We start from the raw sequence: 71,252 nt of genomic DNA, 5'->3' as shown, positions 1-71,252 counted from the left end.
CTTTTGGCGTTTACTCCACTTCCTTTCCTTCTTCGGAAAGGTTTCTCATGCCAGGGCCTCCCATTCTCTCAGTGCCTCTTCCTATCAAAATAGCAAAGGATTCCGTGTCAGCTGTGAACATTCAGCGAGAAAGAGTTTCAGGTTCCCACTCCCACTGGTGCGTGTGTCCAGCTTTGCCCCTCTTTGTGGAGTGGCACACCTTCCTCCCTGTGGAAGGAATTTCAGGTACCATATGGGGCTTGAACAGGTGGGGGGAAGAGGGAGATGAAAACAAGAAGAACTTCAGTTACCCTTGAAAGCCTCCAAAAGAAACTTGCTTCAGTGTGGGTCAGGTGTCTCTTCCGCCTATGCACAGGCTTACCCGCCTGACCACGACACTCCCTCCCTGCCTTCCAAGGAGCCCATCTGCATCTCTAGCTTGCTACTTCCTGCCTCAATGGGAGTGTCTCATCTTGACACCTAGGCCTCCCATCACCAGGAATGCAGGCCCTATTTTTGTGCCTACTCTGTTCTCCCAAGACTCCCCCCAACCTGCTTGTCCCAAAAGGAGAAGACTGAAGTTTCAAAGGGATCATTTTCACAGGTTAAAGTCTAGTTCTGTATGTCACTGCTGACCAATTAAGCCTGATGGCCTGCTGCATAATATAGATTCTATGTTATTAAAGATATAAAATATTCACTTAATCAGTCTTTATTTGGAACAGCAAAACTCTGTTCATGTTTGCTCAGCCTTCTTAATTAGTTCAAATTGCCATTTGAACATAGCTCTGTCCATCACGGATCTGCTTCCGGGCATGTGTAATTAAAGACATGAACTTCAACTCAACTCCCAACCTCGTGCTACGTGCTGAGATGAAGGGTAAGGAAAGCAGGGAGACGGGACCAGAGGAGTGGGTGGATGTGATGGAGTTCCCAAAGCCCTGAGACTGCCTCCCCCCAGGCCTGTTCCTAACCTAATATTTTAAAACCACAAGGCTTAAAAGGCAGTGATTCTCACATTTAAGCTCCAGTCACCCTTGAATGACAATCTATCTCTTAAAGACTTTTTTTCTTTTTAGCAGAAACAGAGATTGTAGCTCATGTCACAGTCTTAAATGACATTAAATAACTTGACTCTGAAACACTGGCCAGTTTTTCTTACAGTTCTGAGACAATTTGAGGTCACTGTAAACCTCTTGGCCTTTGTTTTCTTACCTCATCACTCTTTTGGTTAATGTCCTTTATATTTTTCTATGAAGTTCATAGGCACTTGCATTTTTTAATTCTGATCTCACCAATGCTTTATTATACATTTTTAAAAAGATTATTTGTCTATTCATAGTGATCCCCCAAATAACAGAACTCATTCCCTCTACATTAATGTCTCCTGTCAACTGCTTTCCTCAGCAGTGTCAATCATGTACCCTTCAAATAGGCTGTGGATCGTATCCATTCACATAGCCACTGAGATTCAGAAGGAAGTTCTCGGGGGGCCAGCTTTATATGTTACCCATAATTGTTTGAGAATGAATGGGCCAGATATAAAGCACTAGACTTCACCGTGATCATTTTAGGACACAAAGCTTTTATTTTTTTCTAATAATGTTATGGTTTCCAAACTATGTTCCAAAATTAGTCTTCAAACAGTACTTTATACTTTGTGTGTGTGGGTGCAAACTGTTGAAATCTTTACTTTGTATATACTAAGTTGATATTCTGTATATAAAGATAATTAAAAATGAATCTTAATGAAGAATGGGATGGGAGAGGGAGTAGGAGATGGGATGATTTGTGGGTGGGAGAGGGGTTATGGGGGAAAAACTGCTATAATTCAAAAGTTGTACTTTTGAAATTTATATTTATTAAATAAAAGTTATCTAAAAAAACTATGTTCCATAAAACTTTAGGGGCTCCACAAGGGATCTTTGAGAACCTTAGAAAAGAAGGGTGCATCGTAGCATTTGTCTTTGACATGTGTCCCTGTTCATCTTCTCCAATCACTTTCCATGACAAATTACTACCCGGCTGACAATTAAGCAGGTTATTTGCATATGTTTGGTCAAATGTGATCCGATTCAAAGTTTATCATTTGAATCATATTTCATATGCATGCTAATATTAATTGGGCACATATTATGGACTGGCACTGCCTACATTATTTAAATTAGTTCTCTTACTTCTGTGAGATAGATTTTATTACCCCTTCTATAGATGAGGAAGCAGACCTAGAGTGGGGATGAAGCTTGGTCCAGGTCTCAGAACAGAATGAAAGTGAGCTATGATTGGAACCCAAGCATTTAGCTCCACAATCCATGCCTGAGATCTTTTGAATAGAGGCAACTGCAGTTTGTCTTCTACTAAGTCAAGCTTTCTTTGTGTATGGTAAGCTTGGCTCGTCCCCTCAACATACCCCATTTTGGCAAAAGCAGGAATTACAAGATTGGAGCTGTTCATACCCGTGTTAATCGTGTACTCAGGGTACCCCTGTGCAGGTAGCCTTGGGGCTGTTTTCTGTGCAGTTCCTTCAGAGTCTGCCTCTATTCTCAAGCTGTACTGGCCAGCAGAATGGCAAAGTCTAGGTTCTCCTGTGACCGTTCCTGTGGCACAGTCTCTTTTCAAAGTCCCTAGAGTCAGCATGGCTTAGGAAGGGGAACCACCATCCCCCCACCCTCCCCAGTCTTTCCAGCTCCTGGCTACTCTGCAGACCATTGAGCCATCCTGGGAGACTGCCCCTCTCCTTGCTGCCTATAGGTCTGTAGAGGCTTTCACTAGGGGCTGTCTCTCCCTACCTTCCGGGGGAGTTGATGAATTGCTAATCTCTTAGTATTTGATCTTGTCCAAAGTCTTTTTTGTCCTGGGAGCAAAAGAGTTTATACTTACTGGTGCTTATTGCTTCTGACCTGATGAAATCCCTAGTTAACAAATGTGGTCCCCAGGAACTCAGCAAATGCCATTCTGAAATCTCTAAACAAGTGCATGCCCACTCCACTCCCAAAGCTCCTCCACTTTCATTCCCCAAAGTCCATTGCTATGGGAAGTGGCTATCCTGGGAATGTTGTCATGAGGATTGTGGCCCAAGAAACCCATAGCCCTGTCTCTCTCAGGGTTCCTACTCAATGGACAGAAATGAGATAGACAGGCCTTCTGTTCTTCTCAGAAAGGCTTGGAGCTCTTACTTGTTCTTGGGCCCCTTAAGGTAGCTGTGTTTACCCAGTAGCACTTTTGTCTACTGGAGGTACAGACCAGCCTCCAGGGAGGCTGGATTAGAAGAAACTATGGCGGCCGGCGCCGCGGCTCACTAGGCTAATCCTCCGCCTTGCGGCGCCGGCACTCCAGGTTCTAGTCCCGGTCGGGGCGCCGGATTCTGTCCCGGTTGCCCCTCTTCCAGGCCAGCTCTCTGCTATGGCCCAGGAGTGCAGTGGAGGATGGCCCAAGTGCTTGGGCCCTGCACCCCATGGGAGACCAGGAGAAGAGCCTGGCTCCTGCCATCGGATCAGCGCGGTGCGCCGGTCACAGCGCGCTGGCTGCGGCGGCCATTGGAGCGTGAACCAACGGCAAAGGAAAACCTTTCTCTCTGTCTCTCTCTCTCTCACTGTCCACTCTGCCTGTCAAAAAAAAAAAATAATAATTTATAAAAAAAAGAAGAAACTATGGCAAAAACGGATCCAAGCTTTCTTCTTTCTCCTGAATCTAGAATTAGATCCCTCCTTGAGACTCTCTTGGGTCCAAGGTCATCAGTCTGTCTTTCCCTCCTCTCACGGGAGCCTCATTTTGTTGATTGTGGTGATTTTTCTTTAATGCCAAGAATCCAGGATCCATTCATCCATCCACCCGTGTATTCAGTCAGCCACCCACCCACCCATTCATTGTTTCATTTGTTGAGTCACTCACTATGAGGCATTTACTGAGCCCCTTCTGCAAGCGGCTTTTCAGGCAGCTGAAGACTGAAAAGGAAACAGTTATCCTAGATTGTAGCAGAGGATGCTACTGCCTTGGTGGGCACGGGAGAGTCCCATCTTTCTCTTCTCTGAGTATCCGGTAGATCCCATTCCACTGTGACTTCTGATCAACTTCATCAGCCTGCTCAGGGTCTAGCCTAAAATTCAATTGTAAAAGGGAAGTGGAAAATGCTGCAGGCTTTACTAATAAACCAACTCCCTTCTGAGGAAAAATAATACATCAGCAACTTGAGAGAAAACATATTTTCCAGCTTGAGTCAGTTTTTCCTCTTTAAAACGAGTTACTTGGCACACTGGTGAAGGCTAATGTCTGCTGTGTAAGAGCCCTTCTCCAATCAATTCAAAATATTTACTCTGAATTGCAAATTCGCTTTCCAAGTTCCAGTGGATGCATTACAGAGTTTACAGTTGAAAATGCTTCAGAGGAGCAATGGTTTCGTCATGCACCTTGACTCCCAACATGGTGATGAAGTGAACAACCTTGTAGTTCGTTCTTGGTGTTCCAGACTCAGCAGGGCGTTCACGTTTCCCGTGGGTCTTCACTTGGAACAGCCCGGCTGTTCTTTGCAGCCCCTGCAGACTTTCTAGATGAACCTTGACATATCCCTGCTTTACTGCCCCCAGGGTGACTTTTTGCCCTTCATCCCAGTGCTTCAAAAACATAACATTAGGTTAAAGGTCTTTTTGTTCTTGGATCCCTGCTCTAGTCTGTCTTTTCCCTTTGCCAGACACCTGATCTTTATAACAAGCACTCCAAGTGTGTTGGCCCATTCTTGGCCTGACCCGATAGTGGCTCAAATGCCTATCTTTTTCCAGTCCAAAAATCCTCTTGGACAGAAAAACTAATACAATCATCATCTGATAGATTCTAAACACCACGTTAAGCATTTCACCCATATTATTTCATTTAATTCTTGAAGTAATTCTATATGGTGGGTTGAATAGTGCCAGGCACTTAGTATATGCTCATAAAACATTTTTTTAAAAAGATATATTGATTTATATGAAAGGCAACATCACGGGGGGTGGGGGAAGAGAGAGAGAGAGAAAAGGAGAGAGAGAGAGATCTTTCATCTACTGATTCACTTCCACAAATGGCGGCAACAGCTGGGGCTGCACCAGGCTGAAGCAAGGAACCTGGAACTCCATCCAGGTCTCCCCACATGAGGGCAGGTGTCCAAGTACTTGGGTCATTTTCCACTTTTTTCCCAGGTGCATTAGCGGGGAGTTAGATTGGAAGCGGAGCAGCAGAACTGGTGCTCAGACGGGATGTGGCATTGCAGGTGGGGTGACTTAACCCTCTGGGCCTCGATGCCATCCTCTAAAACACTCTTTGAATGAAAGAAGAGATTACAATCCCCAGTTTCCAGTCTAGACAAGTGCAGATGTAAGAGGTCACTGATTTGCTCGAGGCCACTCCACAACCCAGGCAGGTCTGTTTCCTCATTGTCCGCGCCCTCTGTTTCACCTGAATTCAGAGCAATAAAAGTTAAATGTCCTCTCCAAGAAGGCCTATGCTGTGTCATCACATGATGCCCTAAGGATTTTCTAAGGCACTGTAATCAACACTTACTAAGCCCCCTCAAATAACCAAAGTCCTTTAATCCTCAAATGTGAAAGCATAGGCAAGTCTTTCTCTTTGTGTCTATGTTGGATTAAAGTCTCTCCTAAAACTCATCTGTCTGGATATCAATTATCCAAGCAAGTATATAGACACACTCTCAAAAAAATTCACAGGGTGAAATTAATTGTAATGACTTTAATTTATGTCAGAACCCCTGAATTAACTGTCTTACTGATGTTATCTTTGCCACATCACCCTTTGTCTGCCCTGATGAGCTCCAACTCCTCTCCAGACTGTGGGACTTCCTAAAGCCTGTGTCTACCCTGTCTCCCACCCTGTGCTCCTTCTGGGTCCTGGCCCCTCACCACTCCTACACCCCTTACACATACACACACACACACACTCACTCGAGAAGCTCATTTCCTCTGTGGGCCATTGTCTGTGAACTGTCCCTCCACCTGGCACACACACAAATCAAGGCTGCTCTCCTTATGTGACCCACAGTCCTCTCCTTTTCCTGAGTCACTATTGTGTTATTGGGCTTTTGCTGTGTAGTCTTTGGTCTGTCTTCCCAACTTGATTGGACACTGTTGGCCCCCTCTTAAAGATCCACTTAAACATGTCTTAATTGTTCCAGGCAGACCCTGGGTAGATCTTGTGAGTATTAAGTAGTTTTTCAATCATGTTTTGTTTTTATTTATTTTCATCTACTTGGAAAGCAGAGAGGCAGAGAAGAAAGAAAGAGGGAGAGGGAGATCTTCTACCTGTGGGTTCACGCCCCAGATGCCCACAACAGCCAGGGTGGGGCCAGGCCAAAGCCAGGAGTTCAGAACTCCATCCAGGTCTCCTACATGGGTGGCAGGGACCAAGGCACATGGGCTGTCTTCTGCTGCCTCCCAAGGAGCATTAGTAGAAACGCGGGGACTCAGTCCAGTACTTCATTATGGGATGCAGGCATCCCAAGTGGTTGCTTAACTTGCTGCTCTACAACGCCTGCCTCTGCGAGTATAACTAACTACTGAAAAGCTACTCCCAGCCAGCATTGTGGCATAGTGGGTTATGCTGCTGCCTGTGACACTGGCATCCCATATGAATGTTGATTTGCATTCCAGCTGCTCCTCTTCCAACCCAGCTCCCTGCTAATGCACCAGGGAAAGCAGGAGAAGACGGCCCAAGTCCTTGGGCCTCTGCTACCCACGTGGGAGACCTGGATGAAGCTCCTGGCTTCATCCTGGCCCAGTCCTGGCTGATGTGGCCATCTGGAGAGTGAACCAGTGGATGGAGGATCTCTCTCTATCTCTCCTTCTCTCTTTAACTCTGCCTTTCAAATAAATAATAAATAAATCTAGAAAGGAAGGAAGGAAGGAAGGAAGGAAGGAAGGAAGGAAGGAAGGAAGAGAGAGAGAGAGAGAGAGAGAAAGAAAGAAAGAAAGAAAGAAAGAAAGAAAGAAAGAAAGAAAGAAAGAGAGAGAAAAGCTATTTCTACTTTCTACTAGGCACCAAATATAGAGGAACCTGGACACTTAGGGCCATAGATCTGAATTTCTTCTACAAAACAACAGTCTTGCTAATAATAGCAATTTACAATTTTACTTTTCTCCACGAACTGTACTACAGGCTTGAGCTCATCAAACCCAATAATTCCAAAGCTAAACTTGTTACTTTATTTTAAAATTTATTTTTATTTTCCTTGAAGAGCAGAGAGACAGAGAGGGAGATGGACAGACACACACACACCCCTTCCATCTGTTTGTTCACTTTGCAAATATTCCAATAGAAGGAACCCAGCCTGGGTCTCCCGCCTGGATGGTAGGGACCCAGCTACTTGAACCATCCCTGCTGCCTCCCAGCGGGTCCTTTGGTAGGCAGTTGGAATTGGAAACAGAGTTTGAGTTAAACCTATGTGCTCTGGTAGGGGATGTGGGCGCCCCAAGTGGCAACTCATCAGAGTGCCAAACATCCTCCCCCACCTCCCACTACTTTTAAGACCTGTTCCTTCTCTTCCTAAGGCTCATCCTCTTATCTGTCACCAGAATTTCTGCAGCTCATGACGCAGCCTCTGTCCAGTCTTTACTACCTAACAAAATTACTTCACTCTTTTTCTGTTGACCTGCAAGCTCTCCCTTTCTCTCCTCCTAAATTCAGTCAGCAAGTCTTTGTTATTTTATCTTCTAAATAGTTTTCAAAGTATCTACTTCTTTTGTATTTCCTATTACTTGGTTCAGTCCATAGTAGTTCTTTCCTGGACTGTTGCAATATACCCTGAACTGCTTGCCCGACTCTTGACTTTCCCTAGCCCTTCAACCCCTTCCCCACATGATCGTGGCACTCCTTTGATTAAAAATCTTTCAGTGGAGAGTAGGTGTTTGGCTAGCGGTTAAAATGGCTGTGTCCCATATCCAAGTACCCACATTCGATACTTTCCTCTGCTCCTGACTCCGGATTCTGGCTAATAAAGCTCCTGAGAGGCAGTGAAGATGGCTCAAGTAGTTGGACTCCTGCTGCCATTGTGGGAGACCCGGATTGAGTTCCCAACTCCTGGTTTGGGTCCCAGCTGGGAACCACTGAGGACCCTTGGGGAGTGAAACAGGGGATGCAAACTTTCTCTTTCTGTTTGTCTTTGTGTCTCAGCCTCTCAAAAAAAAAAAAAAAAAAAAAAAAAAAAAAAAAAAAAAAAGAAAGAAAGAAAGAAAGAAAAGAAAAAAGATACATCTTTCTCTGACTTCTTACAAAGCCAAATTTGAGCTCTTTATCTTGGTAATAAAAATACCTTTCAGGATTTGGTGACTCTGCACAACTTTTTGTTCTGCAATGCCCTACTTCTCACTTTACTTTCTTTTTTCTTATTTATTTATTTATTATTTTTAAGAATTATTTATTTGTTTTAAAGGCAGAGTTACAGAGAGGCAGAGGCAGAGAGTCTTCCATCTGCTGTTTCACTCCCCAAATGGCCACAACTGCCGGAGCCGAGCCAATCTGAAGCCAGGAGCCAGGAGCTTCTGCATCTCCCACGTGGATGCAGGGGCCCAGGGACTTGGGCCATCTTCTACTGCTTTCCTAGGCCATAACAGAGAGCTGGATTGGAAGTGAAACAGCTGGGACTCGAACCAGTGCCCATATGGGATGCCTGCACTGCAGGTGGCAGCTTTACCCAGTCTGCTTCTGGTACTCCAACTTCCTCCAAATATACCTAATATCTACTTTTCCTAAAATTCCTTGCAAAACGATGACTGATCCTTTATGTCTGAGCTTAGATGTTGTGTCTTGAACCATTCTAGGTTAAGCTAAACTTGCTGTTTGTAAAACCCCAGCATGGCCGGCACCGCGGCTCAAAAGGCTAATCCTCTGCCTGCGGTGCTGGCACCCCGGGTTCTAGTCCCGGTCGGGGCACCGGATTCTGTCCCGGTTGCCCCTCTTCCAGGCCAGCTCTCTGCTGTGGCCTGGGAGTGCAGTGGAGGATGGCCCAAGTGCTTGGATTCTGTACCTGCATGGGAGACCAGGAGAAGCTCCTGGCTCCTGGCTTCGGATCAGCGCGGTGCAGTGGCCATTGGAGGGTGAACCAACGGCAAAGGAAGACCTTTCCCTCTCTTTTTCTCTGTCTCTCTCACCGTCCACTCTGCCTGTCAAAAAAAAAAAAAAAAAAAAAAAAAAAAAAAAAAACCACAGCACCTGTGCCTCCCTGTCTTCTCACCACATTGTGTTTTCTGTTGCTAAAATAATTAATGGGACTCTATTAGACTGAGGTGGCTCTAAAGCTTTGCGCTTCTATGCAAGATGCAAGCAAACGGAAACCCAACTCAGACTTACTTCCTGCAAGCAGAAAATGAAACCTCAGCCAACCACAGGTGGCCAACTAGGCCTTTGTTACATGTTTGTTTTCGTGAACTTATTGCACATATAGTCCAAGTAAGGCAATCTCTCAAACTTTACCAATCAAGTGATTTCTTCACTGTGCTTTCACATTCATGCTATAAACATTTCTCCCTTCTGGGCCGGCATCCCATATCGGAGTGCTGGTTTGAGTCCTGGCTGTTCCATTTTCAATTCAGCTCCCCGCTAATGCTTCTGGGAAAGCAGCAGAGGATTGCCCAAGAACTTGGGCCCCTGTACCCATGTGGGAGACCTGGATGTAGTTCCTGGATCCTGACTTCATTACAGCCTTTTGGGGAGTGAACAGTGGAAGAAAATCTCTCTCTCTCTCTCTCTCTCTTTCTGCCTTTCAAATGAATAAATAAATCTTAAAAAAAAAAAAAAAGCAATGTTCCTTTCATTCTCCTTTGGTGGCACCCCAACCCATTTCTGTCATGGAGCACCTCAATTCTGTCTGCTGAAGTCCTCTTAAAAATTTTATTGTGTCAAAGCTTATCTTTTAATACTATGGGAATGTGACTGTATTTCTTACTAGACTGTAAATCCTAAAGAACATGGATCAGACCCTCATTTTTATTTTTTTGGCCTCACATAAGGCCTAGAACATGTAACAATAGATTGTTCAATTCTCTTGGACTCTACTCAAGCAAACTGAGTTTCCAACTGCCAACCCTTCCTTGAGCTTACTCCATTCTGCTCTATCCTCCTGATGTCTGACAGCATTGATCATCTGGGTTTCCACTCCCTCTCACTTCCTCTTTCTCTTTGGCCAGGCTTCTCTAGAATATACTGGAGCACTTCCTAAACCAAGAGTCAGCTAAGTTCTTTTGCCTTAGTCTTATTTGGATAGTTGCCTCTGCGTTTGTGCTCTTTTGCCTCAAAAGTGGTTTCCTGTGGCTGAGCACCGGCCTCCAGAGAAGGAAGGAATTGGAGAGAGATGAATCCATTAGACAGCACGGTAGTAAAAACTTTTCGTTCTGAATCTATGTTCTGCAAGCCACATTATGATTGCAGTTGGGCTTAGCATTTTGAAAAAGGGCTTCTTTGTGGACATGGGCATTTATGGTCACTCAAAAGTTATATTTCTCATAATTGCATTTAATGCATTCTTTTTTGTTATGTATCTCCTTGTGGAGTTGGTTTGCATAATATAATTACTGCTTTATTCAGATTCTTTACACGACAAGAGATGAAACCCAGTGAAGCTGGCTCATGTTTGGAGACGGAGAGCTCCCTTATGTGGAGCCATAAGGGAAACAGGGATCATGGGAACTCATGAAGAGGTCACAGGACAAAGTGGAGCCTATGGGACCTGAATCTGGAAAGTTTCCAGGAACTGGACTGGCTCTAGGAACTTCTCCTTCCCTTCTCATGGGCCACATGGTCCCTTCCTTCCTATTCCCCTTTGATTTCCTGTACTCTACATATCTTTCCTCTTGCTTATTGCATCTATATTTTCATGGGTTTTGTTCCTTTATAAATTTGGTTTACATAGCCCATTATGGACTCCTTGGCTTCTTGCTGCATCAACTTCATTCTCTCTGTATTTTCTTGGCTCAGAGAGAATTGGCTCTAGGTCATATTTTTAAGCTCTGGGTAAGTATATCTACAGTCAGCCAACAGTGCTCCATCTCCACACTATTATTTTGTTCAAATTGCTGTCATCTCTTACCTGAATTATTACAATGCCTTCTACTGATTTTTCTGACCATCATCTTCCCCAACTCCCAGTTGATTTTCTACACCCTCCAGAGATTTCCCATTGCTATCATGATGAAATAAGAACGATCTTTTAACACCCTAATAAGACTTTTCACCATCCAAACTCATGACCTGGTCTCGGGGTATATCTTCAGCCTCATTTCTTACTTCTTAATCTTGCACTCTGCCTCTTAGCCTAATTAAATTACTTAGGCTGCTTAAAATATATCATTTTCTCTCTCACCTTTGGTTATATGTTGTTCTGTCTACCTGGAAGATGCTTTCTCTTTCTCTATAACTAGACTTCTACTGAATCCTTAACTCTCAGATTAAACATCATGTCCAAGAAGCCCTGTGTGCTTCCATATTAAAATGATTTTTATTTTTCCTACATAATAGTGTTTTTAGGTAGATAGTAAACTCCACAATAACAAGGACTGTGTCTCTCTTGCTTACCACTGTATCCCTACTCCATAACAATCACTTACTAAATATTTGATAAATGTGTGAATGCTCTACCATATGTCACTGGTGCTATTAGATGTTGGGGGTGGGGGCATCATGACTAATGGATGTACCTTTATCCTAATTGATGCATTCTGACCAGGCCTGTGGGAACAGAAGCTTCCCTTAGCAGGGATCATGGTCCTAACAGGCACGTTATGATTGACACGTTTAGCATTGTTAGCCAAAATTGAGTCTCTTTTTGGGAGCTGAAAAAGCTGACCCTGAATATGAAACGACCCCACAAAGTTGTGGGCCTCCCGTGAAGCAACCCTGTACCCTACAGACTGCCCTCTTCACTCCCATTGTAACGAGACCTGCAAGGTCTCAAGTGATGAGACCTCTGTCCCTCTCAGTTCGTCCTGGCTGCTCACCCTCTCACTGTGCTCCAGCGTTCTGGGTTCCTCCAGCACCTCCAGGTTATCCCCATGGTGGGGCCTTTGTACTTGCTGTGGAACTCTCTTCCCTAGATGGTCACACGGTGAGGTTCTCTTAGCCATTCCATGGGTCTTCTTAGCTAAAGCATCTCCCTCCTCAAGGAGGCCTCTGGCCACCCTCTGTTGTGTGGTGCCCACTTCTTCGTAACATTGACCTTAATGAACAGAATCTGGTGTATTCACCTGTTACCCTCTGGCTTTTCCATGAGAAGATAAGCTCCCTTCTGGAGCATTCTTGTTTGGCACGTTTTCTTCCCTCTCACCAGGATTACAACAGGGCTTAACATAACACTCACTCAATGAATATTCTGAACAAATGAATGTATGAACAGGAGGCATTGTGCTCAGAGTTGCGCACAAGATTTGTGTCTACCTAAACTCTCTTCATTTCTCCTCCAGGATATCCAGTTTCCTAAAGGAGACGCAAAGAAGGAGACAATCCACCAAATATATACCCGCTCTCCCTGAGAGGCTCCTGCACTGTCTGTCCTCCCCTGCAGACGCCTCCAGGATTCTTCATCCTTCCCCCGCCCACCTCCAACCTTGACCCTTTCTCCTGCTAGCCCAGGGCCCAGTCAGTCCCAGCAGCCTTCTTTCCTCCCTGTTTCTGGGGCCACCCTGAACCTACCCAGGTCTTAGGGTGCATGCCAAACAAACTGAAAGTATCCCAAGTGTGAAAAGTGGATGACTTAGAGTTTTATAATCCCTGGACTTCTCCCTGGGGATACAGTGTTAATTGACCAGTGCCTGAGGGTGTGCAAACAACCAATAAGGTATAGTTTGCAAACAGACTTCAATATGCACCTGTCAGAGTGGTCACTTGCCAAATGATGTTTGTTTTGTATAATTCCGCCTCTCCACATCTAAATCCACCATTCAGTGCTCCGTGGCCTTGGTGTCTAAACACTTGGAAGAGAACCACTGCCACTTCTAAAATCAAATTATCTCAACTTTCTTTGAAATTCTAAGGCCTTTGTTGAGGAACGCCACAGTAGACCTGCCAGAACCTGAGAAATACCTTTGGGGCACTTTGCACTGCGCATTGGCCCGGCAGGAGCATTGTGTACAAGCCGATCTTGGAAATGGACTGCCTGGTCATCCAGCAAATGAAGCATTCTATGTTTGTCTGGTTGAGAAGAGATAAAAAGCCTGGATCAGACAGAGTGAAATGTGGCCAACGTTTGGCAAAGGCTCGCCAGCGAAAAGAAAAGGTCTTCACAAAGAGCAGAGCAGGCAGTTTCAGATCTCCTAGGAGAGAGAATTTGGTGCCTGTAATTAGAAATTTTATATCAGGTGTTGGATTCACAAAATGGCCAGGCAGCTTTCTGGAAGCTTAACTGCTGAGGACAGGGAGTCACTGTTCACCGTTGTGTTGGGCTGCCCGAAGGGAATAACTGATGTGGAGGTTTGAGGACCAGACCTGGCTAGAGCCCAGCATGTCCAAGAGCAACATGTTATCCCAGAAGAGGCAAGGGCCAGGGCCCAGAGAATCTGCAAGGACAAAGGAGCTACTGTGCTGCTCTGACAAATGCCCAGAAACCTCCGCTAACCTCCTTGCTTTCACTCTAATGTTTAGCAGTAAAATCATTCCTGGGCCTTTCATGGGAAAATCTTCTAACCAGGGTCAGACTCAGATAACCTGAGTTTGGATGTATTTTAAAGCAAATGGGAAAAGGGGAAATCATGCTGATATAGTTATGGAGACTGCTAAGTGGGCTGGGAATTTGGAAGTTTTGAGGTGGATTCAATTCTTCATTTCCTGGCCTTTCAATATTTATCTCTGTGTCTCTTGAGGCGATCCAGTGAGTCATTTGCACACGGGGTCATGTGGTCCTTTCTGGATTGTGATAAACATTCAGAGACAAGGTTAAGGCCATCTGTGGAAAATGTTGCCAATTAATCAATATGATTTAGCTCGTAAAGTATTTTTCTAAATTAAATCAAATCCGTACCTATTTATCAAGCATCTGTCTATTGTGTTTCTGGCTAACACACAGAAACACGCAGAGTCAAAGCACAAGGAAATGAAAAGCAAAGGCAAAGTGGTAGCCTGGGGATTCCAGTCAATCTTTTCTGGATTTCTCCACCAAGTTAGAGACAGGAAGTGAACTAACTTAGTAACAACAAAGGAAACTTCATTCTGGGAAATCTCCCTTGATGTAGCCAACACAAATATTTTGATCTGGGAGAAAACAAAAGTTAAAATGAATTTAAAACTGACCTTTACGTTAAGATGCTAGATAAGTCTAACAATAAAAAAAAAAATACCAAGTCCTTTACTGCGTGGTAGGTAGTGGTTCCACAAAGTTAAAGAGACACGCATGACAAGCTTCAGGGCAAATTTCAACATGCATTATTCTATGACAATGGGCATTATGCTGTGCAAAAATTATTCCCTTGTCCTCAAACCTTTCTGTTTTTTAGTTGATGTTGAGAAATGTTAAAAGAAGAAGAATAAAAAAAGATTGTCTCTGAAGTTCATGAATTTGGCAAAGCAGTCGTGGATTCCTTGTCCATTGGAGGAAGAAATGTGGGCCGGGGGATGGGATCACTAGGTCGGCTTGCGTGGGTCACTTGGCCTTACTCCAGCAGCACTGAGCTACAGGTGCTGGCTGCGGGGAGCACTCAGCTTCCACCCTGACTGCCTGAATCCCAGAAGGCAAGTGGAAACCATCTTAGTCTGTTTTAGTACCGCAAGCTGGGTAATTTATTATGAATGGAATTTTCTGGCTCATGATTCTGGAGGCTAGGCAGCCCAAGGTCAAGGTGCTCCTGACTGGTGAGCACATCGGAATTAAAAAGTTGGGGTTGTAGGTTAAGCACTCTCTCTCTCTGGTACTCTCTCTCGCTCCTGCTTCCTCTCTCCTTGCCCATCTTCTGGCTCACCTCCAACATGTAGCCCAGCCAATTCCTGTCTGAAGAGTTTCTGTTTTCACCTCCTCCAGGAAGACTCCCCTGACTGCTGTTGTGTTGTTCAATGCCATAGGCCCAGCATTTATCCCCACTGCATAAACAGAGTTTAATGAACATTTGTTGGAAGAATAAATGAATCTATTAAAGGAAGCCAATGATGATGTCCACTTTCCTTTTGGATTACTGAGAAGTGGTAAGTTTTTAATGATGTCTGGAAATTTTGAGGGAGAAGAAGAGATTCCAGCTGGTGCCGTGGCTCACTAGGCTAATCCTCCGCCTTGCGGCGCCGGCACACCGGGTTCTAGTCCCGGTCGGGACACCGGATTCTGTCCCAGTTGCCCCTCTTCCAGGCCAGCTCTCTGCTGTGGCCAGGGAGTGCAGTGGAGGATGGCCCAAGTGCTTGGGCCCTGCACCCCATGGGAGACCAGGAGAAGCACCTGGCTCCTGGCTTCGGATCAGCGCGGTACGCTGGCCACAGTGCGCCAGCCGCGGCGGCCATTGGAGGGTGAACCAATGGCAAAGGAAGACCTTTCTCTCTCTCTCTCTCTCTCTCTCACTGTCCACTCTGCCTGTCAAAAAAAAAAAAAAAAAAAAAAGGAAAGAAAAGAAAAAAAAAAGAAAGATAGTGCCATATTTGATGATGAAAGGGCTGAGTAGAGGATAGAAAGAAGATGGCTGAGGTGGAGGGTGAGGTGAATGGTGGCCCAATGGCCCGGCAGGGATAGGGAACATGCGACCTGTGGGCCATATAAGGCTCATGAAATCATTTGGTCTGGCCCTGCTAGGGCAGCTGCAGGTGGGACTCAAAATTCAATAAATTTCTTGAAGGCTAATTTTGAAGTTGATAATTTTGTATGGCCTGCAAATGATGCTCTAAATATCCAAATGGCCTTTGACAGATAAAAGATTCCCCAACCCTGTGGCCTAGAGGGAAAGGACCTGGTGGGAGAAGGAGTAGGGGCCATTCCCGTGCAGAGCAGACAGCGGACCTGTGGGTGCAATGTGGGTGGACGGGCTGTTGAACATGATGGTAGCCATTTGTGGGAATCTTCTGGTCCGTTTTTTTTTTTTTTTTTCTCCAGTGAATCAAGTGAAGCAGAAGTTCGAATTGCGAGAGGATAGGGTAGGGGCCGGCACTGTGGTGCAGTGGGTTAATGCCCTGGCTTGAAGTGCTGGCATCCCATATGGGCACCAGTTTGAGTCCCGGCTGCTCCTCTTCTGGTCCAGCACTTCTATGGCCTGGGAAAGCAATGGAGGATGGCCCAAGTCCTTGGGCCCCTGCACCCACATGGGAGACCCAGAGGAGGCTCCTGGCTCCTGGCTCCTGGCTTCTGATCAGTGCAGCTCCAGCTGTTGTGGCCAACTGGGGAGTGAACCATCGGATGGAAGACGTCTCTCTCTCTCTCTCTCTCTCTCTCTCTCTCTGTCTCTCCTCTTGCTGTGTAACTCTTTCAAGTAAATAAATAAATCTTTTTTTTTTTTTGACAGGCAGAGTGGACAGTGAGAGAGAGAGACAGAGAGAAAGGTCTTCCTTTGCCGTTGGTTCACCCTCCAATGGCCACCGCGGCCAGTGCGCTGCGGCTGGCGCACCGCGCTGATCTGATGGCAGGAGCCAGGAGCCAGGTGCTTTTCCTGGTCTCCCATGGGGTGCAGGGCCCAAGCACCTGGGCCATCCTCCACTGCACTCCCTGGCCACAGCAGAGGGCTGGCCTGGAAGAGGGGCAACCGGGACAGAATCCGGCGCCCCGACCGGGACTAGAACCTGGTGTGCCGGCGCCGCTAGGCGGAGGATTAGCCTAGTGAGCCGCGGCGCCGGCCCAAATAAATCTTTTTTTTTTAAAAAAAGGAGAGAGAATGGGTCAAGGAGATTTTAGAGTGTGAAGAGAGGCAAGAGTGTGACATTGTGTTGAGGACAGCAAAGAGGGGTTGGGGCAGCACCGTATAGTCTGATTATTCTGTGGCATTAAGGGTGCAGCGGAGGTCTGGGGTTTAGAGCTGTGGCCGGTTGGGCAGGGACCAATTGACGAGTTCACCTGTTTCCAGACATGTTCAGCTGTGCTGGTACGGGCATATCATAGGAAAAAATGCATTTAGCCCAGGGCACGGTCCTGCCAAAGAGCTAAGACAAATCCTGATGGGGACAAGGAGCCCGCAGTTCGTATGTAAGGCAGTGATTACTGTGGGGAGCAAACCAGACTAGACTGAGTTACTGGAATTAAGACTTATTCTATGCATCTGCTCTCCCACAATATGGCGCTGGGAGAGAAGTAAACAGCTTCCGCACAGCTGCCTCTCACCAACTTGACAAGCTGCAGGACTTGCTACTGATTGGAGGAGAGCAGCGTACTCGGCGTGTGGGCAGCCGAGTTGGGATTGGCGGAGGAGGACTATAAAGGAGGAGAGAGACGGCATGCACCGGGAACATCTATGGGGAACATCTAAGGGAACCCGTGCAGCCCCCAGAGAGCCGGCCGGCGGTGTGCCGCTCCCCTGCGGAAGTGGGGAATGTGGCCAGGGGGAACTGCCCTTCCACGGAGGTGGAAGGGATAGTAGCCAACCCGGGAAGAACCAGCAGCAAACCCGGGGAGGGCCGAGCAGACAGAAAGAACAGCGCAGGGTCCTGTGTTGCTCCCCCACGAAGAGGGGGAGCGACATAATGGTGCCGTGACTCGGATGTGAAGCCTAGGCAGGGCTTAGTGTCGTTCCTCCACGAAGAGGGGGAGCGACAATTACAAAGCTCCTGAAGCCCGGCAACAAGCACTTTCTCTATGCCTGCACTTCTGCTACCATGGCCAAATGCCCCGGCCAAGACTGTGTAAGCAACAGCAATTCCTTCCCTCACAGTTCCGGAGGCCAAGGTCAAGGTATCAGAGGCCTTGCTCCTCAGTTTGCAGGTGTCCACCTTGTCATCCTGTCCTCCTTCTGCCTTTCCTCTTTGCCTCTGCCTCTTCTCCTAGAGACATCTGTCAGATTGGATTAGAGGCCCGCCCTGATTTTTTTTTTTTAACTTGATCACCTCTTCAAAATTTTCCAACTCTCTAATCTTTGGTCAAAGCTTTCAAACTTTTTGAATCCACAGTAAAAAAAAAAAAATGCACTTGACCTTTGACCTAGTGTACACATACACAATTACATGACAAAAATGTTCCTTCAGAGCAGCCACTGTGTTCCGATGTTGTAGGCATTTTCTGTTCTCTTTAAAAAAAATATTCAAAGAGATCTATTAGGCACTTATCAGCTAACAATTATGTAGCTGTGTGTAAGTAATCATGTAGTAATGTAAGCAGCTTATTTAACAAAAACTTGAGCTGTAAGGTTGGCAGGATAAAGGAGAGACAATCATTTTTCATCACAGAGGGGAGGAAGGAGATTTCTAAGCTGCATGGAGATGTGAAATGCATGCATACTGGTATTACTTAAGATATGGGAGCAAAAGATAGAAAACCAGTGAAAAATGTCCAGAGTGCCTACTTCTAGGGAGAGAGATGTGCTAGGATGGGGCCCAGGGCATAGGGGCTGAGATCAGTTCTTGTTTTTCTGAGAAACACAACTTGATTCTTAAATCAGGTGTGTACAGGCGGCCCTGTGCGCCCGTGTGTTTCACATCTGCACATTCACCTGAGGATGGAAAACACCCGGAAAAAAAAATGGTGCCTGTACTGAACACCCTTGACGCTATTCCCTAAGCAAGACAGCATAACCAAGATTCATGTTGTATTAGGCAGCCTAAGTCATCCAGGAGTGATTTGAAGTATATACGAGGATGTGTGTAGGTTCTAGGCAAATATTACACGTTTTTATAGAAGGCATTTGAGCTTCTGTAGAATTTAGTATCTGCCACCCCAGATATCAGAGATGACTATTTTGTTTGATGAAAATAAAACATAATATATTTTTTTAAAAGAGTCACACACAGAAATAAGGAAAAGCAGAGAGAGAGAGACAGAGAGAGAGAGAGACAGAGAGACAGAGAGACCGAGAGACAGAGAGACCGAGAGAGAGGTCTTCTATCTGCTGGTTCACTCCCCAATTGGCTGCAATGGCCAGAGCTGCGCCGATCTGAAGCCGGGAGCCAGGAGCTTCTTCGGGTCTTCCATGCAGGTGCAGGGGCCCAAGGCTTTGGACCATCTTCTACTGCTTTCCCAAACCATAACAGAGAGCTGGATTGGAAGTGGAGCAGCTGGGTCTCAAACCTGCACACTTATGGGATGCTGGCACTGCAGGCAGTGGCTTTACCCACTGTGCCACAGCACCAGCCCCGAAAATAAAACAATTTTTTAAAAAAGAAGACATGCATTCCATGTAACTCCCCAGCCTATTGACTCTTAGGGGAGTTTCTTGGTGGAGTTTCCTAGTGCCTCCTCCAAACCTCCACACCAACACTTGTAGTTACTTTTCCCCCGGAACTCTTGACTGTGCACTTGACCGAGAAAACATCTATGGCAGACAACCTCAATCCTTTCTCAGTATATGCGGAGACCTCTTTCCTTAAAACGAGCATCAGGATAATCAGTGATGACGAGCTGATCCCAGAGTCAGATCCGGGTTTAGATCCCAGCTTTGTCATTGACTGCATGACCACATGCATCTCATAACCACTCTACACACCGTCCCCCACCCTGAACGTCACCCCAGTTTCATTATCTGTAACAAAGGAATAGTAATGGCACTGAAATCTAGGAGTGTATGAAAATTAAGAGTTAATTTTTTTAATATACGTTTTTCATTTTATTTCAGGGAGAGGAAGAGAGAGAAAGAGGAAGGGGGGAGAGAGAGAAAGAAAGAGGAAGGGGGGGGGGGAGAGGTTCTCCTAATGCTCCCAACAGCTGGGGCTGCATCAGGCTGAACCCAGTCCCTCGGAACTTCATACTGATCTCCCATGTGGATGATGCGGACCCAGTACTTGTGCCGTCACTGGTGCCTTCTAAGCTGAGCATTACCAGGAAACTGTATGGGTCAGATGTGGAATGGTCAGGACTCCAGGTACTCCCCCATGGGGAGCAGGCTGCCAAAGCAGACACTTAACTCATGGGCCACATGCCTGCCTTGGAAGAATTAATATTTTTACAATGCTTAGAAAAGTTCCTGACCTGTTAAATAGATAAAATTTCATGAGGAGGTAGTATCCTTTTTTTTTTTTTTTTAAGTATTTGCTTATTTGGAAGTTTGAGGCACAGAGAGGGGCAGATACAGAGGAAGAGGCAGAGAGAGAAAGAGAGAGAGAGAGAGAGGAGAGCGCTCGTGCACATGTGAGAGAGTCTTCCATCTGCTGGTTCACTCCCCAAATGACTGCAAAAGCCAGAGCTGGGCCAGACCAAAGCCAGGAGCCAGGAGCTTCATCCATGTCTCCTACGTGGGTGCAGGAACCCATGAGCTTGGGCCATCTTGCCCTGCTTTCCCAGATGCATTAGCAGGGAGCTGGATTGGAAGTGGAGCAGCTGGGACTTGACCTGGTGTCATATGGGATGCTGGCACTGCAGGTGTCAGCTTTACCCACTATGCCTCAGTGCTGGCCCTGGTAGTATCCTTTCTTGAGAAAGTATTTAATACCCCATGTTATTTTATTTATTTATTATTTATTTATTTTGTTATTGTACAGGCAGAGTTAGACAGTGAGAGAGAGAGAGAGAGACAGAGAGAAAGGTCTTCCTTCCGTTGGTTCACCCCACAAATGGCCACCACGACCGGCGCTGCGCTGATCTGAAGCCAGGAGCCAGGTGCTTTTTCCTGGTCTCCCATGCGGGTGCAGGAGCCCAAACACTTGGGCCATCCTCCACTGCCTTCCTGGGCCACAGCAGAGAGTTGGACTGGAAGAGGAGCAACCAGGACTAGAACTCCGCTGCTGGTGGAGGGTTAACCAAGTGAGCCCCAGCGCCGGCCCCAGCCCCATGTTACCATGAATTCAGTAATGTCATATAAACCAACTGGCATTTTAGCACACCAAGACATGCACAATTTGCAGACAGCACATCTGTGGGAGATGCTAAAGTTGTACAATTGGCCCTCTGTTTATGTGGACTCCACAGGTATGGATTCAACTGACCATAGAAGAAAAATATTTTGTGGAATTGCTTCTGTACTGAACATGGGCAGACTTTTTTCCTTGCCATTATCACCTAAACAAAATAGCACAGCAACTCTCTACATAGCACTTACATTGTACTGGGTATTATAAGTAACCTAGAGATGAATTTCAAGTATACGAGAGGATTGGATAGGCTATTTGCAAATACTGCACTCTTTTATGTAAAGGATTTGAGCATCCTTGGATTTTGGTAACCATGGAGATACTGAGAGATGCTGTACTCATCAGTCTACAGAGACCATTCAATGTGCCTGTGAATTTTGCAATAAATCTGAGGAGTTCTGGGGTTCACAGTGCACACACCCAGTCCATACATTGTTCCTGAATGTTTGCCAGGTAGCACCCACTAGTGCCATTTGAAACCGATTAGAATCCACCCAAGATTTTCCTTGGAAGCTACATTAATACACCAATATGATATTCTCCCTCTCCCCACCAGAAATGTGGCCCAACGTTACCCAGTAAACAAAATCAACACATACTGCACGAGTTTGGCACCCTGGAAATTCAACGTAAGAAATTATTGACTAGAGTGCTGGGAGGCATGCTTAGAATGCAATTATAATTGGGGAAGCATACATTTAATTTACTACATGACTTTGCTATGACTTGACATTTTGATCTCCTAAAATTTTTTTGCATTTTATTTGAAAGAGATACAGACAGACAGAGACAGAAAGAATCATCTTTTTTCTTCTGGTTTACTTCCCAAAAGGCAACAGTAAGTGCTGGGTCCAGCTAAATCTTGAAGTCCAAAGCTCAGACCAGGTCTCCCACGTGGGTGGCAGGAACCCAAGTACTTGAACCATCACCTGCTTCCTTTAAGAATCTGCTTTGGCAGGAAGATGGATCAGAAGCAGATGAGCCAGGACTTGAGTGGGACCTGGGTGTCCCAGGTGGCAACTTAACTGCTGTGCCAAACAGCCCATCCCTTGCCTGAGAATTGACTGTCTGAACAGAGGGGCTGGACAAGAGCAGAAAGGAGAGACCACTAGACAACAGAAGGCATCCATGGGTTTCTTATACTCTCTAGAGAAGAAGACTCCCTGAGCCATGAACACAAATATTACAATCTCTGTAGTACAAATATCCGTCCACAGTGGAGACGCACAATCTCGGGACTGCATCATCAATTTTTTTTGTATCTGTCTTTGTTCTCATCCAAGTCACTAAGCAACACTTTGGTGATGATTTGGCTTCTTGTATAGGTTTATGTGGGAAAAAACTCCCATTGTAAGCCCCTAAGTTAGCATTCTGGATCCTGCAGCAGTTGCTATTAGATAACTTATTTTTTTAACTTTTATCTAATATATATAAATTTCAAAAGTACAACTTTTGGATTATAGCGGTTTTCCCTCCATAACCTCCCTCCCACCCATGACTATCCCATCTCCCACTCCCTCTCCCATTCCACCCCTCATTAACATTCATTTTTAACTATCTTTATGTACAGAAGATCAACTTAGTATATACTAAATGAAGATTGCAACAGTTTGCACCCACACAGATACACAAAGTATAAAGTACTGTTTGAATACTAGTTTTACTGTTAATTCGAATAGTACAACACATTAAGGCAGAGGTCCTATATGGGGAGCAAGTGCACAGTGACTCCCATTGTTGATTTAACAACTGACACTCTTATTTATGATGTCAGTAATCACCTGAGGATCTTGTCATGAGCTGCCAAGGCTATGGAAGCCTTTTGAATCCACAAACTCTGACCTTATTTAGACAAGGCCATAATCAAAGTGGAAGTTCTCTCCTCCCTTCAGAGAAAGGTACCTCCTTCTTTGATGGCCCGTTCTTTCTGCTGGTATCTCACTCACAAATATCTTTCATTTAGGTCATTTTTTTGCCACAGTGTCCTGGCTTCCCATGCCTGTGAAACTCTCATGGGCTTTTTAGCCAGATCCGAATGCCTTAAGGGCTGATTCTGAGACCAGAGTGCTGTTTAAGGCATCTGCGTTTCTATGAGTCTGCTGTGTATCCTGCTTCCCATGTTGGATTGTTCTCTCCTTTTTAATTCTATCAGTTAGTATTAGCAGACACTGGTCTTGTTTATGTGATCCCTTTGACTCTTAATGCTATCTTTATGATCAATTATGAACTGAAACTGATCACTTTGACTAGTAGGATGGCATTGGTACATGCCACCTTAAAGGGATTGATTTGAAATCCCATGGCAAGTTTCTAGCTCTACCATTAGTTGGTAAGTCCGAGTGAGCATGTGCCAAACTGTACATCTCCTCCCTCTCTTATTCCCACTCTTACATTTAACAGGGATCACTTTTCAGTTAAATTTAAACACCTAAGAATAATTGTGTGTTAATTAAAGAGTTCAACCAATAGTATTAAGTAGAACAAAAAAAAAAATACTAAAAGGAATAAAATAGTAAGCTGTTCCTCAACAGTCAGGACTAGGGCTGAGCAAGTCACCATTTCTCATAGTGTCCATTTCACTTCAACAGGTTTCCTCTTTGGTGCTTGGTTAGTTGTCACCAATCAGGGAGAGCAAGTGGTATTTGTCCCTTTGGGACTGGCTTATTTCACTCAGCATGATGTGTTCCAGAATCATCCATTTTGGTGCAAATGACTGGATTTCATTTTTTTTTTGTTTGTTTGTTTGTTTTTTTATTGCTGTATAGTATTCTCTAGAGTACATGTCCCATAATTTCTTTATCCAGTCTACGGTTGATGGGCATTTGGGTTGATTCCATGCCTTAGCTATTGTGACTGGAGCTCCAATAAACATAAAGGTGCAGACAGCTTTTTTGTTTGCCAATTTAAATTCCTTTGGGTAAATTCCAAGGAGTGGGATGGCTAGGTTGTATGGTAGGGTTATATTCAGGTTTCTGAGGAATCTCCAGACTGCCTTCCATAGTGGCTTGACCAGTTTGCATTCCCACCAACAGTGGGTTAGTGTCCCTTTTCCCCCACATCCTCGCCAGCATCTGTTGTTGGTAGATTTCTGTATGTTAGCCATTCTAACCAGGGTGAGGTGAAACCTCATTGTGGTTTTGATTTGCATTTCCCTGGCTATCAGAGAATTTATTGAACATGAGTCCTTGAAGGAATTGTCAGCTCTGGGCATTCAGGAGCAGGAGTCAGCTCACACCTCCCAAGACAGGCCAGAGGACAAGACTCTGGAAGGAAGGGGCCGCAGGTGCTACTGCCCACTCTCGGCTGATGTCTGTGGATGCCGCTCCATCTCCTCTTTCACAACAGCAGGAAGGCTCAGCAGAGAACCCCCACTCCTAGCAGGGTTGAAATTTGGGTTTTTCTGGTAGAGAACGTCCCCTACTACAATTGCTCTCCCCACTTATGATCTGGAATGTGTACCACACACTGAGACATATGTAGTGAAGGATGGATTATAAAAACCATGGAAGCAGGCCAGCGCTGTGGCTCACTAGGCTAATCCTCCACCTAGTGGCGCCAGCACACCGGGTTCTAGTCCCGGTCAGGGCGCCGGATTCTGTCCCGGTTGCCCCTCTTCCAGGCCAGCTCTCTGCTGTGGCCAGGGAGTGCAGTGGAGGATGGCCCAAGTGCTTGGGCCCTGTACCCCATGGGAGACCAGGAGAAGCACCTGGCTCCTGCCTTCGGATCAGTGCGGTGCGCCGGCCGCAGCGCGCCAGCCGTGGCGGCCTTTAGAGGGTGAACCAACGGCAAAACGAAGACCTTTCTCTCTGTCTCTCTCTCTCACTATCCACGCTGCCTGTCAAAAAAATAAATAAATAAAAATAAAGAGTTAAAAAAAAACACCATGGAAGCAACCCAAACTTCCATTATTGGATGAACAGATAAGCAGAAGGTGGTATAGACAAGTAATGGAATATCAAGCAACTTCAAAAAGGGAACTCTGACACTTGCTACAGCATGGATGAAATTTGAGGACATTTTGCTAAGTGAAATAAGCCAGTGACAAAACAGACAAATAATGTATGATTCCACTCACACAAAGAAGCCGAACTCACAGAAACCAGAAGGATGCTGCTTTCTAGGGACTCCCTGGGGCGTGGGGAGGAATGAAGCTAGATTTGTTTTATGAGGTGTGAATGTTGCAGGCATGCCAATCTCAACTTTTATTCCAAGTTTTTGTCCCTGCAGAGGTAAGAATTCAAAATAGAGCAATACATACAGAGCACGAGGGAGAAGACGATTTATTGAAAGAGTGAATATACATTCTCGTGTGAGTGTGGGCATCCCTGCATGGAGAGATGCTTGTCATGAGTGGGCCAGAGTTGCCTAGGAGGAGAGAGAGGGCAAGGAGACCAGAGAAGGACCGTAAGTATGCTCCTGAAGCCAAAAAAGCAAAAAAGGAGTGTTTCCACATTTATCAGTCCCTTTTGTGAGGTACTGGGTGGTGCTCTGATAAGTATGCAAACAGCATGGAGTTCAGTGTGAGGCAGTTTCATGGTGCCTTGGCTAGCAACTTACCTTCCACGTGGTCATTATGGTTCCCTTCCTTCCTGATCCCTGATGAGGCAGGTGCATCATGGGAAAGGGGGCACACTGGGTTGACAGGTAAGGGGGAGGAGTTGCCATGCAGGGTTATGCAGAAATTCTGAGAAACTATTCCAGCTCAACTCTTTCTACCTAATCTTCATGCCTAGTTCCCCCATCATTAAAAAGAGTTTTCTAGATGCACAATAGTGTGAACATATTTAACGTCACTGAACTACACACTGAAATAGCTAAAACCGTGACTTTTACGTTTTGTGTATTTTGCTACAATGAAAAAAAATAGGATCACAAATGGTTTTGGTTCCTGTGCTGAAAAGCTTACTGCAGCTTCCAAGAGCCATGCAACAGGAAGGTTAGAACAGCATCATGGGAATGCAGACTGCAGAGACAATCCTGGGGAGACACCAGTCGAGTTTATGAAGAAACGGACATAACAGGTAGGCAAGTAGGTAACTCCCTGAAATGCTCAAAAACCGTTTGGGAGAAGCCTTCCATTGCTGCTTGAAAAACCAGAAGGCCCAGAAGAATCGGACTGAATCGCCCCCTCCAGTCTCACTCCTTGGGCGCTCCCTGGGTATGTAATGGAGAAGCCCGGCTGGTCCAGCAGATGGCGCTAACGCCCATAGTGCGCCTCCAGTCGCCTAGGCGGCGCTCTGGCGGTACCGCTCTTCCCTACGTCTCGGTGACCCTTCCTTCCGCTTCCCGAGCCCGCCTCTTCTCCCACTAGCGCGGAGGTGCGCCTGCGCTGGTTCCTGGCCCTGGGGAGCATGGCGGCGTCTTCGAGTGGTGAGAAGGAGAAGGAACGGCTGGGAGGCAGCTCTGGAGCGGCAGGCGGTAACAGCACGAGAGAGCGGTTGTTATCTGCGCTTGAAGATCTGGAGGTCTTGTCGAGGTAATGGCGCCGGCCTGAGAGCCTGGCTGGGGCTGGGCTGGGGGACTGGCCCCGGAGCCCGCCGCCGCCGGCCCTCTGCGCTCATTCCTGGGTCTCGGCGGGGAGGCCTGAGCTTGGGAGTCCCCGGTGCTTGAGTGTTAAGGATATGGGGTCTGCAGATCTCTGGGACTCTGGGCAACACTTTTTTCTTTGCCGTCAGAGAGAATTTTAGTCATGACAGCCACCCTGGAAGTCCAAGACGGCAAGAGCCAGAGCGAACCTTAAGAGGTCTCGCGTTGGGAGACTGGCACTAATGGGCTGCCCCTTGGGCGCCAAGCACTAGGAGACTGTCGTGAAGGGGAGGCTGGGTGCCGACGCGGAGGAGCCCGGGGTCAGGGAGAGACAGGTGGGTAAACAGTGCTGGTGCGGGGCTCGTTCTTGTCCGAGCAGTGCGTTGCGGGCCCGGGAGTGTAGTCAGGGCAGGCTTTGGTTGGAAAGAATGAATTCATCGGACTCAGCAGGTGGCAGGGAGGTGACATAGTGTGTGCAAACCTTGGAAGTCGGAGGCCCCAGGCCCTGGCGGAGTTGTAAGGTGCTGGGGATGGCCGCAGAGCAGCATGGGAGACGGGATGGGATCTTGTTCTGCAGGCTCTCAGTTTTCACGGTCGTCTTTCAAGTCGGGGCCTTCCTGTCTTCTGTGGTTAACCTGGATCTAAGTTGTGTTGTTTTTGCAGCCTGCCAAAAGTTTCTACTTTCTTTTGTACTTGATATACTTTGTCATTTTATACTGCTGAGCACCATCGTTATTTTAAAAAGCATCTCGCATCATTCTTCTTAAAAAATACTCGATAGCCCGTATAAGCAGAGTCAGGCCCAGTGTCGGGTTTCTGTCAAGGAAAGACCAGATATATGATTATGCTGTGGTGGTCCCTTAGGATTATAATGGAGCTGAAAAATGCCTGCAGCCTCGTGGCCTTGTTGCCCTCTGTGCTCGTGTTTGTGGTGACGCTGGTGTGAATGGGCCCACCTGCTGCCGGGGGCGTGAAAGTGTAGCACATACAGTTACACACAGCCCCTCATTCCTTTTCTTTAAGGTTACTTATTTGAAAGGCAGAGTTACAGAGAGAGGGAGAGAACGGGAGCGAGCTTTTCCATCCACTGGTTCACTCCCCAGATGGCTGCAAAGACCAGGGCTAGGCCAGGCCAAAGCATGGAGCCTGGAACTCTGCCGGGGTCTCCTGCCTGGGTGGCAGGAACACAGTACTTGGGCTGTCTTTCGCTGCTCTCTCGGCACATTAGCAGGAAACTAGATAGGAGGGGTATCTGGGACTTGAACCCGGAGCTCATATGGGATGCCAGTGGTGGCTTCACTGGCTATGCCATGATGCCAGCCCCCGTCCATAATTCTTGATAATAAATGACTGTTACTGATTTATGTATTTACTGTGCAATACTTTTCATTGTTATTTAGAGTTTATTCCTCCTATTACTTAAAATTTAACTGTTAAGCAAAGTGCCACATTCTGCTGGGAGCAGCCTCCTATACCTTGTTTTTGCTGGGAACTGTTGATTGCGTCAGGCCACAGCAGGTGGCCGCTCCTGTCTGGGTTTGTGTAAGTACAGTCACCTCACCGTGCATTTGAGGGATGCCTGACTACTTCCCATGTCACCGCCAGCTGTACTTCGTCAGTGCCATTCCTACTCTATCTCTAGCTGGCTGAATGATTGAGTTGTCTTTCAGCATCTGTCTCAAATGTCACCATTTCCGTAGCCAGCATTCTGTGACAGCAAATGCCGATCTGCTTACACTCAAGATCAGTACTTTGTCTTTGCTGTGAATTTAGCCCTTGCTGTACCATTACTTACCAATGTTAAGTACAACATTTAGTGATGTAATGAAAACCTAAAAACACGCAGACAACAGAAGGTAAATGGCTTATAAGCTTCATCCACTGTTTACATTGTAGTAGGATCACAAACAGGGCACCTGGAATTTTCGGTCAGCCATTGCTCAGTACAGGAAACAAACTCACAGGCACCAGGCAGCTGTCCAGGCTTTGCCTCCAAGTGTTTACAGACGGAGCATGTCCATCTTCGCTGGTTTAGTAGTTTATGGTGGAAAACTTGTCAGTTCCCTCATTAGCCAATCCTCTTAACATCAACATCCACATTATTTCTTAGTTAACAAAAAAAACACACTAGCAAGGTATTTAGTATGATGTTTCAGTTAAATTATTCACGTGTCTGTTCTGTGTGACATCATCTGTGAGACAGCTAACTGAATGCTCATTTAGTTCCTGTTGAGTTCTCACTGTTTGTAGTTGCTCAGCTCCAAGTTACCAACATAAAAGCTGCCTAGCCACTGCTGTTTTTTTTTTATTTTTATTTTTTTTTTTATTTTTTATTTTTTTTTTTTTTGACAGGCAGAGTGGACAGTGAGAGAGAGACAGAGAGAGAAAGGTCTTCCTTTGCCGTTGGTTCACCCTCCAATGGCCGCCGCTGCAGCCGGCGCACCGCGCTGATCCTGGCAGGAGCCAGGAGCCAGGTGCTTTTCCTGGTCTCCCATGGGGTGCAGGGCCCAAGCACCTGGGCCATCCTCCACTGCACTCCCTGGCCATAGCAGAGAGCTGGCCTGGAAGAGGGGCAACCGGGACAGAATCCGGCGCCCCAACCGGGACTAGAACCCGGTGTGCCGGCGCCGCAAGGCGGAGGATTAGCCTATTGAGCCACGGCGCCGGCTAATTATTAAAAATTTATTTTATTTGGAAGAGTTACACACAGAGAGAATCTCCCATTCGCTGGTTCACTCCCCAATTGGCTGCAGTGGCTGGAACTGCGCTGATCTGAAGCCGGGAGCTTCTTCCTGGTCTCCCACTCGGGTGTGGGTGCTCAAGCACCTCACCATCTTCTACTGCTTTCCAGGCCACAGCAGAGAGCTGGATCAGAAGAGGAGCAGCCGGGACTCCATATGGGATGCCGGCACTGTAGGTGGCGCCTTCCCCCCCCCTCCCCAAGCCACTGCTTTTCTAGAGGCCCAGTTTTCATTTGAGAAACTTGGTGTGCGCAGCCTAACCTGAGCTTTTAGAGTCATTGTTCAGTGAGGATCAGTCTCAGAAAAGAGGTAACCGTGCAGTTCAGAATCAAATCCTCGCTTCGGAACAGCTCAGGAATGACTAGAGGGAGAGTACGCTTGTTTGTTGCCAGCTAGTTTTTCCAGTTCCTTGAATTGTAGATGTTGTTCTGCTTGAAATAGTCACTTGAGGGATTTCTTCTGAAAGAATTCTCTGCTGAAGGCTAATTCTGGGTTGGCTTGTGATAAATCTGAGGAATCTTGCTGGTGCTGTTGAGAATGAGATTAGGTGAGTGTTAAAGTGTTCCTTAGAGTTTGTTCCTATTGCCTATTCATGTAGTATAATGGTAGCCCTAATTTTTCTGTAAATATGTTGTCTTGGTGAAGTGACAACCCTTTTGGAGCAGTGGCTGCTGTCTTGTTATGAGTTGGTCTTAGTCCTAGAATTTCACATTTTTATCCTGGTATGTTCAGTGAACTATTAACTTCTTTACCTTCTACCTGTGAACCCATTAGCTCAGTTCCTTTTCTGAGCTTTAGTTTATGAAGCATGATTTTTCTGTTTTTCTGAGTGACTCTAGTACATGAAGGGTCTTCCAGAAAGTACATGGAAAATGTGTATTATGAAAAACTGCATGGATTTCAATAATAAAAATAAAATTTTTAAATTCTATTTTCCATGACCTTTTTAAAGTACCCTTGTATATTTCATATTTACCAAGTTTAGAATCTGTTTTTCTGGGCCTTCTTATTCAGGATAGCAGTCTGAGAATTTCTTCGGATGTTGGATAATCCAGTAGTCCTGAGATCTTGCTTGTGGATCATTTGGGTGCTAAGCTGTGGATCTGCAGTGCATTTTCCTAATTTTCTTGTTACCTGTGGGGTTTCATACAGTTGATATTCATGTACTCTTCTTGAGATAGCACAATTAAATGTATTTATCAGTTGTGTTAGGTTTAGACTAAAATAAATTCTCTTACATGTACATTTGACAAATTTATAGCTCTCTATGTTTGGATTTTTCCTTCATTACTGAGTATGGCATTTCTTGTTTGATGAAATATGTTTACCCATGAACCATAATTTAAATTTCTTTAAGAACCTCCATGTTTCTGCAATTCCTTCAGCTTTCCAGTTGTATGTGATCATTGAGGTACATAGTCTGCTTTTGCTTCTTCTACAACAGAGGTGGGAAGTGTCTGACCCATGGGCTGTATAAGGCCTGTGAAATTATTTGAGCTGGTCCTGCCGAGGCGACCACAGGTGGGAATCACAATTCAGTAAATCTATAACAGGATAATTTTTAAGTTGATAGTTTTGTATGGCCCGCAAATGGGTTATAAATATCCAAATGGCCCTAGGCAGAAAAAAAAGTTCTCCACCCCCACTCTAAAAGAATCTAGTTCTGTTGTCCTTTCTCCAGGAGTGCCAGAAAGATTTTGATTTCTCATTATAGTTTTCCTGTTTCTGTTGACAGATTGATGCTAGGCTATTACTTGGAAAATAAAATTACTTATTTTACTAATTTGAAAGTCAGAGAGACAGAGATCTCATGTCTGCTGGTTTACTCCCAAGAGTCTGCAACGGCTGGGGCTGGCCAAAGCCAGGAGCCTGGATTTCAGTTTGTGTCTGCTATGTGGGTAGCAGGGGCTCCAGCACTTGACTGTTGCCTCCCGGGGTGCTCATTAGCAGGAACCCGGAATCAGGAGTGGAGCTGGGACTTGGACCCAGGCACTCCCATTTGGAATGTGGGTGTTTTAACCACTGCATCAAATGCTTACCCCTGATGCGGATTTTCATATAGGAAAAATTGGCATATCTATTAAATGGGCATTCTAGAAAGAATGAGTTTTAATTTGTGTAGGAATCCCTCTCAGCTGATAGATGTTTGCTTAAAAATTAAATTACAGTGGGCAGTCATTAAAAATGATTATGGGGCCGGCACTGTGGTGCAGTGGGTTAACGCCCTGGCCTGAAGTGCCGGCATCCCATATGGGCGCTAGTTTGAAACCCAGCTGCTCCACTTCCGATCCAGCTCTCTGCTATGGTCTGGGAAAGCAGAAGATGACCCAAGTCCTTGGGCCCCTGCACCCGCGTGGGAGACCTCGAAGAAGCTCTTGGTTGCTGGTTTCGGATCAGTGCAGCTCCGGCTGTTGTGGCCATCTGGGTAGTGAACCAGTGGATGGAAGACCTCTCTGCCTCTCCTCTCTCTCTAACTCTGACTTTCAAATAAATAAATAAATCTTTAAAAAAATGATTATGTGTGCTCCTTAATTGTCTTATTTTACCTTGAAACTTGGGTTCACTTACTAGTCTTTTTCAGCTAGGACAGGAATCAAGAAATTCTTTCTGTAAAGGTAAAATAATTTCGGTTTTTGAGTGATATAGTCTCTACTGCAGCCATGGGTGTGTATGAAGCAGTGGGCACACCTGTCTTCTGAAAAAACTGTGCTTTACAAAGACTGGGTTGGCCTGCAGACTTGATACAGGAATTTGTCTTGCGTGTATCACCCAGTGCCTTGATGGCAGTCTCTAGTTTGGTTTTGACAGAGTTAAGTGAGATCTCAGCCTTTCATCGAGCACTCTTAGGGCAGACTCTTGCTGAGTCTTTTCCTGCTTTCTTGACAGCTGTCCTTTGCAAACCTGTGTTGTGTCTTTCCAAGTGTTCGGCTAAGGTGTTGATAGAACTCTGTTTGCCATCATAGTTCACTGGAACTTACGTAATAGATACTTATGTCATTACAGCCATAGGTAGAACTTGCATAAATAAGTTAGCTAACAAACACAGCTGAGCCTTGGTGAGAGTGCTGTGAAGCCCGTGAGAGCTGAGGCCCCGTGGTGGGGACTGAGGAGGACAGCAGCTGAGTGCTCAGCTGCTCTGCGTGCCGGGAACCCAGGCTAGTCAGTGGGTACAGAGCAATGAGAGCTCCTGTTATATTCACTTTGCAGAGACTCTTTCCTTGGTTTTTCTTTTAGGGAACTTATAGAAATGCTGGCAATTTCAAGAAACCAAAAGTTGTTACAACCTGGAGAGGAAAACCAGGTAAGTGTTTCTCTTAATTTAAAACATAATACAGAAAACTACAATTTCTGTAAATTTGCTATTTTATTACATTGTGTGAAAAGAGGAAGATATTAATTGAAACTTTTAAATTTGTACTTTCTTTGCATAATTTACTTAACAATGCTTAAAGAAGAAAACAGTTGGAGATGAGCATTTGCCACAACGGTTAAGATGCTTTTTTTTGGGACACCTGCTTCCCATATCAGGGCTGAGTTTCCACTTCTCTGTAATGTGAACCCTGGGCTGCAGGCAGCTACAGTACTTGGATCCTTACCACCTGTGGGAGACCTAGGTCGAGTTCCCTGATTTCTGGCTGTTGCTGGCATTTGGAGAATGACCAGTTGATAGAAGATCTCTCTCTCTCTCTCACTCTCTCTCCTTTTCAAATTAGAAAAAAAAAAATCCTTAAAAAAAATTGCCCAAAGTTTGACAGTATGTTATTATTTTTCCTTATAGTTTTAGTTACAGCCACACATTTATTTATTTACTTTTCTGTTTTGAATTAACCCAAAAATACTTGTTAGATGGAGATTAAAAAGGTATTAGAATCATATTCTTATAAGCTTAGTCCTTTACTGAAGGCTTGGTTCCCCTACTGCAACTTGGGGATGAATGGAAATAAGAGTATGCAGCTGCTTTCTTATGGGTGTTGAATTTGCAGGTAGTTTTTAAGTTTCTTTATGCTTTCTGATTTTCTATAATGAACCCCCCCCTTTTTTCTGATTCAGAAATTTTTAAAGAATTCAGAAGATAAAATCTACATTCTGTATTCTTTTAATCATAAATTGAAAGAAAATTTTGAGAGGAAATGAGTAGGGAGGATTATTCTTTTTTAAAAAAATAGAAGATGATACAGGATCTCCTCATCCTCTCATTGTTATTCTGGCTTTATCTCATGCTGTGTTTCCATAAAAGAGAAAATTCAGGAATTCAGTAGGAAGCTATTAGGGACTCTGTGGGGTTTAGATAAGGCCAAACTTGGGAAGAGCCACTAACTTTAAGGACTCAGTATTAGGTGTTTTTGTTTTGTTTTGTTTTGCTTTGTTTTGTTTTTTAAGGAAAAGAAAGAGGCTAAGGATAAATGTGTTAGACTAAAAATCTAAGACTCCTATTTATACATTAATATAAATAAATATCTCTGGCTCTAAGTAGGAATTTACACAAAATGTACAAGAAGGGAATGCAAAGCTTGACGTTATTTCCTGGACACCTATTAATCGCTTTCTCAGAGCCAAGCACAAGAGAGTCAGCAAGCAATAACTTAATCAGTACCAACCTTTTTTTTTATTTGTTTAGAGGATCAGTAATTCTGTGAATTGTGTCTTATACTTAGTATTGTGGATTCCTGTATAATTTTCATTGAAACTTAAAATATTAGAAAGGGGTGTGCCCACATAAACCTTAAAAGCCACTGCTTTGAGTATTCATAATTTTATATAAAATTTTAGAATTTTCTAGAAAGGGTCTTAGTAGTTTTCTGTTTAAGCTCCTGCAAGATTGAGGTTCAGAATGAACAAGTGAGCTGGGGGTTACTGGATGGGTAGAACCAGAACCTGGGTCTGACAGTAGTTGAGGAACTTTCTCCTACCGAGCAATAAAATCAAAAGACAGTCTTACTCTTGGTGTACACAAATGAGGTCAGATGGTATAAATTTCTTGAAAGCTGTCTTGGAACTAATGTGTACTACTTGGCTATGGTAAATAACATTTGAAAACACAGGTTTTATAAAAGAGTAAACATAAACATAGCTTTCTCTTCCCCATGACTTGGGAAGAATGAGGATTGTGGGTCTATTAAACAAATAGAATGTACACTTTTTTTTTTTTAACAGAAAAAGCCTTTTTTTGTAATTTAAGGTACTCTGAAAGCTTGGTCAGAGGCTGTAGGTCAGTTTTGTCTTTGTGTCAGGTGAAGTCCTATAAAAGTAAGAGGGGCTTCATGGCAAAAATTGAAGATGCAAACCGTTATTTTTTGGTACTAAACATATATTTAAAAATTGGTTTTAAATTGACTTTGAGCTTCGATAGCCAATTCCTTTCTAAAGCGCTTAGCACAGTAAAGGGTATGAATAAACTGAAAAGTTAGTGGAAAGTGAATTTAAATAAGCTTATTTTGTAGCATAAAATTTTAAATCCATGTACATGTAGAGTTTTCAGAAATTTCATGGAAAATATGTATTAAGAAAAAGTATGTGAATTTCGGGGCCGGCACCATGGCTCACTTGGTTAATCTTCTGCCTGCGGCACCGGCATCCCATATGGGCACCAGGTTCTAGTCCCGGCTGCTCCTCTTCAGTTCAGCTCTCTGCTGTGGCCCAAGTGCTTGGGCCCCTGCACCTGCATGGGAGACCAGGAAGAAGCCCCTGGCTCTTGGCTTCAGATTGGCGCAGCGCAGGCCGTGGAGGCCATTTGGGGAGTGAACCAACGGAAGGAAGACCTTTCTCTCTGTCTTTCTCTCTCAATGTCTATAACTATTCCTGTCAAATAAATAAAAAAAAAAAGTAAAAGTATTTGAATTTAAAAAATTTTTGGCACTGACTTATTTATTCAAAGGGCAGATTGACAGAGAGAGAGAGCTCTTCCGATCTGCTGGTTCACTCTGCAAATGCCTATAACAACCAGGGCTTGGTCAGGGAGAAGTCAGGAGCCAGACTCCATGTGGGTCTCCTCTCCCACAAGGGTAGCAGGAACTTGAATACTTGGGCTATCATTTCCCCGCTCCTAGTTGCATTAGCAGAAGCAGGATCAAAAGCATGAAGTAGCTGGGATTCAACCAAACATCATTCGGGAAGGTAGTGTCTCAGGTGGTGGTTTAATTTGCTGTGCTGTAATGCCTGCCCCTAAACTTAACTTTTAATTTCATTTTTTCAAAAACTTGGAAGTGCCCTTTTTTTAATATTTATTTTATTTATTTGAAAAACAGAGTTACAGAGAGAGGTAGAGACAGAGAAAGAGGTCTTCCATCCGCTGGTTCACTCCCCAGATAGCTGCACTGATCCGAAGCCAGGAGCCAGGAGCTTCTTCCGGGTCTCCCATGCGGGTGCAGGGACCCAAGGACTTGGGCCATCTTCTGCTGCTTTCTCAGGCCATAGCAGAGAGCTGAATCGGAAGAGGAGCAGCTGGGACTAGAACTGGCGCCCATGTGGGATACTAGCACTTCAGGCCAAGGCTTTAACCTGCTGCACCACAGCACCAGCCCTCTGTTGCTAGTTCTGAAGGATTTGCTTTTTTATGAAAGAGAACAGAAAAAGTAGAAAATCTTAATACTAATCTGTTTCTGAAAATAATCACAGGTAGGCTATTTTTATTAAGAGTAATAATTTGAAGGTGTTATGTTTTATAGCCTAGCCAATTCAGGTATGAATTTTTTATTTCATTGGAATGTAGCTTTTCAGTTTTCCATTGTCTGATGCGGTGAATTATTTGACAGGTTCTGGAGTTATTAATTCACAGAGATGGAGAATTTCAAGAACTGATGAAACTGGCACTTAATCAAGGCAAGATCCATCATGAAATGCAGGTTTTAGAGAAAGAAGTAGAGAAGAGAGATAGTGATATTCAGCAGCTACAAAAACAACTAAAGGAAGCTGAACAAATACTGGTAAGATGTCAGAAGTTGGTTGTTAAGGTGAAAAAGGATGTTGTTTGTGTTTCTGCAAAGTGGGTCTATTATCAGTATTTTGAAGAGTAGAAAAACCTTCCAAGATGAAAAATAATATTCTGTCAGTAAGGTATAGGCCCTTGTCACCTTCCTTCCCCCACTTTTCTGGCATATTTTTAGATAGTCTTCATTATTTTTGAACCTCACTAATGTTTTAAGCAATAATGTAAAACCTTGGCTTTTAAACTTTTGAAATCAGTAAAAATAATAATGATTTTATAAATTGATTAAAGTAGAGTATATTTAGCCTTCCATCCTAATCTGTGTGGGGTTTAGGTCTATGCTGAGAACTCTGGTTTTGCCTTTGTTGTGGGCTGCTGTTTTCGCTGTACTGACGAGTGTGATTATCGTGCGGTGGTACTGCAGCAGTGGCTGAGCTCGATTCCTGTATAGACCGGATGCTGCTAGTCCACTCCTTGTCCCTGATGGACAGGTCCTTGACCCTGATGGACCTCTGGAAAATGTGTGAGTGGCTTCTAGTAATCAGAAGCCTGAGCCGCTCAGGGGAAATGAACCACCCTCCTGAAGAAACAACCCCAAGTAAATGCTTCTGAAAAAAGATATTTTTATTAAGATATGTTTTTCCTTTTGAAAGTAGTATTTACTTATCAAAATCAATTTGGAAAAAATTGCCTCTAGTCCCACTGCCCCAAGCATGCTAGTCTTCACAGTTTGGTTTATTTCCTTTGAATCTCAGTGTACTCATTTTGTACCTTATTGTTATTATAGTACTACTCTTTATTAAAACATGAGCATTTTCTGTGTAGCTTTATCTTGTTTGTTTGATTTTTCAAGTGTTACAAATAATGGGTTACTGAACGTCCTTGAGGAACCATTTTTTCTTCTTCTGCATTTTGGGTTATATTCTTAAGATTTCCAGAATTATTGAATTAAAGACTGAACATGAGAATCCTGAGAGTGAATTTTATGGTTTGGACAGCGGCAACTGGTGCTGATTAAGCATTTGGGCCCTAGACCCTGATCTTTGCACTTGTTTTTTATATGCATTATTTCTGTCTTCAGACAGTTTATAAAGTGCCATTATTCAGGTGAAGAAATCAGTGCTTTAAATAACTAACTCCCAAGGAGGCTAAAAACAGAGAGATGGCTCTCAAACCTAGATCTTCTGTTGCCATACTTTTAACCACCTTGCTGTAGTTGAGGATACACCTCTACAAGGTCACTTTATTTTACCCTTTAGTGTGCTGTGGCAGGTCAGAGGAATGTTTTCATGGTAACAGTCATTAAGTACTGAGGTGATATATAAGTGAATTTCAATCCAGGAATGTATCTTACTCCTTTTTTCTAACAGGGAGCTTTAAGGTATTTTATTCTTGAGCTAGATGCAAGAATAGGATGTTTTGGGGGTGGTAAGTAGTCTGGATCTAAAGTAAAGGATCCAGTTAAAACTGTGTTTCTAACAATTGTGGGTGAATGACAGACTAGTTGGTGAGTCTGTTTCTTTCATGAAATACATCGAGTGTTTCAGAACACTGTAACAATAGTTTGTAACTTTGCAGATAAATTATGGGGGTTCTGAGCTTGCACATTATTCCTTTGAGATAAGTCATGCTGTGAATTATGCCAAAAATTGCTTGATAAAGTTGAAAATAAACTGTATTTCTTTGTTTAATGTTGTTTTAATTAGGCAACAGCTGTTTACCAAGCAAAAGAAAAACTCAAGTCAATAGAAAAAGCAAGAAAAGGTTAGTACTGTGGGAAGACTGGATGACCTGAAAAACCCAAGTTCTGGTCTGAAGCATCTGAAAAGAATGTTCCTGGTAATCATTTGCTGCTGTTGAAAGATCCTAATAAATTTTCATTGTAAAGAGTATTATGTTCTAGCCTCGTGATGGGCATTGTTAGGGAGGCGGAAGTGTTACATGCTTTTTCCAGATTATCAGAAGCAGTAACAGAGGGCAACTTCAGCTCTCTACTTGAGTGTGCAGTAAAGACAGTGGGTTTGTAAAGCTGTTCAGAGAAGGGAGAAGTGTGAGCTGGAAGCAAGTGGGATTTCAACTGGATCTTGAAGTCTAGGACAGAATGAAAGAGAATGTCCTTTGGACAGCTACACTTGTTCTACACTTGGTTGAGCATGATGGAATCAAAGCTGGATGGAGCTTCTGGGTGCAGGCACCTTTAGCAGGCAGAACCCCAGCCTGCCTTCCTGCACAGCTCTCCCCCTTTAAAGGGCTTCAATTATGGATCTTGCTGCTTCATTTAGTTTGCATACTGGAAATAGGAATTGTAATTAACTGGTTACTTGTCTCTAGTAATTTGTAGATATGATTTACATTTAGTCATTTTGGATTTGTCTAACTTTTCTTTTCCTGTTCCTTTGGGAACCTGTGTTTACATGATTACATATGAAGAGCAGTGAATATCTTCTCAGAGATGGGCTAGGCTTCTGTAGCAGGAAACAGATCTCTATGAAATGTGATGGTATGGCCATCTGAAATCTGGACCATGTTTTTGTTGAGTCTTCAAAAGTTCTACATACAGAAACATGTTACCTTGTTACATTAAAGCAGTGTCTAAAGTTTATAGTGAGCCTCATTTCTCAGAGATAACTATTCTTAGTGTTTGGTTAGTGTGTCCTAGGTTTTTTTTCTAGATCTGTGAGTATGTATATAATAAAAATATGAATACACATGTGCCTATATTTTCCAAAAAAAACCATGCTGTTTAGCAGCTTATTCTGCCTCCCCCTAAGGAACACATTGTAGATGTCTTTCTGTTTGGATCTGTTTGGAGTGGGATACATTCAGCAGGAAATGATTTGTTCTGGCCCTAACAAGACAGCTGCAGATGGGACTCAAATTCAATATATCTATGGCAGGCTAATTTTTAAGTAGATAATTTTGTGTAAATATCCAAAAGGCCCTTGGCAGAAAAAAAGTTCCCCACCCCAATAGAACCTTAGGTCAAGTTAATTAGGCAGAGTGGTGTGAACCTTCTGCTCCAATTTCATAGCTTGGATATTGTTGCAAGATAAAGTACTGTTTCACTATTTTATTTGCATTCACTGTTGATTTTAGAAGAGTAGTATCTGGTGGTAGTTAATCATGGACTATTGAGTATTAACATGCTGTTCTCTCAAATTTGTTTCTTTATGCCAGATGATTTTTTGGAACAAGCATCTTCTATAGTTTGGAAATAAAAAATTTAGCTTTATATATGCGAAATATATATGTGTTGTTATGGAAGGTGGATAACTGGGATTATTTTCAAATAACTTTCTGATACTTCCAGATAATTTAAAATCAAGTGTGATGTGTAACCGTGTTTATGCAGTTCCAAACTTACTATAATGTTACCCTGTCCCCTGAACTCTCTCAGGTGCTATTTCCTCTGAAGAAATAATCAAGTATGCACATAGGATTAGTGCAAGTAATGCTGTGTGTGCCCCACTGACTTGGGTTCCAGGTAAAAATACTTTTTTGTACTATTTCTATGTGATTTCAAACATCATTAGCTGACTATATAAAAAGAATACATTTAGGTATAGAACACGCTTATTCTGAGAAACGTCTGTTACATGTTTTCACATCAACAGTGGATAACATATCAGACAGGAGACCTAAAGTATAGCAGCAGCCTTTTTGGAGGAATGGAAGATAATTACCTCAACCAGAGTAACTCCTGAAGGTGGTATTTTACCATGCTAAGAGTACTAGGGTAACTGCAGCTTTGGGGGTGAATAAATCTGAAGTTGGTGAGAAACATTACCAGAAATTTGATCCCAGTATGGCTGTTTAGCATGCTTTTCTGCTGTGAATAAACATTACCTGCCCCAATAGCCCACTAATAAGTTATAGGAATTAGTCTTTAAATAGCAGGATCATAACAGGTTGGTTAGAAAAGGGTTTAATTTAGATAGTCCTACAGATATTCTAGTTATTTCTGTCTCATGTCATCTGTTCTCCCTCAGTGTGTGTATTTATGTATTTATATATATTTATACACACATATATAATTGTTTTTTTTTTTTTTTTTTTAATATTTATTTGAAAGACAGTGACACAGAGAGACTCTTCCATCTGCTGGATCATTCCCTAAATGCCCGCAAACAGCCAAGGCTTGGCCAGCCAAGAATCTCCCTTGTGGGTTACAGGGACTCAAGTATTTGAGCCATCATCTATTGCCTTCCGGGTGCATTAGCAGGGAGCTGGATCAGAAGCAGAAAAGCTGGAACTTGAACCAGTGCTCTGATAACGGGATGCCAGTGTTCTAAACGTGGCTTAACCCACTGTGCCAAAGTGCCTGCCCCTCATTATTTTTCTTATTAGAAAATGCAGTTAATTTAGAAGAATTGAGGTTATGATTTTCTTAAATTGGAAATTGGAATGTTTGTTAAAATGACAAATTTGTCTCTTTATTTTACATATACAGGAGATTCAGAAAAGAAAAAAATACATATTCTTTTCACAGATTTTTTCATTTGAGAGGCAGAGACATATACACATAAAACAAGAGAGCACTCCCATCTTCTGGCTCACTCCCCAAATGCCCACAACTGCCAGACTGGGCCTGGCCAAAGATGGAAACTAGGAATTCAATCCAGGGTTCCCACATGTGTGGCAGGAGTCCAATTACTTGAGCCAATGCTGCTTCCTCCCAGGGTTTTTATTAATAGGAAATTAGAGTCGGGAGCTGGAACTGGTGTATCAAACCCAGGTGTTGTGATAAAGGATGTGGTCTCTTAACTGGCATCCTAATCAGTAAGCTAAACGACAACCCCCATAGACACGTTTTTAAAAATAATGTATGATGCAGCCGATAACAGTTGATTATCTGCATATTCCAGATTTGAAAATGTAGCTGAAATTTTTCAGTGTGTACTGAGGAAAATTAACATTTCAAAGATGTTAATGCTTTTGTGAGAGTGTGTGTGTGTGTGTGTTTTAAAAGCAGCTTTACTGTTTTAGGGGACCCACGGAGACCATACCCAACTGATTTGGAGATGAGAAGCGGATTATTAGGTCAGATGAACAATCCTTCTGCTAATGGTGTGAATGGTCACTTACCAGGGGATGCACTTGCAGCGGGCAGACTGCCAGGTACTGTTAACTGGAAGAATGTTTTCCAGCAGATCCAGGTTTTTGTGAGGTAACAATGATGGGATGGCTAACTGTTAAATAAAAATTTGTGACATTCCAGACCTGTGTCAGTTTAATAGCAAGGTACTCTGCCAGTGTCTCCTGCTCTTTGCTAGAAACCTGTAGATGGTGGTTATGAAATTAGAATGAGCTGCCTTTCTCTCTGTTAGTGTTCTGCCATCCTCCTCAGGCATGGGTATTTCCTCTATTTTTATTGTTGTAAACAGCCTTTTTGCAGTAGTGAAACATGCTATGTAAAGAGAATAAATACATATTTTGTTGACTTGTTTTGATGTATTGAAACTTTTGGAAAGCAAAAAGACATAAAGAGAAAAAATCATCCTTTCTGAGAAGGTCTATTATGTTACTGAATATGATTTGTATGCATCAGTTTTGTTAGCTGCCTAGAGCACAAATTGGCGACCTCGCTGCCTATACTTGTTTTCTGGGATATCGCTTCGTCTTTCTGTGATTGTACTGGCTAATACTTGGGTGCTAGTCAGGAGACAGAAACCACACCAGTCATTTAAACAAGGAAAGCTTACATTCAGGAATAATAGATATGGGAAGCAGCTACTCCATCTAGAAACAAAACAGGGTATCCTAAGAAGGGGCAGACTGGAGGAATGTTCTCTCCACCCCCATCCCATTATCATCACAGAGCTCTCTCCCTGGAGAGGCTGAAGTGTAGCCCTGGCCTACTCCTGGTAGTCAGAGGCCAGAGCTGGCATGCAGGAAATTACCCACTGGGGTTCCGGGGAGACATCCTGGGAAGCCACCATTTGGGATTTTGGAGAAACCTACTGAGAAACCACCCATAGGGATGGTCTTGTACTTGGTCCTGTACACCAGCCAGGCACAGTGGGAATAAAGGCAAAACAACCCACCCAGGAAGGCTGTTCCTCTCAGGGTGTCAGTAGTGCCATCTGCTGGCAAAGAAATGGTTTCAGAGTGCAGGAGGAAGAGTAGATTGGAAGCTAATTGGCATACCTGTGTAGTTAATACTGTAATACTCTCTTCTGGCTCTTCTCAAATTTTACTTCTTTTAGCCTTAAGTTATACCTGTTCATGTGCTCTGTTCTTTTTCTTCAAAAACAATATATGCTCTTAATGTGACATGGGCACTTCATAAGATGTTTCTTATACATATATTGCCAATCAACTTCTCTTTGGTCAGAATGATTTAAAATAGCCGTTTCGCTCTAACAAATTGTTCACATCTATGATATTTCATGTAGTACAGATATTATCTATTTATAATATATTGAATAATATGTGTGGTAATATATAATTATATATAATATATATAATTATATGGGCATATATAATATACATAGAGAAAACATTTCATTTGTAATTGTAAACATCTTGTAAAACAAAAATTGTCAGCTCACTATTGATTCTTGTAGAAGACTATAATTTTAAAAGAAAATGTCCCTACTAAAACATCACATTTTTCCTTGCTAGTCATAAATTTAATCACTAATTTGACCATATGTGGATTTTTTATTTCTAGCCTAAAAAAAGTACTTCAGATTGTTTGCATAAAGGGAAAAGTAGCTGACAGGCTGATTGATTACGAATAGGACTATTTTTATATCTGCTTTGTTCTTTCTCCAGATGTTCTTGCTCCACAATACCCGTGGCAGTCAAATGATATGTCAATGAATATGTTGCCACCAAATCACAGTAATGACTTTCTGTTGGAACCTCCTGGGCATAATAAAGAAAATGAGGATGATGTAGAGGTCATGTCAACGGACTCTTCAAGCAGTAGTAGTGACTCTGACTGAAAAAAGAAAAATGGAAGACAGCATACAGAATTGAATCCTGTAGAATTCTGTTTCTTAAACAATAGCAGAGAAATGTAAATTGCAGATTTGTAAGGAAGAACCAGGTAAATGTTGTTATGGTGAAATTGTCCAGCCCAGTAAAAACTGAGTGGATTGTCTTCAAAGCCAAAAACCATGGTTTTAGTTCTAATCCACTATGCAGATATTTGAGGATTAGTAAGATTATTCAGTATCAGTGCTGTTTACGCCATTCTGATCTGTTTGTGCTGTATTTGTACAGAAGGTTCTGCATTTGAGGGACATCATCCATTTACATAGCACTTAGGCTTCCTGCAATTAGAAAAGCATTTACAAAGGCAGCAGATTACTGAATGTGTATCTTATTTCAAAGTAAAAATTCTCATTTGAAAATGAAGTTTCGGCATTTGTTCTGTGAACAGGAGACATGGTCTCAGTTTGTACTGTTTGTAATTATTGTAATATTTGTAAATAAATTTACTTTTGTTTGTACTTCGTATGACTTTCTAAAAAATTTAAATGTATCTTCAGTGTAGGTAGAAAAGCATTTCTGCTACCCCGGTTGCATTTTTCAAATCTAAGTGGAATTCCAGAGTGATACTGTCCATAGCTTGAATATATCTAACTGCTGGTAATCACAAATAGTAGGCTTCCCAGAGGCCCATGCTCCTCTTCTTAGAAGTAAAATGTCTCTTTAATAACTGGAAAAATTGGGGGCCATTGCTGTGGTAGAGCAAGTAGAGCTGCTGCCTGTGGCACCGGCATCCCATATGGATGCCACTTTGAATCCTGGCTGCTCCACCTCTGATCCAGCTCCCTGCTGATGTTCCTCGGGAAAGGCAGGGCAACAAAGGATCGCCCAAGTGCTTGGGCCTCTAGACACATGTGGGAGACCTGGAAGTGGCTCTTGGCTTTGGCCTGGCCCTGTCCCCCTGCTTTATGTTTTAATTATTTGTGATCTCTGTAACCTTGAATAGGCCTCAGCTTCCCCCCTACCTTTGGAATATTTTTTTATCTCTAGAAAAATTGGAAAATAGATTTAAAGAAGAAATTAATCATCTCAATTCTGCCATTTAGAATTAAAGACATGTAATGTTTAAATGTCTTTCTCTCTAGGCTTACATTTGAGAATGGAATACTACATCTAACTTTAAAATTTGCCTTGTTTTTATAGTACTGCAAATATTTTTCTGTGTGGATGATTTACTGTAATGGCTACTGTCCCATTCTGTGGCTGTGCCATAATGTAACTGCTTTTTATTACTGGATACCTAGGATTTCTGGCTTCTTTTCCTTTACAATACTGTGATTATGAGATATAAATATATATGAAGCCATACACATATATGCTGCCCTTTTAAAAGATTTATTTATTTGAAAAGACAAAAAATGATCTTAATCTGCTGCTTTGCTCTCCAAAAGGCCACAACAGCAGTGCTGGGCCAGGCTGAGTCCAGGAACTTGGAACTCAATCTGGGTCTCCCACATGGGTGGCAGAGGACCAAGTAATTGGACCATCATCTGCTTTCCCCGGAATAGTAGCAGGAGGGTGGATTGGAAGTGGAGCAGCTGTGATTAGTACCATTGATGCCTGTGTCACAATGGCAGTTAAGCTTGCTGTTGCCACAACACTGGTGTTTTATCACAGTTTTTAGGGTAATTTAAAAAGAGTGTTTATCAGGTTCTTTGATAACAGTTTATTTTTGATCACTACCATAACAGATTACTGTATACTTGTTAGCTTAAACAATGTATGTCAGAAGTCCAAAATGGGTCTCAGGGGCCTACATTCCCTCCTGGAAGTTCTAGGGGAGACTCTTTCCTTCTGTTTTCCATGTTTTAGAGGTTGTCTTGTTCTGGGATTCAGGCCTCCAGTTGTTGAGTTTCTCATTCTGCGTGACAGGCCCTCGTCCACCCTTTGAGGAGCCTGCCGATTATTCTGGGACCACTGGATAATCCACAATAATCTTTTTTATCTTGAAGTCAGTTGAGCAACTTTATTTTCATTACAACTTTTAATTCTTCCTTGCCAGGCAAGTTCCCCCAGCCCCTGCCCCCCATTTTAATATGCCAGGGAATGGAGAAGTTGGAGCTGTCTTCTAAAAGACAGCTTTGAGGCTGCTAGGGTCCAACTCAGGGAGGCACACAGGGAAGGAGTGTGTGGGACCTTACCATGGTGGGCATTTACTGATTCTGTTGCAGACTTGGAGCACAGCAATGAGAGTTAGGCCACCTACACTGTATGTTGCTGGGGCTGCCATACCAAGATCCACAGACTGGGTGGCTTAAACAGCAGAAGCTGATTTTCTCACAGTTTTGGGGAGAAGTCCAAGGTTAAGATGTGGGCAGGGTCAGCTTCTCCTGAGGCCTCTCCGACTTGCAGGCGGCCGTTCTGTCACCCGACCTTTGCCTGGCCTTTGTGCATCCCTGGTGTCTTGTGTGTTTCCTCTTACAGGACACCAGTCAGATTGGAAAAGGTCCCATTTTAACTTAGTCCCCTCTTATGGCTCCATTTCCAAATACAGTCATGTTCTGAAGTACCATGGGTTAGGGTTTCAACATGGGACTTGGTGTAACACCAATCAAATGTCTGTTAATGAAGTGTTTAGTGAGTACCCTAGTGAGATACTTGGTTTTGATTTCATGTAAATGTATACACTAAACATGCAAGTATAACCAATATACTTAAGTATACTCAAGCAAGTGTAACAACATACTTAAACCCATTTTACTGAATTTGGGTAATCATAATTCGGAAGGTATTTCTGTCATACCTCATGTTAACAGTGTTTTTTTTTTTTTTTTTTTTTTTTAAGGTTTATTTATTTGAAAGGCAGAATGACAGAAAGATGGAGACACAGAACTTCCACCTGCTGGTTCACTCCTTAAATGGGCACAGTATCTGGGGCTGGGCCAGGCTGAAGACATAAGCCAGAAATTCCATCCTAGTCTCACACATGAGTGGCAGGGGCCCAAAAACTTGGACTGCTGCTACCTTCCCAGGCACATTAGCAGGGAGCTAGATTGGAAGTGGAGCAGCTGGGACTCAAACAGGCACTCATATGGGGTGCTGGTATTGCAAGCAATAGCTGATAAATCTTCCTCATTATAGTTGTATGGGAAAAAAAATTTAACTGACTTTACATCTTTAAGATTTTTTTATTTACTTGAGAGGCAGAAAGAGATCTTTCATCCAGTGGTTCACTTCCCAAATGGCCACAACGGCCAGAGCTGGGCAGATCCAAAGCCAGGAGCCAGGAGCTGCTTCTGGCTCTCCCACATGAGTGCAAGGGTCCAAGCACTAGGGCTATTTTCACTGCTTTCTCCCTCTCCTCTCCCCGCACCTCCTTGTGCTGCCTTTCAATAAGCCATTGGTTCTAAGTGTATGTCAGAATTTGAAATTTTTGGCCGGCGCCGCGGCTCACTAGGCTAATCCTCCGCCTAGCGGCGCCGGCACACCGGGTTCTAGTCCCGGTTGCCCCTCTTCCAGGCCAGCCCTCTGCTGTGGCCAGGGAGTGCAGTGGAGGATGGCCCAGGTGCTTGGGCCCTGCACCCCATGGGAGACCAGGAAAAGCACCTGGCTCCTGGCTCCTGCCACCGGATCGGCACGGTGCGCCGGTCGCAGCGCGCCGGCCGCGGCGGCCATTGGAGGGTGAACCAACGGCAAAGGAAGACCTTTCTCTCTGTCTCTCTCTCTCACTGTCCACTCTGCCTGTCAAAAAAAAAAAAAAAAAAAAAAAGAATTTGAAATTTTTTTCTTTTGTACTTTAGAGGAGTTACAGTATTTATATACCACATGTGATATTAGTACACCCAGTGAGGTCTGAAGCAGAATGCTGTAAGGCAAGCACATTTTTTAGCAGGAGCCAGTGACAGCAGGTTAAGCTGCTGCTTGTGATGCCAGCATTCCTTGTCTGGCAGCCAGTTTGAGTTCTGGCAACTTCACTTCTGATCCAGCTCCCTGCTAATGTGCCTGGAAGGCAGGGGAAGATGCTCAAGTACTTGGGTCCCTGCCACTCAGAAAGGGAGACCTTGATGGAGTTCCAGGTTCTTGGCTCCAGCCTGGCTCTCTTGGCCATTGCAGCCATCTGGGGAGTGAACCAGCAGATGGAAGATCTCTTTTCTCTCTGTTCCTCTCTGTGTGTCATTCTTCCTTTCAATTAAGTAAATAAAAATCTTTAAAATAATTTTTTCTTTACTAAAGACATGTATATTCTATGACCCAGCCTTTTCACTCCCGGGTTATATCAAACAAAAATAAGTTCACATAAGCACTATGTATAACGTCATAATTACACTGTGTGAGTGAAGTTTATCTAATTCTACTGAATTGATTCCCATTAACATGTACTCATAGCAGTTTTATTTGTAATAGCCCTAAACTGGAAACAACCCAAATGAATATCAGCATTAGATTAGTAAGTTTTGGTGTATTTAAGCAATGGAATACTACACACACTGAAAATAAATGAGCTACAGCTACACAGCACGAATATCTGAAAAACCAATGCTGATTGAAAGTTGTTAGATACAAAAATGCATGTTCTATGATTCTACTTGGAGCAGATTGAACCACGAATTCATCTATGATGAGATGATAGTGGTTACCTTTGGGGGAGGATATTTCGGAGATGCTGGTAAAATGTTGATCCTTCAAGTAGATGTGAATCTTTATAGAGCCCCACTAATGTGGCAGCTGCCGTGCTAGGCATTAAAGAGCCTTCCTCATTTTATTTAGTAGAGCAGATTGCTTAATAAAGACTTCCTAGTTACACTGTTTGCCTATATTGTTAGAGCCCACATGAAATGAACTCTCAGGATAGAATAAGCCACTGAGCTCCTGGTGTTTCCACCATGGTTCCAATGACTGCTCCTGGCTGCTCACTTCTGGCTGTTTGCATCAACCAGCCAGACCCCCATACTCCTCACCTGCGATGGCCCCTGGAGGAAACGGCATGCACAGTAGCTGGTGGGAGGGTCAGCTCTCAGGACCTCACAATACTCCTGTATTCTGACCTCCTGGCCCACTCCATCTCTGGTTCCAAACCCCTTGCTCAACTCCTTACCCCTTTTAATTCTCTCCGGCCCTTGCCCACTGTGACATCCTTTGTTACTGAACTTGTTGGCCACTTCTTATTTCTCCTTCCATTTGAACCAAGTCCTTGGCACTGGCAGAGAGCATCATTAAGGCAGTAGGCCTGCTGCCTACTCAGAAACTGTCCAGGAAATGGAAACTCTCCCATCCTAGGGTTCCTGCACCAATGCTGAGACAAAGCGGGGAAGCAATGTGTGGCTGAGAGCACTTGGTTTATTTTCACAGGTGGCAAGCACAGCAGGGAAACAAAAGGCAGATGTGTGTCCCACAGTTCTCAAACTTGTGAGCTTAATGCATCTCCTTTCATGGACAAGTCAAGCCCTTCCTCATATAATCTGGAAGGCCAAAGTGCACCCAGCTACTCCTTTAAGGCATGCAGAGCCAGAACTTGGCTTATATTTGCTGGATTTCCAACTGTGCTCCTCTCTTGGGGTTGCTAAGAATATCTTACCAAGAATGTCTCTTTCTCTGGATCCCAGGTATCTTGTTGGTGGTGCTTTGTGAGTCAGATTTATCTAATTCTACTGATCTGATAAATCTAAATCCCACTAACAAAGCATCACTTCAGAGTATCTTAAGTACTCATCATCATATAATTATGAATTTGTTTCAAAAAGTTCATGGAAATTATAAAAGATAAGCATTTTAGTGCAAAAATTTTTTTGAAATCTGCACATGAAGGGCCTTCATAAAGTTCATGGAAAATACATATTATGAAAACAGTGTACATGATTTCAACATTTTTTACACCAAAATACATTTTTAATTCCATTTTCCACAAACTTTGAAGTACCCTCATAGGTGCATTTTAAAACAGAATCCACTATAAGGTACATTTCACATACATAACATGCATGTTAATATTTTCCTCTGTAACATAGCAACTTGCCTTTTTCATTCCTTGCCATTAGTAAGTTGGCATTCAAATTTCAGGGTCCCCACCTAGCTGTGGACTGCTTGCACATTTTTAGCCAGGGCATTTCCTCTAGGCTTATTTCACACTCTGGCCCCTCCCTCCCTACACTACCATAGAAAATGTATGTCCACACAAATAACTGGAATGCAGCATTTCTGCTTGTCTCATTCTAGTCCAGGAAAACAGGTAAGAAATACTAGATGGTCATTTTTCAATCATCCAGTATATACTGGGCATTTTGTTTCCAGTCACCACTCTGGCTGCAGGGTACATAATATGAGAGGTCTTCCAAAAGACCTCTTCATTTTTAGGGAGGACAGAATCTACTGCTTCACAGATGCCTCAGAAGTGAATTCAACCCATCAGAAATGTTATGAAGTTATACAAGACGACAAGTGGGTGACGCAGGGAGAATACAACTGTCTCAGTCACATGTCATTTTCAGCCTAGAGCCATACTAATTCAAAAGCCACCGGTGAGTCGAGACACTGAAAACAGTCACCTTGTTTCCATTACTTCGGGTCATGAAGTGAAATATGTCTAAAGTCTGCCTGGGTGAGTCCAGGTGGCTTTTCAGAAGGAACACTTGAACTGAAGTGCTAACAACAGGTAAGGGTGTGGCTGAGGCAGATGCGGGGCTCCTGGGCCAGAGGGCAGAAAACAGCATGGGACTTGAGGAAGCAGAACTACGGAGAGTAGGTGCAGGCAGGTTGTGAGAGCCCTCCTATGTCAAGTTAGGGACTTTATCCCACAGCCAGTGTGGAACTCCTTTATAAAGAAGTCTGGGAAGACAAGAAAGATGATAAAATTTGTGTTTTTGCAAAGTCATTTAGGAATAATTTCAAAAATAAATTGGAGCATTAAGATGAAAGTTTTATGTTATGCATATTTTGCCATAATGAAAAATCAAAATCAGTCAATTAATTGGAGGTTTAAAGCCGCAGTAAGGGCTGGTGTTATGGCACAGCATAAGAAGCAGCCTCTGCCTGCAACCGCTGGTATCTCATAGAAGCATGGGTTCGAGTCCTGGCTGCTTCATCTCTGATCCAGCTCTCTGCTAATGCGTTGGGATGGCAGCAGAAGATGGGAGACCCGGAAAAAACTCCTGGCTCCTGGCTTTGGCCTGGCCTGACCCAGCTCTGGCCATTGCAGCCATTTGGGGAGTGAACTACCAAATGCAGGGTCTCTCTCTCTCTCTCTCTCTCTGCCTCTGCCTCTCTCTGTAACTCTGCCTTTCAAATAAATAAATGTTTTTTAAAAAACTAATCAAGCAATATCATTATGCAGAAAGTCAAATATTTAAAACATGTTAAGTGAAAAAATAAGGTAAATCTGGAATAGGAATTTGGTATAAAGAAGTATGGTAGAATTAATTTATGCTATAACAGAAGTTGACACAAAGTTTATGTGAAAAATCTTTGGAGAAGCTTAAGTTCAGACAACATTTTCATTTGATTTTGAGGTACATAAAATGAAGTCATAATACATATTTCCCCAATTTTAATAAAAATTGCACTTTTAATAAAAACACAATGAACTGTCTCAATTCTCTTAGCCTAGCGTTTCAGGTAGAAGCCTGGAAAATGTTCCCTACTGGCCTGTCCTGTTCTCTCTAGCTGCAAAGACTGTCACAATATATTACCAAAAAACCATTTTTTAAATCAAAGCAGACAATCAACAAACATGATAAACCCTACAACAGGCATACCATGTCTGAAACTGAACTACGGTATTTGCATCGAGATTTCTGTTTGAACTCAAACACTATGGCACATTCTGCTGCCCCTATTCCATGTGTGCTGGCAGTAACAACCTGCAGAGTAAATATCACAGAGACACAGGGAAGGCCGATTAACCGCCCTATGTCTGCTTGTCATATCCTCTGTGTCTGAAATACAGTCCAGTGACACATTCCTGGGAGACTTCTCAGGTGCTGACTGAAAGGGAGGTGGGTATGTTAAGCACTGCCAATACCTGGCAATCATATGCAACGTTTTAGATACAGTACAGTCGTTTTGAAGTGTAGGTATTTTTTCATCCCCTAACAGATCTTATTTTTGTCTTTTTAGGGGAAAAAAACCTCAGGAACTCTTCTTGTCACTTAGAGATGATTTCCTTTGTATCCTACCAGATGGTCCAAATCTTCTTTGAATGGATCATAGCCTTGCTCCTTCAAACAGCGCAGTGCCCAGAAAAGCTGATCTGGTGGAGGAAATTCTTCCCAAGGAACCCACTGCCAGCCTGGAAAAGAAACGGTCCAAATCAATTAACTGAGCTAACAGGAAGCAAAAGGTACTTACTGTGGTGAGCTCGCCCAGATTTAGAAAAAAGTAACTGAATTTAAATGGGTTGTGTACTGATAAGATGAGTTGCGTGGCCGTGTGAGTTCCAACTTGCATTTAGGATGACTACTTCCAGGGGACGGTGACTACTTAAACGCTGCGTTGTGTGAATATGAAGCCGTATTCACAGAGGTCACGCTGGCGAAACCCAGCCCAAAACTTATTCAATGTTTGGGATTTGTCCAGAAATCTCCAGGTTGTCTGTGCACCCACCCATTTAATGTCTACAACCACCCACCTGAGGTGGTTGCTGCTCTCACAGCTGAGGAAGGGGGCCCAGGCATTGCACAACATGCCCAGGGCTCTGGAGCTCTAAGTGGAAGAACCAGGAGCAAACCCAGCGGTCCGGTTGCTGATACCCCTCTGGATTCAAGCCTACTTGGATATGTCTATTGCCTTGGTCTGCTGAGGCTGCTGGAACAGACTGGCATTTATTAGGACAATGAGAGACCTCCAAAGCGATTTTTCTCACAGTTCTAGAGGGTGTGACTCCAAGAAGAAAAACTGGAAGACCTGGTGTCTACCGGGGGCCTGTTTCCAGGTTCATGGATTGCAAGCTTCCCTCTGTGTCCTCATGTGGCAGCGGTCTCTCTGTTAAGAGCACTAACCCCATTCATGAGGTTTCTGCCCTCAGAACCGTTATCACCTCCCAATGCCCCCACCCACCAATACTATCCCCTGGGAGGCTAGGATTTCAACAGAGGAATTCTGGGGGGGACACAAACATCCAGATCGTCACATAAGCAAAGAGAATCTAATTTTTTTTGTAGGGCAGCACAAGGTACCATTCCTAGCAAGAGGCTCTCCCCAAAGAGAAATGCATTGTTACAGACAGTTCTCTTACTTTCATTCTTTTCAGGTTCTACATTCTTTGGTTCTGAATCCTGAGTCACGTCCACCTCTCCTTTCATCAGTATAGTCACATAATGGTAATTTTCTTTTTCAACGAAAGAGTTCACGACCGAGGCAAAGCGAACATTGTTCAGGTGAAGGGCAGCTTCTTCCCAGGTTTCCCTCTGAGCGCATTCTTCCCAGGTCTCACTAAAAACCAGAAACACATCAGTGTATTTAAGTCTATTCATATAATTTTTTTTGGCCATGAAATTCTTGGGTAGGAATTTTGAGGATAAAGCAAAAAGAACTATAACTAGTTCATCCCTTAAAAAAAAAAAAACAGATTTGTTTATTTATTTGAAAGAGTTACAGAGAGGCAGAGAGAGAGAGAGAGAGAGAGAGAGAGGTCTTTCATTCGTTGATTCACTCCTGAGATGGCTGCAACAGCTGTAGCTGCACCGATCTGAAGCCAGGAGCCAGGAGCTTTTTCTGGGTCTGCCACATGCAGGGACGTGGGCCATCCTCCACTGCTTTCCCAGGCCATAGCAGAGAGCTGGATTGGAAGTGGAGCAGCTGGGTCTCGAACCGGTGCCCATATGGATGCCAGCACTGCAGGTGATGGCTTTACTCACTACACCACAGCCCACTGCCCACAGCGCCAGCACCGGTGCAAAATATTTTGAAATCCATGCACGTAAGGGGTTTTTTAAAAGTTCAAGGGAAATTTGTATTACAAAAGAACTACATGGATTTCACTTTTTTGAACCAAAATAAACTTTAAAAAATTATTTATTTATTTGAAAGATTTATGGGGCTTCGGGGGTGGAGGGAGAGAGAAAGAGAGAAAGAGAGAAAGAGAGAGAGAGAGAGAGAGAGAGAATCTTCTATTTGATGGTTCACTCCCCAGACAGCCACATCAGCTGGGGCTGGGCCAGGCTAAAGGCAGAAGCCAGGAGCTTCTTTTGCGTCTCCAATGTGGTATTTGAGCCTTCCTCCATTGCTTTTCTCAGACCATTAGCAGAGAGTGGGATTGAAAGTGGAGCAGCCAAGACTCGAACTGGCGCCCATATGGGATGCTGGCATCACAGGTGGCAATTTAGTCTGCTATGTCACAATACTGGCCCCAAATAAATTTATCCTTTAATTCCACTTTTCATGAACTTTTAGAATACCTTCATACAATCTAGCACTTAGTAAAAACCTCATTAAAGTTCATTGGCTATGATCATTTGATATCTATGTCAAGACTTTATTACTTTCTTGTGTTATTAAGATAGCTATCTCTAGCCATTACTCTTGTAATTTATACATTTAACTGCTGCAACCACCAATCAACAAAATAAAATATGTATAGCTATCTGGACAATTTGGTTGTTAATCAAGAAACTTTATCAATTATAAACTGGCAGTTTATACTGATGTGAAAATGATAAATTTATTGATGCTTTTATAACTTCCAAAACCATTAAAAAAATTCACATGCTAAAAGCTCATAAGAATTCCATAGTTTATAAAAGGCAAAATCCAAGGGCCAGCACTATGGTGTAGCAGGTAAAGCCACCACCTACAGTGTTGGCGTCCCATCTGGGCTCTGGTTCAAGTCGTGGCTGCTCTACTTCTGATCCAGCTCTCTGCTATATCCTGGGAAAGCAGTAGAAGATGGCCCATGTCCTTGGGCCCCTATACCTGTGTGGGAGACCCAGAAGAAGCTCCTGGCTCCTGGCTTCAGATTAGCTCAGCTCTGGCTGTTGCAGCCAACTGGGGAGTGAACCAGCGGATGGAAGACCTCTCTCTTTGTCTCTCTCTGCCTCTCCTAATCTCTGTGTAACTCTGACTTTCAAGTAAATAAATATATCTTTAAAAAAAAGGGGGGGGGCAAAATCTGATCAAAAGGCATTTAGAATCAAGCCTCTAACTTTGACTATCAATAAGAAACATGTGTATTAGAAGAATATAGTGATAATGTGAAATTGTTCAGGACAAATGACAACGTTCTTCAACAAATAAACAGCATAGGAAAAAAGGGGATGAAAAGCTTATAAACTTATCAGTCAAATACAATATGTGCCCTTCCTTTGATCCTGATTGGTACAAAACAGTAAAGACATTTTCCAGTTTCACTAATTGTGGCAAATAGTACAGACAGGATATCAGATGATACTAAAGAATTTTGGGAAGCGGTGGGCATTTGGTGCAGTGGTTATACATCCCTGCTTCTCCCAGATTGTCTGCTGGGCTACTCTGCTTCCGATGTGGCTTCCTGCTACTGTTCACCCTGGGAGGCAGCAGCTGATGGATCAATTACTTGGGCCCCTGCCACTTACATGGGAGTGGATGGAGAGGACTAATTTAAAAAGTCAAGTCCAGGCCGGTGATGTGGCACAGTGGGTTTAAGCCCTGGCCTGAAGTGCAGGCATCCCATATGGGTGCCAGTTCTAGTCCTGGCTGCTCCTCTTCTCATCCAGCTCTCTGCTGTGGCCTGGGAAAGCAGTAGAAGATGGCCCAACCATTTGGGACCCTGCACCCATGTGGGAGACCTAGAAGAAGCTCCTGGCTCCTGGCTTCGGATCAGCACAGCTCTGGCCGTTGTGGCCATCTTGGGAGTCAACCAGTGGATGGAAGATCTCTCTCTCTGTCTCTACCTCTCTCTGTAACTCTTTCAAATGAATAAAATAAATCTTTAAAAAAAAATTAAAAGTAAGTCTACTAGAAATACTAATTAGTGAAGATGGAAGTCTGCGATTTCCTTTAAAATTCTTAGAATAAGGTGCGCATGTGTGTGTGTCTGTGTTTTGGAGGGGAGGATGAAGCAGTCTGATGCAATGAGAACAAGCTCTGAGTGTGGGGCCCGAGGAGTCACCGCTTCCTCCACTTTCAGGTACATGTGAACGTTTAAATACGAAAGGAAGAACGCTCAGTCTGGATGCTTTTAGATGCTGATGTTGATTTTAGCCTTGTTCTCATTCCAGAATCCATTTCCTAGCACAAGGCCCGGCTCTCTTCACTAAATCTTAACTGTCCAGCTCCCTTTGTGGTCTGATGTATGATCAAACCAGAGTGCCAAGGCACAAACGAATCTTAAAAGAGTATTTTGCCCATTCTCCATTTTCAGAATGTATCAATGGAGGCCCGCTGAGTTTCACTAGCCTGCTTGCTGGGCTAAGAGTGCAACACACATTACACAGCCAGGACATCGGTGTGCATCCAAGTCCCAGGGAAACCTGCAAGTGGCTGACAGCACGGACTATTTGAGGTGCCACTTTCCGGCACTAAGGAAAAACACATCTCAGAAACCAACTCCTGGTTGAAGTGAAGCGCGGACAAATCCCACAGGGCAGCGGGAAATGCTTCCTTACCCAGCACAGCGCCCTCTCCCGGTCGAGGGAAGGAACCGCGGGACCGCGAGAGGAAAGACGCAGCGCCGGCGCGGACGCGCCCACGCACGGCGCACGGACGCACGAGCGCTGCGAGCTTCTCTTTCGGGCGCGTGTTCTGTGTGTCCCGGGGTTGGCCACTCGGTTGCTCACCCGAACTCCAGATGACCCCCAGGAAGCTGGAAACTGCCGGCTCCAAACGACCCTTTCCTCTTGCCCAGGAGGACGCATCGAGGATGCCGGCTGCTGGTCACCACTACGCCTACCCCGACCCCGGGCCGCTGCCCTCGCGGCTCCGCGATGGCCTTCATGGCGCGCGCAGGAGCGGCCGGCCGCGGCAGGAAGTGACGTGTGCCGCGCGCCGCCCCGAGCGCTGCCCGAGCGCTGCCCGAGCTGGCGCGGGCGCCCGGGGGCACATCGAGACGCGGCTCCGCTTTGCCGGCTGGGGCGCGGTGCCGCTGCCTCGCGGCTTGTGAAGCGTGGTGCCTCTTCCGAAGACGGCGTGCCGAGCAGGGCCGCTTGCTGTTGCGCCTTAAACAGTATACACTTCCACAGTCTTCGAGCCCCGCGTTTACAAGGCTTGCGCTCTTAAAACCCTCTGTAGGCCTGAGCGTTCTTTTTGCCCCGAATGACCGTCTTGGCCACCGTGAGCTCATTCGTACTGTAGCTCAAATCGGTGAGGTACCAGAGGCCAGGACAAATCCTATAGAAACATCCCAGTGTTTAAAACTATGATTAGAGCTTACAGACAGCTTTAGGGACGAAATAAGGAGCTGTCCGTAGATTGTGTCGGCACGAGTTAGTTACCGGTTTGAGAAGAAAGATTATTTTTAGGTGTTGGCACACCGTGCACCAAGTAGAATTTAAAAATGAAACACAAAGCCCAGCTGACTGTACGAGTTTCAAGTAAAATTAAGAACAAAGGACTAGTTTCCGGATGGGGAGGATTGACTGTTAGAATAAGAATTAATTTTTACTTGTACCCTAGTAATACGCACATAATTTGGAAAGTCAAATGGTAAAGAACTTCATTAAGAATAACCCTACCGAGACTGGCAGTGAGCACAGCAGTTAAGACTCCCCCGTTTAGCATGGGAGTTTCTGGATTCGCTGCAGGCTCTGGCGCCTGACTCCCGTGTCTTGCTATGGTAGACCCTGGGAGGCAGATAATGGCTAAGTCGTTGGGTTCTTCGTACCCACCTTTGAGACCTGGGTGGAGTGTCCAACTCCCCTCTTGGGGTCTTTGGGAGCAGCAGATGTGAACGCTAACGCTCACTCACTATCGACTTCTGTTACTCTTTCAAATACACAAGAGTTCCACATTCTAGCCTTGCTTCTAGAGTTAATTGCTTGTAACTCTTTGAACTGTTATTTCTGAAATTTACATTCAGATTTCTAAGTAATTTGTTTATTCTGCATGTTAGCAGTTCTAATATTTTTGGTAGTGTATATCTATATCTATATCTATCTATCTATATCTATCTATCTATACAATCATGTCTACAAACAGGGGTAATTTGGTCTCCTTCCCCTTCCTGTTCTGATGCACTTTATTTTTTTCTCTTCTCTAGTTGCTGTGGCTAAGCTTGCTGATACCATATTGAATAAGAGTGGTGACAGTGAACAGCCTTGTCCTGTTCCTGATCTTAGAGGAAATGGTTTCAACTTTTGCTTATTCATTAATGATGTAGGCTGTGAGTTGGCCATATATAGCCTTTGTTGTGTTAAGGTTACATACCTTCTATACCTAATTTGAAGTTTTCTTTTAAAACCAGGAAGGGATATTGAATTTTATCGAATGCCTTTTTTGCATCTATTAAGATGATCTTACACTTTTTATCCTCATTTAGTTGATGTGATGTATTTATGTATTGAGCGTATGTTGAACTATTCTTGCGTCCCTGGGATAAATATCATTTGACCATGGTGTATAATCTTTTTTATGTGCTTTGGGTTCAATTTATTAATATTGTTGAGAATTTTTCTACCTATGTTCATCAGGGACATTTATCTATAGTTTTCTTTTGCTCTCAGGGCTTTGGTATCAGGGTAAGGCTTGCCTCACAGAATAAGTTTGGATGGGTTCCTGCCGTTTGAATATTAGAATAGTTTGAGAAGAATTGGTGTTACTTATTCTGTAAGAAGTTGGTAGAATTCAGCAATGAGATCATTTGGTCCTGGGCTTTACTTTGCTGGGAGACTTTGTATTACTGATTCAACCTTGTTATTTGTTGTTGGTCTGCTCAGGATTTCTCTGTCCTCGTGGTTCAATTTTGGCATATTATATGTGTCTAGAAATTTATCCATTTCTTTTGCATTTTCTAGTTTGTTGGTGAGGCTGTTTGTAATAGTTTGTAATGATTTCTGTAGTATTGGTTGTAATGTCTCCTCTAGTCCTTCTTATATGGGGCCTTCAAAAAGTTTATGGAAAATTATAAAAAAGACATATATTTCAACATTTTTTGCACTTTTAATTCCATTCTTCCATGAGCTTTTTGAATTGCTTTTGTGTTCTTAAGGAAGAGATAAAGGTCTGGATTGCAAGTATATTGCCTTAATGTTAGAAATGAAATATTACATTGGTCTAATTCTTTGCATTCCTTCTATAACCAAGGCTAATTTGCATCCTGCCCTAAATTAACATATTAGTTAAATATTAGCTTGTGATAGACAGAAGGAACTATTAGCCACATTTCCTTTTTTTTTTTTTTTTTTTGCTACTCTGCCCTTTGGGAAGTGGAGTTTAATTTCCCTGCCTTTGAATCTGGGTTTCTTTTAGTGATACTCTTGGCCAACAGAATGTTACAGAAGTAATAAGATGTGATTTGTAAGGCTGGTTCATAAGAATCCTTATAGGTTTTCCCTCGTCTCAGACAACCCTAGGAATCCTGGCACCATGTGAAAAGTTTGATTATCCTACAGCTGTCATATTGTAAGGAAGCTTAAGCTTGCCACCTGGAGAGACCACACAAAGGGAGAGGGTCTCTTGACTATCACCAATTTTCCCAGCTATGCCCACAGTCAGGTATGTGAGTGAAGAAGCAGTTTTTGATGTTTCGACTTAAGCAATTACAAGGGAAAGAACTGAAGACTTGGCTGACAAACTGAATTTAGAGACTGGCTACATAATGTGAGGGACCAAGTGCTAAATGTAAATGTGAGGGCCTTGTTAAAATAATTGTTCAGAGCTTCAAGGTGACATCAACAGAGAACCAAACCGGAACAGAGAACTTTTATTGTTGAATCAGCACAGCCATGATGCCACACCTGCTGCAGATATGTGACCTCTTTGAAGCTGTAGAAGCAAGCTCAAGTCTTTTGAGTCTCCTCAGGCATTGTAAACCAACATGAATTGTCCCTTCTGTGCCTTTAAAGATAGTGGCAAGGACAGTCTTCCCAGTGGGCAGAGTTTTGGATGTTAACCTGACCATCCATTTTGTGTGAAAGAGAAGTATCCCAAAGGTAGAGTGTACAGTTAGAATGCATATCCAGATGTCTTGGCTCACTGGTGGCCCTGAAAGGAAAAAGGAGGGTTGGAGATAAGGAGACCTGAGCTATGTTGGGTGACAGTTCTCTATGGGCCTCTCATGTTTCTTGGGAGAACAGCAACCTTTGCAAGGGTGGGAACACCACTGTCCATAACATACTATACTCATTGAATCAGAGACCTGTATGTGATGCTGCATCTCTAGTGTGAGGAACTTATACCCAGTGACATACCAGGAGACTGTCTTTCTATTCCCAAAACTCTGGGCTCTCCCTGATTCCCAAAGGGGTGTACTCTCACATGGAGACATTCGAAAGCATTGTAGTGAATGAGAACCATAACAGCCTCCTGGGCACTTCGGTTTCCTTATGTCTAGGGACCAGTTGGTAACTAAGTGAGTCCTATTATTGCCAAGAGTATTCTCTGACCCACTTAGGAGGTGAGTTTGATGTCATACAAAATGAGCAGGAAGGAATATGTATGGAATTCAGCTGACCCACTGCAATACCTCTTTTTTTGTTTTTTAAAGATTTATTTATTTGAAAGTCAGAGTTACACACACACACAGAGAAGGAGAGGCACAGAGAGAGAGAGAGAGAGATCTTCCATCTGCTTGTTCACTCCCCAGTTGGCTGCAATGGCCAGCCTGCACTGATCTGCAGCCAGGTGCCAAGAGCTTCCTCCGAGTCTCCCAGACAGGTGCAGGGGCCCAAGGGCTTGGGCCATCTTCTACTGCTTTCCCAGGCTATAACAGAGAATTGGATTGGAAGTAGAGCAGCTGGGACTCAAACCAGCACCCATATGGGATGCTGGAGTGGCAGGTGGCAGCTTTACCCACTACGCCACAGCACTGGCCCCTCCAAACCTCTTGATATTTTCCTTGCACACCTGTGTTAAGAATGGGTAAGTATGGCAAACCTAATCAGAGAAGGATATGGTTACCAGGTTAGACCCTCAGGGTATGAAGGTTTGGCTCATAATACAAGATAAACTACCAAGGCCATCTCAGGTCATTCATGAAGGTGAGAGAAATTTAAAGTTAATAGTGAGGAAAGGAGACCTGAAGAACCAGTTGTGGCCCTGAGACCGGTGACATTGATGGGAGCTAAAGTTCACCATTCCAGCTTCCACCTATTAAGATTCCTCACAGGAAGAGAGACCTATTTGAGTTTTAGATGTGCTGCCCCCCATACCTGTTTAGAGAAATGGATTCACACTGAACGGGAGGACTCTACAGAGATGAAAATCCACTGTGAAGCAAGGGTTCCTTACATGTATACTCACTTTCACATACTCTACATAGTCCTAGCCAGAATAATTTGGCAAGAAAAAAGCAAAACAAATGAAAGGCATTCAAACTAGAAAGGAAGAAGTAAAATTCTCTGTGTTTTCAGATTTCATTTTCTTCTGCATAAAAAGGCCTTAAGATTTCACCCAAGAGAAAAAACTGTTTCAACTATAAATTTTTAAGTCAGCAGATAAAAAATTAATATCCAAAAATCAGTTGCATGCCTATCCAATAATAATTAATAACCTGAAAAGGAAATTAAGAAAACAACTCTGTTTGTAATAGAATGAAAAAGAATACAATACTTAGGGATTAACCAAGGAGATGAAAGAATTGTGCACTGAAAACTACAGTGTTACTGAAAAAAAATAAAGACACGAATGAAAAGGCATGTTATCTTAATGGATTGGAAGACTTAATATTGCTAAGCTGCCGATGTTGTCCAAAGTAATTCCAGATTCAGTATAATCCCAATCAAAATCCCAATGACAGTTTTTTCAGAAATAGAAAAATATACTTTAAAATTTTTACAGAATCTCAAGGAACCACAAATGGCTAAAACGATCTTGAAAAAGAACAAAGGTGAAGGTTTCACACTTTCTGATTTCAAAACTTGCTACAGAGACTTGGATGGCATTCTGGGCTTCCAGTCTGGCCCAGCCCCAGCTGTTGCAAAGTATTTGAGCAGTGAATCAATGGAAGAAAGCTCACTCCCCCCTCCTTCATTCCTCCCTCCTTCCCTCTGTCCCTCCTTCCCTCCCTCTTCCCTCCCCCTTACCTATCTAGCTATCATCTCTGCCTGTAAAATAAAATGGAAAAAAAAAAAACACCCAGGCCGGCGCCGCAGCTCACTAGGCTAATCCTCCGCCTAGCGGCGCCGGCACACCGGGTTCTAGTCCCGGTCGGGGCGCCGGATTCTGTCCCGGTTGGCCCTCTTCCAGGCCAGCCCTCTGCTGTGGCCAGGGAGTGCAGTGGAGGATGGCCCAGGTGCTTGGGCCCTGCACCCCATGGGAGACCAGGAAAAGCACCTGGCTCCTGGCTCCTGCCATCGGATCAGCGCGGTGCGCCGGCCGCGGTGCGCCGGCCGCAGCGCGCCGGCCGCGGCGGCCATTGGAGGGTGAACCAACGGCAAAGGAAGACCTTTCTCTCTGTCTCTCTCTCTCACTGTCCACTCTGCCTGTCAAAAAAAAAAAAAAAAAAAAAAAAACGAACACCCAAAACTTACCACAAAGCTAAGTAATGAGAGTGCTGCTGGCATAAAGATAACACAGACCAATGGAATAGAATAGAGAGACCCAAAGCAAACTGTTGCATATATGGTTCAATGGTTTTTGGCAAGGGTGCCAATACTATTTAATGGGGAAAACAGTCTTTTCAACAAATGGTCCTGTGAAAATAAGATATTCACATACAAAATAATAAAACTGGATTCTTGCACTATATAAATATTAACTCAAAATGAATTAAAGAGCTACACAAAATCTGAAACTAAAACTCCTGGGAGAAAACATAAGAAGAAATTTCATGGCATTGGATTTGGCATTGACTTCTTGGCTATGACATCAAAAACATGGGCAACAAAAGAAAAAGTAGATAAATTGGACTTTATTATATTTAAACACTTTTGTGCACTAAAGGACAATATCAACAGGGTTAAAAGGCATCACATATAATGGGAGAAAATATTTTTTAAATCATATATCTGATAAAAGATTAATGTCTAGAATACATAAAGAACTCTTATGAAAACAACAAAAACAAACTGATTGAAAAATGTTTCATGGATGGGCATTTCTCCAAAAATGAACAAATGGCCAAAAAGCACATGGAAAGATGCTCAGAATCATTAATCATTAGGAAAATGAAATAAAAACTACAAATAGATACCATGTCACACCCTTAGGATTCAGATGTGTGTGTGTGTGTACTTTTTTATTTTTAAAATGTATTTTATTTTTAATTATATCATATGGAAAGACGTAATTATGTTGGCTTTAAAATGCCTAATTTTTTTTTTATTTTTGAAGGTTTTTATTTAATTAATACAAACTTCATATGTACAGCTTTTAGAGATATGGTGTTTCTCCCCCCGATTCCTGCCCTCCGAATGTGTGTGTACTTTTGTATGTGTATGTGTATATATTTATACTTATATGTAAAAACCAGAAAGTAGCAAGTGTTAACAAGGATGGGTGAAGGTGAAATCATGCACTGTAGGTATGAATTTAAAATAATGTAGCTGATATGAAAAATAATAGGCAGTTTCTAAGAAAAGTAAAGAGAATTATCATGTAATATTAGCAATTGCAGTTCTTTGTATATACATAAAAGAGCTGAAAGCAGAAACTTGAATAGATATTTGTACATCCTGTTCAAAGCAGCATCATTTACAATAGCCAAAAGGTGGAAACAATCCAGATTTCCATCAATTTATCTGGCTGAACAGATAAAATGTGGGGCCTACACTCAATGGAATATTATTCAGCCCTCTAAAGTAACGCAGAGGGCCGGTGCTGTGGCAAAGTAGTTAAAGCCGCCACCTGCAGTGCCACCATTCCATATGGGTGCCAGTTTGAGTCCTGGCTGCTCCACTTCCAACCCAGCTCTCTGCTATGGCCTGGGAAAGCAGTAGAAGATGGCCCAAGTGCTTGGACCCCCATACATGCATGGGAGACCCAGAAGAAGCTCCTGGCTCCTGGCATCAGGTAGACCCAGCTCCAGCTGTTTCAGCCATTTAGGGAGTGAATCAGTGGATGGAAGATATCTTTCTCTCTCCCTCTCTCTGCCTCTCTGTAACTCTGTGTTTCAAATAAATAAATAAATCTTTTTAAAAATAAATAAAAATAAAAAGGAATGAAGATTTGACACATAATACAACCAGGATTAAACTTGAGAATGTTATAATAAGTGAAATAAACCAATCACAAGAGGAGAAATATTGTTGGATTCCACACCTATGGAGTACCTAAAATAGGCCAATTCATAGACACAGAGAATAGGATAGTGATTTCCAGGAACTGGAATAATGAGGAAATGGAGAGTTAGTTTTCAGTGAGTATAGAATTTAAACTGAGAAAGAGGAAAGAATTCTGGAGATGGATGTAGGTGATGGTTGGGCAACAGTGTTAATGTATTTAATGTTAAATAATTGTATACTTGAAAATAGTAAATTTTCAGGGTGGACATTTGACCTAGCAGTTAAGACTCCAGTTAAGATGCTTGCCATTTTCTGTCAGAAATGCCTGAATTCAAACCTGGCTCCTCTGCTGATGTTAACAAAAGAAAAAAAAAACTGGCTCCATATTTTGGAAAAGATTTATTTGTTTGAAAGGCAGAGTAGCAGATGGATGAGGGGAGAGAGAAAGATCTTCCATCCCCTGGTTCACTCCTCAGATGGCCACAGCAACCAAGTGTGGGCCAGGCCTAAGCCAGGACCCAGGAACTCCATCTGGGTCTCCCATGTGGAGAGAAATGGATAACATTTCTGCTGCCTTCCCAGGCACAGTAGCAGAAAGCTGGATCAGAAGTGGAATAGCCAGGACTTGAACTGGCACTCTGATATGGGATACTGGTGGTAGCTTAACCCGCTGTGTCATGGCTCCATGCTTGATGCCAGCTTCCTGCTGATGCAGACTCTGGGAGGCAGAAGTGATAGCTCAAGTGATTGGGTTCCTGCCACGCATGTGGGAGACCGGGACTGAGCTTCAGCCTGGCCCAGTCTTGGCCATAGGAGTCATTTGAGGAGTCAAGTAGCGTATGTTAACTCTCTCCCCTCAACCCCTGTGCACCAACTCCCAAGTAAATAAATAGAAAACTTCAAAAGTGGTAATTTTTAAATGTCTTGTATATTTTACCTCATTGTAAGGACAGATTTTTAGGATGGAGAGGCTTGTATCTAGGTTCGGCTCTGGTAAACAAGTAACTTGTCTGGCGGATGACCACCTCCTGCTCCTTGGGAGCCTGGCCAGTTCCTGAGGAGGAGGATAAAGGAATGTTTCTGATAAACAGGTGAGCATGCTTCGTGTCTCGGCTCTCTGGCCAAGATCCGAGATGGGATGCACTGCTTGCCTAAAATCTTGGCAATGAGCCACCCTTGTCCTTGGGGGCTTTAAGAGGGAGCTGGAGCAAGCCTCTGCTGCTGCTGTTTCATCCCCGGGAAACATGCAGTCAAGCTGAACCTTGAACGTGCCCGTGGTGATTGCTGATGATGTTTGGTTCTCAGTATGGATCCTCTTCCGGTGCTGTGTGAAGATTGCCTAGTGGTAAATTCCCAGGTTGAGTCCCCTACTCTTAGGGGACCCCCCACCCCATTCTCTCTCTCTCTCTCTCTCTCTTTCTCTCTCCTGCTTCTTAAAATTTGCTACTTAAATAAACTGCTTGTTTCTTAATATTACAAGGCTTGCAGCGTATTTCGTGTGGATCAAACTGAAAGTAACTAAGTCTGTGCACAGCAGACAGCTGAAAAATAATTTGCTGTCACACTCATTAACAACAACAAAAAAGATGCCGGCGCCGCGGCTCACTAGGCTAATCCTCCGCCTAGCGGCGCCGGCACACCGGGTTCTAGTCCCGGTCGGGGCGCCGGATTCTGTCCCGGTTGGCCCTCTTCCAGGCCAGCTCTCTGCTGTGGCCCAGGAGTGAAGTGGAGGATGGCCCAAGTGCTTGGGCCCTGCACCCCATGGGAGACCAGGATAAGTACCTGGCTCCTGCCATTGGATCGGCGCAGTGCCCCGGCTGCAGCGCGCCGGCTGCAGCACGCTGGCCGCGTTGGCCATTGGAGGGTGTACCAGCAGCAAAAGGAAGACCTTTCTCTCTGTCTCTCTCTCTCACTGTCCACTCTGCCTGTCAAAAAATTAAAAAAAAAAAAAAAAAAAAAGATTCATTGCCCAGACATGTGGACTGTGGCTAACTAAAAGTATCTACCTTCTAGTCTCTTCAGGTTCATCTCTGTTTGAACTGTGGTCACACTTATCTCACGGTGATCCTCATCCAATGATGTGGTCATCCTCAGAGTCAGCAGCACAAGCAGTTTCCACCCAGTGCAGACTTCCTCTGTTAGGTGATCTTTGCTCTAGAGCTCTTGGTTGGGTCTGCTATTTTCATGGCTTCTAGTCAGGTTGTCGTTTGACAGGGAACCTCTGTCCAATATTCCTGCCTTTTTCTCAACAAATATTACTCTTCAAAAGAACTTTTGCACTCCCAACTCCGTCTTCTTCAAGTACCCGTCCAATGCAATCTCCTTAGAGAGGTCTTCATTGTTTCCCTTAGAATTCTATGTAAACTAGAGCTCTCCTAATCCCCATCCTACAGATTTCCACAGCATAATTATGTTGTCTTTCTTTGTATTATCAGAATATTAAGTAAGGGATTCTTTCTTTGTTTATGTGTTTATTAGTTTATTATTTATTTCTCTCCTAAGGCCATAATACTATGAACTCTTTGATGACAGAAGCTGATTCCATCTTTTCAATATGGTCCACCTAAACAAAGTAAAGCAGCAGAAGATGGCCCAAGTGCTTGGGGGTGAACCAAGCAGTGGGTGGAAGATCTCTGTCATTGCTCCTCTCTCTCTCTAACTCTGCCTTTCAAATAAATAGATAATAATTTTTTTAAAGGGAGTCTTTGTTTCTCCTTACTAACTCACTTAATATTTTCTTCTGACTTAAGAATGTCATGTCCAGATAGAGACTGATCCTTCAGCCTGGGTCCTAGAATGAAAATATGAAGAAAGGCCACAGTCAACTCACAACCCTAACATTGATACGAATGAGAAATAAACCACTGAGATGTTTGAGCCTGTTTGATATGCATCATGATCTAACTAAAGCAGACTAATGCATTTTTTTATCTTTATACACAGAAGATCAATTTAGTATATATTAAGTAGAGATTTCAACAGTTTGCACCCACACAGAAACACAAAGTGTAAAGTACTGTTTGAGTACTAGTTATAGCATTAATTCACATTGTACAACACATTAAGGACAGAGATCCTACATGAGGAGTAAGTGCACAGTGACTTCTGTTGTTAACAATTTGACACTCTTGTTTATGGCATCAGTAATCACCCTAGGCTCTAGTCATGAGTTGCCAAGGCTGTGGAAGCCTTTTGAGTTTGCCGACTCCAATCTTAGTTAGACAAGGTCATAGTCAAAGTGGAAGTTCTCTCCTCCCTTCAGAGAAAGGTACCTCCTTCTTTGATAGCCCATTCCACTGGGATCTCACTCACAGAGATCTTTCATTTAGGGATTTTTTTTTTTTTTTTGCCAGAGTGTCTTGGCTTTCCATGCCTGAAATACTCTCTACTCTCATAGACTTTTTAGCCAGATCCAAATGCCTTAAGGGTTGATTCTGAGGCCAGAGTGCTGTTTAGGACATCTGCCATTCTATGAGTCTGCTGTGTATCCCGCTTCCCATGTTAGACCATTCTCTCCTTTTTAATTCTATCAGATAGTGTTAGCAGACACTAGTCTTGTTTATGTGATCCCTTTGACTCTTAATCCTATCATTATGATCAATTGTGAACTGAAACTGATCACTTGGGCTAGTGAGATGGCATTGGTACATGCCACCTTGATGGAATTGAATTGGAATTCCCTGGCACATTTCTAACTCTACCATTTGGGGCAAGTCAGACTGAGCATGTCCCAAATTGTACATCTCCTCCCTCTCTTATTCCCACTCTTATATTTAACAGGGATCACTTTTTATTTAAATTTAAACACCTAAGAATAATTGTGTGTTAATTACAGAGTTCAACCAATAGTATTTTTTTTTTTTTTTTGGACAGGCAGAGTGGACAGTGAGAGAGAGAGACAGAGAGAAAGGTCTTCCTTTGCCGTTGGTTCACCCTCACAATGGCCGCTGCAGCCGGTGCACTGCAGCTGGCGCACCACGCCTATCTGAAGGCAGGAGCCAGGTGCTTCTCCTGGTCTCCCATGGGGTACAGGGCCCAAGCACTTGGGCCATCCTCCACTGCACTCCCTGGCCACAGCAGAGAGCTAGCCTGGAAGAGGGGCAACCGGGATAGAATCCAGCGCCCCGACCGGGACTAGAAACCGGTGTGCCGGTGCCACAAGGTGGAGGATTAGCCTACTGAGCCGCGGCGCCGGCCGAACCAATAGTATTAAGTAGAACAAAAGAAATACTAAAAGGAATAAAGTATTAAGTTGTCCATCAACAGTCAGGACAAGGGCTGATCAAGTCACTGTTTCTCATAGTGTACATTTCACTTCAACAGGTTTCCTTTTTGGTGCTCAGTTAGTTGTTACCGATCAGGGAGAACATATGATATTTGTCCCTTTGGGACTGGCTTATTTTACTCAGCATGTTTTCCAGATTCCTCCATTTTGGTGCAAATACCGGATTTCATTTGTTTTTGACTGCTGTATAGTATTCTATAGAGTACATGTCCCATAATTTCTTTATCCAATCTACTGTTGATGGGCATTTAGGTTGATTCCAGGTCTTAGCTATTGTGACTTGAGTTGCAATAAACATTAAGGTGTAGACAGCTTTTTTGTTTGCCAATTTAATTTCCTTTGGGCAAATTCCAAGGAGTGGGATGGCTAGGTTGTATGGTAGGGTTATATTTCAGGTTTCTGAGGAATCTCCAGACTGACTTCCATAGTGGCTTAACCAGTTTGCATTCCCACCAACAGTGGGTTAGTGTCCCCTTTTCCCCACATCCTTGCCAGCATCTGTTGTTGGTAGATTTCTGTTTGTAAGCCATTCTCACCGGGTGAAGTGAAACCTCATTGTTGTTTTGATTTGCATTTCCCTGATTGCTAGTTATCCTGAACATTTTTTCATGTGGCAGACTAATACATATTTCTGGTTCTTAGTTGTACTGAAACAGAATATGTCCTTGTAGATATCTCAACTAAAAAATTCTTGAAATTTCCTCTTGGAATTTCAAACTAGTATCACTTTGAGGCTATTTGAAAACAGTAGTTACTTAGTTATTTCCTCTCCAGGAGAATGTCTTGGTTAATTCCTAAAATGTCTTTCTTCCATTATAAGCAACAAGCTTTCTTGAAGCCCTGAATCTTCCCTTTTGTGTACTGTAGATGACGTTTTGTGATAAATGTCAACATCAAATCACAAAGCTGGTGGTTTGCATGTTTGGTTTTTCAACAACTTTCATTTTATTAAATGTGCTGTGTGTTAATTCACAAACACTGCACTGCCATTGAAATTATTAGAAATTTTTTTGAAGCTTTCCAATCCCTCTAGTTTGCAAGCAATTTTGCCCTAAAAATAACTATTGTGGGTTTGTGAGGAATTTAAAAGAGGCACAAATAGTTACTATAGTTTTTCTAAAAACTGAAGTCAGACATATTCCTCATATAAAATGCAGACATGAAGAAATGCACAGAGAAGAAAAAGTCAGTCTACCAGCCAGAGATACCTCTGTTAACATTATGTTGTGTTTCTTTCCAGTACTTCTCCTAAGACTAGCAAGCATCTTATCAAAGCATGGCTTCTTCTTTCATATGAAACATAGGGTGGAGCCAGTGCTGTGGTGCAGTGGGTTAATACCCTGTCCCGAAGCACCATATAGGCACCAGTTTGAGACCTGGCTGCTCTACTTCTGATCCAGTTCTCTGCTATAGCCTGGGAAAGCAGTAGAAGATGGCCTAAGTCTTTGGGCCCCTGCACCCATGTGGGGGACCCAGAAGAAGCTCCTGGCTCCTGGCTTTGGATCAGCACAGCTCCAGCCATTGAGGCCAATAGGGGAGTTAACCATCGGTTGGAAGACCTCTCTCTCTGTCTGCTTCTCCTCTCTCTCTCTGTGCAACTCTGACTTTCCAATAAATAAGTAAATCTTAAAAAAAAAAAAAAAAGAAGAAGAAACATAGGGTAAAATGAATTGGGGCCTGAACTTCTCCCTTGAATTCCAGTGAGTACTAGTTATACCTTCTTCTGATAGCAAGCATTCTCTCACTCACTCTTTGTCTCCACTTCCACTATTTTAGTGCTGTCCAGCCTGTGCTACAGTGCTTGAGAACTCACTTGGGAGGAGGCGTTCCAGGGTACCTTGCATTTCTGGAGCATTGAGTTTGGAAGTCAGGTGACCAGGGCACTTGTAAAAGTTCTCTTGAGATAATAGACTTGAATTTATGTTGTGCTCCATATCTTCCTTATTTCCACTGATGCAGATTTAAAAGTGTAAAATTTTCCATCCATATCCCTTCTATACTAGAGCTAGAGCAACAAGAAGTCCATTCCCATTTTAACAAATATGTTCTAAAGACCTACTACCTGCTAGGGGTAGTGCTGGACCCTGAGGATAAAATAGTGACCAGGGCACCTATTCCATGCTTTTAGGTGTCTCTCAGTCTGCTGAGAAGACACAGTCTTCTGTTTCCTTTTAGGTGAATGAATATTCATTTGTTAATTCTACTATATCCTTGGCTAATCCATAATCACCCTTTTTCTCTTCCTTCCTTCCTTCCTTCCTTCCTTCCTTCCTTCCTTCCCTCCCTCCCTCCCTCCTTCCCTCCTTCCCTCCTTCCCTCCTTCCCTCCTTCCCTCCTTCCTTCCCTCCTTCCTTCCTAGATTTATTTGAAAGTCAGAGTTACACAGAGAGAGAAGGAAACGCAGAGAGAGAGAGAGAGGTCTTCCATCTGCTGGTTCACTTCCCAATTGGCTGCAACGGCTGTGCAATCCCAAGCCAGGAGCCAGGAGCTTCTTCTGGGTCTCCATGCATGTGCAGGGGCCCAAGGACTTGGGCCGTCTTCCACTGCTTTCCCAGGCCACAGCAGAGAGCTGGATTGGAAGTGGAGCAGCTGGGACTCAAACTGGCACCCATATGGGATGCTGGCACTGCAGGTGGTGACTTTACTCTCTATGCCACAGCGCTGCACCCTCTCCCTCCCTATCCTTCATCTCCTCTTAATTGATGTCTGCCTCTTCCTGAGACCAGCCCTTTCCTAGCCAGAGTCATAGCTGGCACCAGAGGGTGTGTTTGACAAATTGCCAATCTTGTCATCATCTGAAACCACCCATCTCCAAAGTAATGAATTTAAACATCTGATCTGGGGCCAGCATTGTGGCATAGAGGGCAAAGCTACTGCCTGTGGCACTAACATCCCAAAATTGTGCCAGTTCAAGTCCTGGCTGCTTTGCTTTTTTTTTTTTTTTTTTTTTTTTTTTTTTTTTTTTTTGACAGGCAGAGTGGACAGTGAGAGAGAGAGACAGAGAGAAAGGTCTTCCTTTGCCGTTGGTTCACCCTCCAATGGCCGCCGCGGCCGGCGCGCTGCGGCCGGCGCACCGCGCTGATCCGATGGCAGGAGCCAGGAGCCAGGTGCTTTTCCTGGTCTCCCATGGGGTGCAGGGCCCAAGCACCTGGGCCATCCTCCACTGCACTCCCTGGCCACAGCAGAGGGCTGGCCTGGAAGAGGGGCAACCGGGACAGAATCCGGCGCCCCGACCGGGACTAGAACCTGGTGTGCCGGCGCCGCTAGGCGGAGGATTAGCCTAGTGAGCCGCGGCGCCGGCCCTGCTTTGCTTTCAATTCAGCTTCCTGCTGATGCCCTGGGAAAGCAGCACAGGGTGGCGCAATGGCTACTGTGGCCATTTGGGGAGTGAACCAGCAGTTGAAAGATCACTCTCTCTGTCCCTCTCTCTCTCTGTTCAAATAAACAAACAAAAACCATTTTTATCTGCAACTGTGCCTCCCCTCCCTACAGAACAAGCCAGATGCTGACACTGGGAGGATGGAAGCTGGGGGTGGGGAGGGTGTGGGAAGAGGGATGGGGCAGTGCCAATGATTAATGGGGGAAAAACAACCAGGACCCTAAAAAGGTGTTACTCTTTTACTACTTTATATGTCTTGGCTTTCCCAGCCTTGCTTGCC

General features: G+C 43.8%; 2 protein-coding genes across 2 annotated transcripts; one reads left to right on the top strand and one right to left on the bottom strand.

Annotated features, from left to right (window-relative positions):
* Positions 1-26,217: 26,217 nt before the first annotated feature.
* Positions 26,218-43,547, top strand: MED4 (mediator complex subunit 4). The gene is made up of 7 exons (XM_002720721.6): positions 26,218-26,371; positions 32,397-32,463; positions 35,915-36,085; positions 37,794-37,851; positions 39,485-39,571; positions 41,074-41,205; positions 42,865-43,547. The coding sequence occupies exons 1-7, from the start codon at positions 26,247-26,249 to the stop codon at positions 43,035-43,037; spliced, it is 813 nt and encodes a 270-aa protein (XP_002720767.1). The 5' UTR covers positions 26,218-26,246; the 3' UTR covers positions 43,038-43,547.
* A 4,796-nt stretch (positions 43,548-48,343) lies between these two features.
* Positions 48,344-55,990, bottom strand: NUDT15 (nudix hydrolase 15). Its single transcript, XM_002720720.6, has 3 exons — positions 55,770-55,990; positions 52,253-52,449; positions 48,344-51,307 (listed from the first exon to the last, which is right to left on the bottom strand). Exons 1-3 carry the CDS (start codon positions 55,925-55,927, stop codon positions 51,168-51,170), a joined length of 495 nt encoding a protein of 164 aa, XP_002720766.1. The 5' UTR covers positions 55,928-55,990; the 3' UTR covers positions 48,344-51,167.
* Positions 55,991-71,252: the final 15,262 nt, after the last annotated feature.

This window comes from Oryctolagus cuniculus, chromosome 9 (assembly GCF_051225735.1).
Source record: "Oryctolagus cuniculus isolate XC-2025 breed Fujian yellow rabbit chromosome 9, ASM5122573v1, whole genome shotgun sequence".
Classification (NCBI taxonomy): Eukaryota; Metazoa; Chordata; class Mammalia; order Lagomorpha; family Leporidae; genus Oryctolagus; species Oryctolagus cuniculus.
This window is presented reverse-complemented; position numbering and strand designations above follow the sequence as displayed.

Coding starts and splice junctions, on each gene's coding strand:
- MED4 (XM_002720721.6), top strand. CDS start 26,247: ATGGCGGCGTCTTCGAGTGGTGAGAAGGAGAAGGAACGGCTGGGAGGC. Junction 36,086..37,793: donor AGGAAGCTGAACAAATACTG/GTAAGATGTCAG, acceptor TGTTTTAATTAG/GCAACAGCTGTTTACCAAGC. Junction 39,572..41,073: donor CCCACTGACTTGGGTTCCAG/GTAAAAATACTT, acceptor TTACTGTTTTAG/GGGACCCACGGAGACCATAC.
- NUDT15 (XM_002720720.6), bottom strand. CDS start 55,927: ATGAAGGCCATCGCGGAGCCGCGAGGGCAGCGGCCCGGGGTCGGGGTA. Junction 52,450..55,769: donor GGGGGTCATCTGGAGTTCGG/GTGAGCAACCGA, acceptor TCTGGTTTTTAG/TGAGACCTGGGAAGAATGCG. Junction 51,308..52,252: donor AGAACCTGAAAAGAATGAAA/GTAAGAGAACTG, acceptor TTTCTTTTCCAG/GCTGGCAGTGGGTTCCTTGG.